Raw genomic sequence first — 70,559 nt, 5'->3', positions numbered from 1 at the left:
CTCTGTCAGCAAGGCCAAAGTGACTCCACCTTCCCTGCCTGGACCTGTGTGTCACAGGGTGACTGCCTTGTGCTGTGGATTCTGCCCTCCTGCCCATCATCCTTGCTGGTGGTTGGCCTACGGGTGGGTGTGGGGCCCTGTCCCAGCCAGTGAGTCTGCTCTGTTAGGGTGGGACGCCAGGGAGGCACAGAAGGGGATGCCAGGCCCAGGCACCCCCTTGGTCCGGTGTGAGAGCACAGCCCAGGCACCCCCTTGGTCCGGTGTGAGAGCACAGCCCAGGCCCAGGATGACAGAGCTCAGAGATGAAGAGAACGCGGCCTCTCTCTGAAGGGAGTCGCTGAGGTCGGCTGTACCATGGAGCTTCTCAAATCGGAGACACTGTCATGGTTGAGCGCAGTTTTTAAGAATTTAATTTTCATTTATTTGAAAGAGAGAGAGAGAGAGGGGAAGATTTCTTCCATCTGCTGATTCACTCCCTAAATGCCCACAAAGCCAGGGCTGGGCCAGGCTGAGGCCAGGAGCTTGGAGTTCCGTCTGGGTCTCCCACGTGGGTAAGCACTGAACGCTTGCCCAAGGTGGAGTTTTTGATGTCACAACATCAGAAAGCAGAGGACTTGGATCTACTGCAGGTGTCGCCGCCCAGGTTGAAGCAATTTTTTTTTTTTTTGACAGGCAGAGTGGACAGTGAGAGAGAGAGACAGAAAGGTTTTCCTTTGCCGTTGGTTCACCCCCCCCCCCCCCAATGGCCGCTGCGGCCGGCACGATGCAGCCGGCACACCGCGCTGATCCGAAGGCAGGAGCCAGGTGCTTCTCCAGGTCTCCCATGGGGTGCAGGGCCCAAGCACTTGGGCCATCCTCCACTGCATTCCCGGGCCACAGCAGAGAGCTGGCCTGGAAGAGGGGCAACGGGGATAGAATCTGGTGCCCTGACCGGGACTAGAACCTGGTGTGCCAGCACCGCAAGGTGGAGGATTAGTCTATTGAGCCACGGCGCTGGCTGAAGCAACTTTTCAAACTTGAACGTGAACGTGAGTCTGAAGGACACTCTGTCTCCAGCCCGACGTTCCGGCCAGCTCGCTGAGGATGCTGGGGCCGGGGTGCATGCCCAGGGCAGCAGCAAAGGGACTTGAGGTAGAAGAGAAATCAGAGGCCCAAAAGAAGCCAACGTCTTCAACTGCAGCTCCACTGGGGGCTCAGAACAATGCTCCTCTCCCTTCTCATTGTATGATGTGTTCCTGCAAAAAGAAGTCTCTCTCTCTCTCTCTTTTTTTTTTTAACTTGAGAGTCAGAGTTACACAGAGAGAGGAGAGGCAGAGAGAGAGAGAGAGAGGTCTTCCATTCGCTGGTTCACTCCTCAAATGGCCGCAATGGCCGGAGCTACGCCGATCTGAAGCCAGGAGCCAGGAGATTTTTCCGGGTCTCCCACTTGGGTGCAGGGGCCTAAGGATTTGGGCCATCTTCCACTGCTATCCCAGGTCATAGCAGAGAGCTGGATCGGAAGTGGAGCAGCCGGGACTAGAACCGGAGCCCATATGGGATGCGGGCGCAGCAGGCCAGGGTGTTAACCTGCTGCACCTCAGTGCCGGCCCCAAGAGTCTCTTTCCTTTGGTTGAGGGTGACAGCTGCTGGAAGCTTGGATCTATATAAGCTCGTACCTTCATCCCAAATGCCTTTCCACCCACACCTGAGTGTCAAATCTCTAATAAGAAATCAGCTGCATCTACTAAGGCTGTCAGTTATGTCCCCCCCCCCCCCCGCCCCAAATTGGCATTTCTACCTAACAGTTCATTTTGATATACTTTTTATTTTTTTAAAGATTTATTTTATTTCATTTGAAAGAGTTACAGAGAGAGGTCAAGACAGAGAGAGAGGTCTTCCATCCCTTGGTTCACTCCCCAGATGGCTGCAACAGCTGGAGCTGTGCCGATCAGGAGCCAGTAGCCAGGAGCTTCTTCCTGGTCTCCCACATGGGTGCAGGGGCCCAAGGACTTGGGCCATCTTCCACTTCTATCCCAGGCCATAGCAGAGAGCTGGATCAGAAGAGGAGCAGCCGGGACTAGAACCGGTGCCCATTTGGGATGCCAGCACTTCAGGCCAGGGCTTTAACCCACTGCGCCACAATGCCGGCCCGATATAGTTTTTTAAAAAATTATTTATTTGAAAGGGAGAGACAGAGACAGGGATATTCCATCCATGGCTTCACTCCCCCAAATGGCTGTGATGGTTTGGGGCTGGGCCAGGCCGAAGCCAGGAGCCTGGAGTTTTTTCATGGATCCAAGCACTTAGACCATCTTCCACTGCTTTCCCAGGTGCATTAGCAGGGAGCTGGATCAGAAGCAGAGCAGCCAGGTCTCGAACCCACACTCCTATGGGATGCTGGTATTGCAGGTGGTGACTGAACCCACTGTGCCACAATGCCAGCCCCCTGTCAGCTACATGAATGCTGTGTCAACAGCTACAGTGCTTCAGAGGGCTGTAACTATTAGCCATTTCTTGCTTGTGTGACTTGGGTTACCCAGGAGGTGGGTCAGTCCCTTGCTTTTCAAAGTAGGACCCAGCATCATCAACATCCCCCGGGAGCCTGTCGGTAACACAGGTGCTCAGACCCCGCTCCTGCCCTCCAGAAGCCTAGTCTCAGCCTATGACGATCCCTGGCATCCGTGTGAAAGTTTACAAAGCAGCTGCTCTTGGCTGAGCCTGCTCACGTATTGGGGGAGGCAGCTAGCTGTTGGCTGGACTGAAATAGTCTTGGCTGGGCAGAGGAGGCTGACTCAGCCTTGTTCTCCGTGTCTCTCGGCCCTTGGCAGGCTGGACAGGGTGTACTGCGGTGACAGCAGAGGAGCAGGAGACAAAGCCCACACCGTGCCTCTGATGGCATTGCTCTGTTAAATCCCTCTGGCCAAGGCTGTGCGAGTCGAGGTGCTCCGTGCCCAGGGTCCATGCAGAGGACTTGGAGGGAGGGGTGAGGGGTTGGAGCCAGCAGTGCATTGTCCTCTCATGCCCAGGCCTGTGCCCCCTGCTGTCGGTTACCCAGAGATCTTGTGTTGGTTACAGTTCTGGAGGGGCGAGGGGGAGGGGCTGGAGCCCACAGTCTGCCACCTGCACTCTGGAGACTGAGCAGAGCCAGTGCTGTGATTGTGAGACCGAGGGCCTGAGAACCAGCAACGCTGAAGATGCGAGTCCCAGCTGGGGAGCTGCAGACGATGAGATGAGATGTCCTGGCTCAGACAGAGGGCAGGAAACAAGCCAGGGGAGCTGAGAGTCTCCTTCCTCCTCCATGGTGCGTTCTCCCCAGGCCCTGGGTGGATGGAATGATGTTGCCACATTGAGGTGACCGCGTCCCCGCTCACCTCCGCAGACCCACCCAGAAACAGTGTCTCGTGAACGGACTCCTGTAGTGCGTGAAAGGCGCCATCACACGTGTCAAATCACAGATCGCCCAGGCCCGGGCTCAGGGTTTCTCATCGAGCAAGGGCCTGAGAGCGTGCGTGTCTAAGAAACTCCACAGGGATGCCGATGGACACCCGCCTGTCCCCGCTGCAGGGCAGCTGGATCACACAGAGTCATGTCCAGTGGACAGGAAGCCTTCTCTAAAGAGGCAGGGGGAATCCTGCTCAGGCAAACCCAGCCTCTCCAATCCGCTGCTTTATCATTGTATTCTTGGGCGTGGTTATTAACTGAGTGACAGCGAGCTGAATTAATTTATTAGCATATTCATTACGTAATACAAAGAGGCCTAGGGGAGAACAAGACCTCAGCCATTGAATGGGTTGAAGAAAGGCAGCCATGGGTGGGTCGCATGTGAGACAGAGGAGGAGGAGGCAAGGAAGGGGGGCCTTGCACAGGGTTCAAGCAGGGCCGAGGTTTGATTGGATGTACATAAAAACTAAAACCACCCCGGCAGCCCGACTGGGACAAAACGGATTGGGTGGGGCCCAGAGTGGGAAGAGAATGATGGTCGGTAAAGCAGGCCAGGGCAGGGCCAGGAAAAGGGGCATAAGGAGCACATTCCTGGCAGAGGGCACAGGTGCAGGCCACGGTTTGCCCCTGGGGAAGGCAGGGGCAAGACCCTTAAGCCTCTGTGCACCCTGCAAGCCGGGCTCACAGTAAATGCCACCTCCCCGCTAAGGCCCCAAGCGGCCCGTGGAGCGGTCACTCCAGCCCCTGATTCTCTGCGCTGTCTTCACAACCCTTGCACGGCCTGAAATGAGGCCACATCCCTGTCCACCAACTGGGCCTTTTGGCTCAGGGGCCCAGCGCCGGACGCACGACTTCCTGCTTCTGTGAGCGCTGGGGCAGCGTGGGGACAAGAGCAGCGCCTCCTGTTCTCGCACACTGCCTGCGTCTCCTTCTCCCCCAGAGCACCCCGGGGACCTGCCAGGCCGCAGCTCCCAGAAGCTCTACTTTGTTCTCCATTGACATCGCCCAGAACGGCGCCTGGCACAGAGCAAGCCGAGTTAGAAAAATGAAAGAACACAAAAGATTGAATAGTGCGGCTGGCGCTTCCTTGTTGCCATGGTGACCATCGAACCCGGTAACCTAGTTTCCACCCCCATCCGTGGGCTACTCGCACCGCCTGCTGGGACGGACAAAAAACTACAACTCCCAGAAGGCTGAGCGTAGGCGCCTGCGCAGTAGAATCCGCTGCCCTGGCGCTCCATCAGAGCTTGTGCGGACTGCGGGGTGTTTTAGGGGGGTGTGGGAAGAGTGGTCGGGAGGATTGGTTAGGCGTTGTGGGGGCCCGCTGGTTCTCGGTCTGAGAAGTCTGGGTCCTGGGGCCACCGGCTGTGGGTGAGGGGAGGGGGCGCTGCTCTGGTCACCATGGTAACAGGCGTTGCCACAGTGACCATGGGGTGGGAGGGGGCGGAGGTGCGAGGGTGGGAATTTAGGGTACCCGGGGAGGGGAGAGGGCGTCAGAGGCGGGGAGCGGGGGTGTTCGTGGGTGGACGGGCACTGTGGCTGGTCTGCAGTAAAGGGAGCCGGGTTGTGTTGAAAGGGGTGGAATGCCTTAGGGATTAGGCTGTAGTAAGGGGATCTGGGGGGAATCGCCCAGAGACGGGTGTGTGAGTAGGTGGGCGGGGTGCTTGGCGCACGTGGAGAAGCTGTGGGACTGCAGGCGTGCTCGGCTCCTGTGGTGAGCCCGAGAGCTCCCCGGCTGACCCAGCACGGCCGAGCGCGGGCACCGCGGGGCGCAAGGCAGAGGCGGCTCCAGGGGCCGCTGCGGGGCGGTGGGTTGGGGAGAGGGCGGCTGCTGTCCCCTGTGGGGGCAACTGGCGGCAGTCGGGAGGAGCTGGGGCTGGAAGGAGAAGCTGGAGGTTTCGTGAGGGAGCCGGGTGCTGCATGCACAGGGCAGGATTGTGAGGAAAGCAAACACGGAGACAACCTGCCTGCTGCCGTCCGCACGCTGCGAGGCAGGAACAGATGCCTCGCATTTCCTGAAAGAACGTCATGGGACGTGGAGGTGGCGAGTGGATGAATCTGGTCCCAGAACCAGCGAGAGGGGAACGGGGAGAATCCAGCGAATTCCGAGAGAGAGGGCTCCTGCTTAGGGCCTCGCAGAAGCAAGCAGAACCTGGCATCTGCACGCGCGTTCCACCAGCTGAATCTGCCATCCCAGGGCTGTTCCGCGCATTTTGTAAATCTATTTAAAAGGAAGACCTTTCTCTCTGTCTCTCTCTCTCACTGTCCACTCTGCCTGTCCAAAAAAAAAAAAAAAAAAAAAAAAAAAAAAAAGTGTGCTAAATGTATATGTAACAGCCAATTTGTCACTTTAACCATTTTAACTTTGCTCAGTGGCATTGTGTGTTCCCATTTTTGGGAAAACATTTCCAAAATATTATTGTTCATATTGTTTTCTGGTCCACTCCCCAAATGGCCACAATAGCAGAGGGGAGCCAGGCTGAAGCCAGAACCAAGAACTCCATCGGGGTCTCCTACATGGGAGAAGGGGCCCAAGTACTTAGGAATCCTCCACTGCCTTCCAGGGGCGTTAGCAGGGAGCTGGATCAGAAGCGGAGCAGCCAGGACTCGAACCAGCCCTGAGAAGTGGGATGCCAGCATCACAGGAAGAAGGTTAACACAAATACCAAATACTGACCCCAAATTGTTAAATCTTAAAAAAGGTATCAACTTAAGGGCATATCCATCAAAACAACCAAGGAAGCCACTAGTGGGATCATGATTTGCACCAGCTGTTGGGGACGAACTTCTGATGACGTGTGTCGTCCTGAAGTTTACTTTCTGACGCTGCTCAGCTGGGGAAAACGCAGCCCCAAGCGCCGACCTCGACCTCGTGCTGCCCCTGAGGAAACCCCGTGCGCTCCCCAGGAGACTCATTGTGCGTCTGGGAGGGCAATTTGGGGTCTCCCGGGGGCGTCAAAGTGACGACGATAAACAAGGTGGTGGAGGTAGCAGTGACAAGATGACCGGTGTCCACCGGGAGGAGACGTCCCGCCGGCCTGGGCCTGGGCCTGATCCACAGTCAGTGCTGGGCGGCCCCAGCCTATGCAGGACGCCCCCAGTAAGGCCCCTGCACCTGCGCCTGGGGTGGGAGGGCAGTGAGGCCTCTCCCCCTGCTCACTCCCCGCTCCATGCTTCCTTCCAGAGACTGATTTTTTTCAATTGTGTTTTGCTATTATTTTCTCTGTGATCATGTACCTAAATTTCCTCCTTTGTTATTTTTGTCACTACTTCTTCTATGTAAGATGTGTTTCCCTTTCTTTATTCTTTCACTTCTTTTGTACTTAGCATTCCTTACAGCTCCCAAACCACTGCCATTGTCTTCAATTTTGTTTGGTAAATATCACACTTTATTCATCATTTTTAAAAATATTTATTTATTTATTTGAAAGGCAGAATTACAGAGGGGCAGAGCAGAGAGAGAGAGAAATCTTCTATCTGCTGGTTCACTCCCCAGATGGCCACAATGGCCAGAGCTGGGCCAATGCGAAGCCAGGATCCAGGAGCTTCTTCTGGGTCTTCCATGCAGGTACAGGGGCCCAAGAACTTGGGCCATCCTCTACTGCTTTCCCAGGTGCATCAGCAGAGAGCTGGATTGAAAGTGGAGCAGCCGGGACTCAAACTGGTGCCCATATGGGATGCCTACACTGCAGGTGGCAGCTTCACCAGCTACGCCACAGCACTGGCCCCAGTTCATCATATTTTGACTTTTTCCCTTTATTATTAACAACTACAACCTGAAAATTTTTTGTGTTGGGGCTGGCACTGTTGGAAGACTTTCTCTCCCCCCACCAACCCCGTAACTCTGCCTCTCAAATAGATAAATGAATCTTAAAAAAAAAAATGAACCATGATACAGAGCAAGTAGCCCATGAATACCCCAGAATACAGCCTGTAGTTTCCAAGCCAGAGGACACAGAGGGTGACCCAGGCTGCACGTGTGTCTCCCTGCATTGTGGAGGCAGACGGTGACCAGGAGTTCATAGCAGAGAGAATTGGCGAGGAGAGGGCTTTGCAGAGATAGAGAACAGCACAGGAGCCCCACGCATGCAAGTGGGGGCAGGAAAAGAACCGCACAGAAGGCCTGGGAGGAAGCCCCACTCAGAACTCACCCAGGGCAGGGGCCGTGCTTGTGTCCACCACCCAGCCTGGGAGCATGGAGCAGAGATCGCGAGCCAGGGCAGACAGTGCCCCAGGCCTCCCATGTCGGGGTGGGGAGGCTGTGGGGTCCCCCTGCCAGTGCTGCCTTCAGCTGAGTGATGCCCCAAGTTGTAGAGAGGGTGCCCCACTCTGGGGACAGACAAAACCACTCTCGGCCTCTGTGCACACCTCGTAGGAGGATGCAGGCTTCAATGTAACAACAGCAGCAATAATAAAAATAAAACTCTGTGTACACACTGTGCCTGTGCCTTAGCTGGGAGCAGAGTGGGGCTGGGGTCCCACGGGGGATGGGAGCTCATCCTGGCCAGAGGTGTGGTGTTTGCACTGCTCTCATGGACGCCCCAGGAGTGCTGCTTTCCTCATCCCGCTTTGTGGCCCTGCACCCTCCTCCAGGGTCACCCGCGCATTTCCCACGACTGAATCCCACATCCGTTCTGACCCTGGCTACCTCATAGAGCTCTGCATTCAGGTCCATCAACCCTCAGTGTAGAGTTACCCATATTTCCCCTGGGTTTATTTTAATTAATTTATTTGAAAAGCAGAGTGGTGGTGGTGGGGAGAATCCTAGCCACTGGTTCACTCCCCCAAATGCCTGTGACAGCCAGGGTTGGAAGCTGGGAGCTGGGAGCCAGGATCCCAATCCAGGATCCCAATCCATTGCCTCCCGGGGTCTGCATTGCTGGGAAGCTGGAATCAGGAAAGCAGCCTGGGTGGAATCCAGGCACTCTGAAACAGGAAGCGGGCATTCCAACCTCAAAGTTAAGGCAGACACTCCTGTCCCAGCCCCCACCCCCCAGTCATGGTCCAACCACTGGCTCCCAGTGTCCCTCCCAGTTTTTGTAAACCTGTCATTCCTCTGGGTTCCGCAGCTCTAAACACAAGGTTGGGTCCCAGGCGGTGATGCTGGCAGGGAGACTTGTGTTGTGCTCTTTCTATGTGGACACCAGGGGGCGCCACTGAGGCTGTGGCACATCCCCTCACCCTGCCTGGTTTCCCTGTAAATGTGGTTCCCTACCTGTCCACTATGTCCCTCTAGACTGTCATCCTAGCCTGGCTGTGGCCGCACTCCTAATGTGACCCCTGAAAACCCCCGCATGGAGTGGGCTCTGAAGGAGGCAAGGTTGGTGGGGTCCAGCTGGCCATTGAGAACCTTCCTCCTGCCCCCATGGCGAGGAAAACTTCACCATGCCCCTGAGAAGGCGGTGCAGGCTTTGGATGACAGCTCTCAGGAAAGTAGAAAATCAGTGTCCTTTCTGGGGATTTGACGTCATTCTCCCTCATAGCCCCAGAACAAGGAGGGTTCCTGGAGCTGGAAGACAACTTGGGGATCATCCATGCCACGCTTGCGATGCCTCTTTGCCAGGATTCTCCTCGATCGCCCATCCATTCACTCATTTCTGCTTCGTCTGGGACTCAGGCCGGATTTCATGGGCCTTAGGCATTGGAGGTACAGGCGACCACAACTCGGTGCACAGCAGCAGCCGGCAGCTCCTTTGTGCCTAAGCTCCTGGGATTTCACAGGTGAAGCAGCCCTTACCTGGGAGGGTGGCATAGGCCAGGTGCTTCTTAATGGGGTGAGAGGAAGGCAGGAGCTTTAGAACCAAACTGACTACTTCTGGTGCAGCTTCTGTAGGTCCAGCTTCTCTGTCAGGGCGAGGACCAGGAGGAAAACCATCGGGGGAGGTGGCTCCCGAGGCCTGGTGCTCTGTAATGGCTCATCCAATGGGGTAGGGAGACCAGGAACCCCACAGCAGGGAGAGGCCCTACAGAGTGAGAGCGGAGGGAGAGAGTGAGAGAGGGGAGGAGGCTGGAGGGTGTGGGATGCATGGGGTGAGGGAGAGGTTTGGGCTGTTATTAGTTTTTGGACAGCATGATGAGGCCATTTGCAGATGAAGCGACTGGATATTTAAGTGCAGTAGTTCGAGGAATGGCCAGGATGTCGGAGACTGAGTGAGGGCACAGCCGGCCAGAGGAGCTCAGCTTCTCTCTGCGAGGGGTGAACTCTGTGGACATTGGGGTGCGTTTCACAGGGGCCCTTGCTGTCACGAGACAGAAGCCAAGTCAACAGTTGCTGTGTGTACGTGAAGACTCGTCTTCTCCCAAATTCAGGCAGGATGTCTGAACTCTGACCTCTGCATGTTGTGGGTTGGGGTGGAGATTTGGTTTAACAGTGGCAGCGAGGGGGCCCCTGGGGGCGTGACCTCCAAGGGTGGTTCTCGCAGGAGAGCTGGCTGTTATTTGAGTTCATGGTTGGCTTTCCATTAGTGCCCAGCCCACCCATCCTGTCTCCTCCAACCACGAGCTGAAATAAACCTTTTCTTTCCCACTGCTGCAACCACGAGGGAGACACACCCTTCCCGAAATGTGAGGCGAAGGTTCTTCTTGGTCCTCCTTGAACCTTTACAAAGCCAGCCATGCTGATAGGTCTGACTCCGTTTTTAATTTCTTGAGCAAAAGCCACACTGGCCTCCACAGCGGTTCTGTGGATTTATATCTCCCTCACGCTGTGCCAAGGTCCCCTGTTGGTCACATCCTCCACCGCACTTGCTACCTGCTCTTGGTTATGACAGCCACTCTAATAGATGTGAAGTGGTATTTGATGGTTTTAATTTTTTAAGATTTATTTTATTTATTTACAAAGCCTAGTGATGCAGAGACAGTGAGGGAGAGACAGAGAGAGATCTACCCACAGCTTCTATAAGTTCACAGAACACTGACAATGAAGAAAAACAGCTATGGTTGTAAAGAGGGTATGTGGTGTAGACTCTTACCTAGAAAATGAATATTCAGTTGTCGGCATTGTGAAACAGCAGGTTAACTCACCACCTGTGTTGCCAGCATCTCAGATATGAGCATTAGTTCAAGTCCTGGCTGCTCTACTTATGATGCAGCTCCCTGCTAATGCACCTGGGAAAGCAGCGGAGGATGGCTCAAGCACTTGGATCCCGGCACCCACATGGGAAACCCAGATGAAGCTCATGGTTCCTGGCTTTGGCCTGGCTCAGTCCTGGCTGTTGTGGGAATTTGGGGAGTGAATCAGTGGATGGAAGATTGACCGATCTCTCTCTGTCACTCTGACTTTCAAATAAATAAACTTTTTTTAAACAAGAAAGTGAATATTCATAAATAACTAGACATTATTATTAACTTGTATCAAAACAAACACAGACAATAATCTTTTAAAAGGTTTATTTATTTATTTGAGAGGCAGAGTTACAGAGAGAGAGAAGGAGAGACAGAGAGAAAGAGGTCTTCCATCTGCTGGTTCGCTCCCCAAATGGCTGCAATGGCCAGAGCTGGGCCAATCCAAAGCCAGGAGCAAGGATATTCTTCCGGGTCTCCCACATGGGAGCAGGGACCCAAGCACTTGGGGGCCATCTTCCACTGCTTTCCCAGGCACATTAGCAGGGAGCTGGATTGGAAGACGAGCAGCCAGGACTCAAACTGGCGCCCCTATGAGATCCAGTGTTACAGGAAAAGGCTCAGCCTACTATGCCACAGTGCCAGCCCCATGCAATAATCTTTAAAGTAAAGGATAATACCTAAAACACTCAAGAAGGTTTAACCTGGGAGAAAGAAAGGGTCATGTTTATTGTGGAAGCAAGTGTAGGTGTTTATGGTCATTGACAGAATTCTGTTAATTAAACTGCTTTCCGTGTATGTATTCCCCTTTTATTACTTGCTATAGTGAATCGTGTATTATCTGGAAAGTGCCATAACATTCTGGAGGGAAGGTCATTGTTAGATTGAGGTAGACGAATTTTAAAAGAAAAGTGGAGCCCACAGCAAACCTTGTGTCACAGCCTTGAGTTGTGTTTGTGGTGGGTACAAAGAAACTCAGTGCCAGAGTGGGTATTTGGCTGACTGGTTTAGACACCCAGGACCCACATGGCAGTGTATGGGTTCCATACCCGGCACTGCTCCTGAATCCAGTTCCCTGCTAACGTGCAGCCTGGAATGCAGTGGTGATGATGGCTCAGGTAGCTGGGGTTCTACCAACCAACCCAGACCTGGACTGAGCCCCTGGCTTCTGGCCTGGCCCTGGCCATTGCTTGTATTGGGGGTGTGGTGGGGTGCGGTGGGCAGTGCATCTGCAGGTACAAGTTTTCTTTCTGTCTCTTCCCAACTCAAATCAATAACCAAAGAACTAAGCTGTAAAAGCCATGAACTTTCAGTGTGTTTGAGCTTTATGGTGCTTCCAAGTAGCTGAAGCTCTCGTAAATGTAGATACCCCTTAGGCTCTGCAACCTCTGAGGGAGGAACGAACCTATTTCCTGAGCACAGATCCAGAGCTCGGTCATGCCATGGGCAGAGGAGATTGCCACCAGCTGCGTGGAGACAAACTTCTGATGATGTGTGTTGTCCTGAAGTTTACTTTTTTCTGACGCTGCTCAGCTGGGGAAAACGCAGCCCAAGGACCGACCTCGTGCTGCCCCTGAGGAAACCCCGCACATTCCTCAGGAGACTCATTGTGCGTCTGGGAGGGCGATTTGGGGCTCTCCTGGGGCCGTCAAAGTGACGACGATAAGCAAGGTGGTGGAGGCAGCAGTGACAAGGTGACCGGTGTCCATGGGCAGGAGACGTCCTGCTGGCCTGGTCCTGATCCAGTCAGTGCTGGGCGGCCCCAGCCTGTGCAGGACGCCCCCAGTAAGGCCCCTGCACCCCCAGCCTGGGAGACAGGAGGGCGATGTCCAGGCCTCTCCCACCTGCGTGCTCCCCACCGCACCTGCTCTCTTTCTAACGTTTTCTATTTCTTGCTTCTTGTTTTTTCCTGGCCCGTTTCTCTCCTCCCATGTGTGGGTCACTGTCTCATCCTCCTGTTTATTTCTGCCTAGCATCTCTGAAAGCTCTCAGGCCTCTCACTGGCCCCCGGCACTGAGATTTCGTTTACCACAAGCCGCTCTTGCTTTGTGACCTGTTTGGTGTGAGTTCGGGAATCCTGCTCAGTTCCTTGTTAGACCTTTCTTGTGCATTTTTTCCCTGCCACTCATTTTCAATTCCTTGATGGATGTTTATTTACATTTAAAACGACTCACCTCTCACTTCGTTTCCTTTCTCCCCTTTCTTCCCACTGTCATCCTTCATTGGGGGGGCAACATCAGTATGTTTATAGATAAAACCTTTTAACTGAAATGGATGAATAGTCATGCTTATTTAAAATGTTTTGATCCTTGTAGGTTAGTTGATGGCACTGTTCCTAATGAGAGGTTTTGTGTGTTTTTCAGTGTTAACTCCTAGGTTCACCATATCACCATACCCACATGCTGTAATTCTTTAGGTTGTCTTTTAAAAATAGCTTTGCAGAAGAATATTGAAATCTGAGTGATTTTGATACTAGCTTTGCTGTCAGTAAAACTGCAAAATCCCTCTTAATATTTCAAATCATTTACCTAAGGATTCTGGAGATTTCCTTTCTAGAACTCAGGTCATCAGTCCATGCTAGAGGATAATATCACTTTCTTTCCAAATGTTAACACATTCTATTTTCTGTCTTTACAATGGATTCCCCAGTAGTGTGAATAGAAACGGAGATAGCTCTAGTATTGCCCGTCTCCAAAAGGCAAGGTTTTTAATATTTAACCATTAATATGACACTGTTAACCATATAGTTGATTTTATCATAGTAGAGTAATCCTTTTTATTGCTGTATCATAAAAATCTTAATCATTAATACGTGGTAAATTTTATCAAGTGACTTTATGTATTACTTGAGGTGACTGAATATTTTTCCTCCATTTCCTAGCGTGTTCATCATCAAGATGAAGCTTATAATGTGCATCCTACCCTGCACAACGGGCTGTTGCTCTTGGTCAACAGCTTGAATACTTCTATGTAGTGTAGAACTTACTGTTACAATTATTTTGTGTAAACTGCTTTCCACTTAGTTATGAAAACAGATATCCTTTTCATCATACTTTATGATTTTTTTAACCAAGGTTGTGCTAATAACAAAATGTGATTCACAGAATACCCCCCATGCCCATCTTAGGAAGTATCTTTGATAGTTTTCTGTCTGATGTGTCTGGTGCACTGCACTGGTGGTGTTCCTTGGCATTTATGGAAGGACTTTTGCCCACTATTCACCTTCATCATCAGGATCCTTGCATATTATGACCATGCACGGTTTTAGTATCTTCCATGGTAAGTTAAGTTTCCAGGAAGTTGTCTGTATGTTTTGACCTTACAAATGTGCTGACATGGTTAGTCAAGTGTAATTTTTTTAGAACATATTTACAGCTCCTCTGTTTTGATCTCTTTAACATCTTACTTGTGAGGTCATTGGTGGCTTTCTATTGGGCAGTGGTATAGTCTTGCTAGAGGGTTGCTGATGTTGACATTTGCAGCTTCCTGACCTTTGGCCTTGCTTTCCCACCTTGGAATGCTTTTATTCTGCATTTTCTGTAGCATCTTGCTGTGAGTGCTGCCCTGTGAACTTGACCTGTAGAGTCTCAGCCTCTACCCACCGTGTGTCAGGAGCTCTGCAGGAACGGTGAGAACAAAAATGTCTCCAAGCCCTGTTGGCAGGGGGAGGGGAGGCCAGAAGGCCAGACTTGGAAAACACTGTGCTATTTTTACATTAAAAATTAATTATGGATTTTGGCTGTGATAATGCATGAGTGAACAAAGTCCCTTGTCTTGAAAGAATTGTGTCTGCAGTCAAGATTCTAAAAACGTTCTGAGACATAGGTTGCACTTTCTGTGGTTAAAGTATAATACGGTGTTCTTGACAGAGATGGGAGTACTGAGCATAGGTTTGATACTCCGAAGAGGAAAGTATCTCAGACAAGCAAATTTGTCTCTCCTGCAGGCTGCATGTGCTTCTGGGTAACACACATGAATGCAGGAGGCAGCGTCTCAGTCCCACCTCCTTCACAGCCGTTTCCATGCTTGAGGTTCCTGAGAATCCCTGGAATCCAGTTTCTGAGGCTGCCACCCTGGGCCTGAAATGCAGAGGAGCTGGACGTTCCAGCACGCTCACCTCATGTTGATTTCTCATTCTGTACTTTCCTAGGCTCTGTTTTTCAAGCATTGTGCAAGACATTCTGCTTCTTTTGCAGCAGAGGCCAGCCTCACCTGGGTGTTAGGATGCCACTCATGTTTTCAAGTGACATGATTGATGGCCTTCTTCTCATCTTCCAGACTTGTATTGGTGTTGCAGGGAACTTGGTGCTCTTGCAGGCATATGTGTACACCTTCCTGATCCAGCCACACCTGAAGAAGCCCATAGATGTGATTTTCATGCACCTGACAGCAGTCAATATTTTAACCATCCTATTCACGCTGATTCCAGATATCATGTCATCCTTGAGAGCGAGACATTTTTTGGGTGATGTTGGTTGCAAAGTCATCTTATACATATTCAGAGTTGCCCGGGGTCTTTCCATCTGCACCACCTCTCTCCTGAGTGCTTTTCAGGCCATCACCATCAGTCCCAGTGGTTCCAAATGTGCATGGCTGAAATCAAAACTCTCTGCGTGCATTTTCCCCTCTTTCCTTTTCTTCTGGGCCATCAACATGCTGATCTATATCTATATCATTGAAACTGTAGGCACCAGATCCAATATCACCATCGGCCATAAATATGCTCACCCCCACTGTCAAACTAGGCAATTTGGAGACCACCACTTAGGGTCATTTCTAAGTGCCATAATGCTTCGAGATGTGTTCTTTGTGGTGCTCATGATCTGGACGAGCCTGTACATGGTGAATCACCTCTGCAGACATCACAGGAGAGCCCGGCACATCCACAGTTCCAGCCTCTCCTGCCAGACACCTCCTGAAAACAAAGCCATCCACACCATCCTTTTGTTAGTAAGTTGCTTTGTGTTCTTTTATTGCTCAAACAATCTCTTCACCTTTTATTCATTGTATACACCCAAGAAAAACCCAAGATTCAAGATGCTTCGTGGAATTTTATCCACATGTTACCCAACCATCTGCCCTTTTGTGCTGATGAAAAATAATAAAATCATTTCCCGATTTACTTCTTCCCTCTCCGTGATGAGAACCATCTTTTCTCAAAGAGCTTCCACTGGCTGATCTAATGCCCTGTATGCAACAGAGGAGTCTCCATAAATATTGTTTAAAGCATAAAGGCTGTTCTTTTTTAAACACATGACTTTATTTCTTCATTTGATAGGCATAGAGGGAGGGAAAGAAGTGGGAGAGAGAGAGAAAGAGAGAAAGAGAGAGAGAAAGAGAGAATGAGGGGGAGAGAGAGAGAGAGAAACACTTCCATCCACTGGGTTACTCCTCAAATGGCTGGGGCTGGACCAGTTCAAAGCTCAGATAGAGGTAAGAACTTAATAGAGGCCTCCCACATGGGTAGCAAGAACCCAAGTACTTGAGATGTCACCTGCTGCCTCCCTGGGCACACATTAGCAGGAAGCTTGAGTTGGGAGTGGAGCCAGGACTCAAAGCCAGGCTCTTCAATATGGGATGTAGGTACCTTAACTGTTGTGTTAACTGATAGTCCAAATGCTTGCCCTGCCATAAAACATTCATATGAGGGGAAAAAAGGATGCATGGACATGGAACACTTGATTGTTAGATTTGAGTATGTAATAAATTTTAACAACACTCTGCTTTTGAAGACTTATGAATGAAAGTCATAAAAAGATTTTTTTACATTGATTGCATGCTAAACAGATAAAACATAAAGCATAACAACTAAAGAGACTATGAGGAGTGTTTGTGACACAGAAAAAATGAATGTGCCCATGGAAAGAGCTATACCAACAGCCCTGCGTGTGAGATGGAGAATGAGGGACGTTTCTCTCTAATACACAATAAAATGCAGAGGTGTGTCTGAATCTCTGCAGAAAACTCAACTGTGGTGAGCCCTCTACCTACTTCATGCTGACATACTTGTTATTTAGGTCTTGTGTGTTATAATAATTTCAATTAAATACCTCTCCATCTCAGTATTCTTCATCAGCAATGGCATGACACTTTACCAGTGTCCCGTGGTCCATTTGTCTTACATGTATTTACTTTGCAAAAACTTTTTGCACATTTTCCCACTCCCGTCTCTCAAATTCTCTTACTCTAATTTTCTGTGGGATTCAGGTCCTCAGAGATGTGAGGCCAGGGATCTTCAGAGTGAATCCTTGCACACTGTTCTGTCACTGTTGCTGATGGATTATACCTGGCCTTGCTGGGATCCTGGTCATTCAAGAGTTCACATTTCCTAGGGGCTGGTACTGTAGCGTAGCAAGTAAGGGCACTGCCTAGAGTGCCAGCATCTCATATGGGCACCATTGAGTTTCAGATGCTCCATTTCCTATCCAGCTCTCTGCTATGGCCTAGGAAAGCAGTGGAAGATGGCCCAAGACCCTGGGCCCCTGTACCCGTGTGGGAGACCTGGAGGAAGCTCCTGGGTCATGGCTCCTGGTTTTGGATTGGCACAGCTCTGGCTGTTGCAGCCAGTTGGGGAGTAAACCAGTGGATGGAAGACCTCTCACTCTCCTTCTGTCTCTGTGTAACTTTGACTTTCAAATAAATAAATAAATAAATATTTTTTTAAAAAAATAGTTCACATTTCCACTGTCACCATTTTCTGCGGCTCTAATGAGACAGCTAAACCAATAGTATGCTCTTTCTACAAAGATACTTGAGTTTAGAATCTCTACTTCCTCCTGCTGTATCAACACATGGATGGATATTTTTTGAGTGTCTCCCAAGGGCTGATGCATTAAATGCAAGGTTTCCAAAGTCTTATGTTAATGCTTAATGGATCTGTGGTATTTGTTAATGGATTAAAGTTGGAAACAGTCCAATTACGATGTCTGAAGGTGAGGACTTTGGGAAGGGGCCAGACTGGATTAGGTTGTGGGATGAAGTCCCCAAGACAGAGTCCTGGTATCTTTACAGGGAGGGACCACACAGACCTAGAAGCCAAGCCTCCTCCCTGGCTTCCTACTCCCTGCACTCCATGGGACCACCCTGCTCACACTGCCACCCTCACCACAGCCATCCTCCAGCCTCAGCAGATGGCTGAACCCTCAGGCCCTACCCTGTCTTGGGCTGTGAACTTCCAAAGCCCTGAGCCGGAAGTGACCTCCCTCCTTCAAAAGTAGCTTGTCTCGGGTTTACTTGCAGGAAAGAAAATCTGATGAACGTGGTCAGTCCTGGTGCCACCTGGGTGTGTGGCTCAGTGGATCTTCAATGTAGAAATGATTGGTCTTTCCCTCCACCAGTTCCTTTCTATCCATCAGGAATTGCTGCTCATTGCCAGTGGACATGGATGCTTCCTGGATTGCTCTTTACCCCTTTGTTTGCCTTCTGTTACTTTAAAATATCTGAGCAGAGCTCTTACGGGAAAGGAGATGCTGATTTCAGATTATAGTTAGAGGTTACAGGATCTGGTGGTCCCACAATCCAGTGTCTTGTAGAGGTTGGTCATGGTTGGTAGAGGGGCACAATTACCTGGTGAGCCAGGTGGTTAGAGAGAGAGAGGGAGAGAGTGAGAAAGGGAGGGGGAGAGGGGAAGAGGGGGAGAGAGGGAGAGAAAGTATCTAGGCTGAACTTGAACTCAAATACCCACTGGGGGCATACTCCCCAATGATTCAAAGACCACCCTACTGGCCCCACCTCCTGGATGCCACAATTAGATCAAATCTCTATTCTTCACCCATCAACCATTAAAATCATAACATCAGAGTTTAAACATCTTATGTGAGTATGGAGGAGACAAGTCCCACTTCAAATATAACAACCTCCATTCTGTCCAACACGAGTTCATGTTCTAGATCAAATACAAATAAAATTTTTTCTCTTCCTTGATCTCCCAAACTCAGTGTTTTAAAATAGACCAACCTTTACTTCATACGAATTCATTATTTTTCTCAACCACTTAAAAATTTTTTTTAAATACTGATTTTTTTTTGAAAAGCAGGGGGACACAGAGAAGAGGGAGAGACAGAGAGAACTTGGTTCATGCCCCAAAGTGCATGACAGCCAGACTAGGCTAAGGGGAAGCCAGGAGCCAGGAGCACCATCTTTCTCTCTCATGGGGGTGTACTTGAGTCATCACCTGCTGCCTCCCAAGCTCATTAGCAGGAAACTGGATCAGAATGTGGAGCAGCCTGGATTCAAACCAGGCACTGCGATATAGGCTGTGGGCCTTCCAAGTGTCAGCTTCACCCACTGCACCACACTGCCTGCCCCTCGACGACTTTTTAAAACAAGTGTAGGAAACATCCAGCAATTTCTCCTGCTCCATGGATTTTCACGTGGACACACCCAGGCACCAGCACCCAGATCCGGAAGCAGAACAGCACCTTTGGGGCTGGCGCCACGGCACACTAGGTTAATCCTCCACCTGTGGCGCTGGCATCCCATAAGGGTGCCGGTTCTAGTCCCAGTTGCTCCTCTTCCAATCCAGCTCCCTGCTATGGCCTGGGAAAGCAGCAGAAGATGGCCCAAGTGCTTGGGTCCCTGCACCTGCGTGGGAGACCAGGAAGAAGCACCTGGCTCTTGGCTAGGATCAGCGTAGCTCCAGCCGTTGCGGCCATCCTGGGGAGTGAACCAGCGGATGGAAGACACCTTTCTCTCTGTCTCTCCCTCTCACTGTCTATAACTCTACCTGTCAAATAAAGAAATAAAATCTTTAAAAAAATGGAACATTTCTCCAAAAAACCAAAAAGAAACAGCGCTCCTGCCCCGGGCCCCTCACACCTTCCCAGTCCCCACCACACAGTGTCTGCTCTGGGCTAACAAGCTCACCATGCCTTGTCTGGTCTTACCTCACGCCCATGCCTGCTATAAGTCTACTGAGCAGGACCTGCGGCTTCTCAGAGGTTCCCATGCAACTGCTAGCGTTCCGCCGCGTCTGCTGGGGTCGCTGAGAGAGTTCCAAGGAACTCGCCAGCCAGGCGGCTGGCCAATCAGAGATGACATCGCACTTCCGGGTCTGGCCGCTCGCGCTGGAACCTTGCGGCTTCTGAGGAGGACGGAGAAGTGACGTCATAGAGGAGCCCGGATGCAGACGTTACCGGGCCGCTGCCAAGGCAACAAGTGGAAGCCTCTTTGTCCCTGGGTTTGATGAGATAGATTTTCCTCTTTAAAAAAAATCCAAAATATACAGGAATGTCTACTTAAAAGTTAATATTCAAAGCCACAGAATGGCTCAATAGCCTTTAAAAAGCCAGACTTAAGTATGTGCTGCCTTCAAACACTTCATTTTTTAGGAGCAAAGTAAATTTAGGAATGGAAAAATATATTCCATGCATATGAAAGTGGAGAAAACAGAGCAGGGGTCACTACAGTTATACAGGACAAGATAGGAGTAAATAAAAACTATAGGAGATGAAGCAGCTCACTTATATAATGATAAAATATCACTTCATCAAGTGCATGCAGCATTTGTAAATAATATGCATCATGAGATTTGCCACTTTGGAAAAAAACACCCAAATAATATGCATCAGAACAGCTGATTTTATAAAGTAAATTAAGAAAAGTTATCTGAGAGGCAGAATTACAGAGAGAGAGGGACAGACAGAGGCAGAGGTCGTCCATCCACTGGTTCACTCCCCAAATGGGCCACTCTGCAGCCAGGAGCCAGCAGCTTCTTCTGGGTCACCTATGTGGGTGCTCTTGGGCCATCTTCTTCTGCTTTTCCAGGCCGTTAGCAGGGAGCTGGATCAGAAGAGTAGCAGCCAGACATGAACCGGCACCTGTATGGGATGTCAGTGCTGCAGGCAGAGGCTTAGTTCATTACACCACAGCGCCAGCCTCTATAAAGTAAATATTGACTATTGAGAGGCAGAGAGCAATATAATAATAGTAGGAGATTTGTAGTCCCTTTCAACAATCAGTAGAGCACACAGACATAAACTCAATGAGGAAACATTGGACTCCAATTATGCTTAGACCACATGGACCCAACAGATATGTGCAAAATGTTCTGCCCACAGCAGCACAGTACACATTCTTCTTAAACACACACCAAATGTTCTACTGGACAGATGATGGTAACCCACAGAATAATAACAAGCTCAAGAAGATTGAAACCATATCAGGTTTGAGTCCTGGCTGCTCCACTTCCGATCCAGTTTAGAAGATGGCCCAAGTGCTAGGGTCCCTGCACCAGCGTGGGAGACCTGGAGGAAGCTCCTGGCTCCTGGCTTTGGATCAGCACAGCTCCAGCTGTTGCAGTCATTTGGAGAGTGAATGAATGCATGGAAGACCTTTCTCTCTGTTTCTCCCTTTAACTGTAACTCTACCTCTCAAGTAAATAAATAAAATGTTTTTTTTTTTTAAAGATATACATGTCCTAAAGCCATTAATCCCTCAGTGTAGCACAGACCTCAGAAAAAAAGTGCAAGTAACTGCTTTCAACCGCATGCAAAAAAAAAAAAAAATCATTGTGAAAAACTGAGATGGAGAGAAGAAACAGAAATAACCCAGGATTTATCAACTCAAGACTGGATGAGCATTCTGGCATACTCATAACTCAGGATACAATTACAACAGTAATGCAAATTAACTACAACTTCAGATTTAAGCTCCTATATTTACAAACATTTTTTGAACATAAAATCTGTTTGATAAGGATGTATCATCTAAACAATGTGAAAGTCCACAAAACCCTAAATATTCTACACTCTGCCAATCAAAACCTTCATATACTAAACTATACAAAGAAAGCACAATGAATAAAACACTAAGGAATGCTTAACCCAGAGGGAAAGAGGTGAATATATTAATTTTTGAAGCCCATACATTTATGTATATATAGTTACAATATTCTATGAATTAACCTGTATCTTACATATTTATATTATTGTTTTTATTCGTTAGATTGTATCCATTACTGTGTAGGAAATGTTCAACAGGTTTAAATTTTGCGGCAGTTTCAATCTTTATATGGTGGGAAACAATTTTAAAAGAAGAAAACTGCTCCACAGCAAGCCACGTGCAACGCACGCTGAGATTCCTGTGTCGGGGCCTACAGCACGGCCCCCTGCTCTGTGCCCGCTGTGCACTGTGGAACACGGAGGAAGTCACAACTCCCTGAACAGCGCGCTGTGCATTGTGGGACATCTAGGTTATAACTTGCTGCCCTGCATGCGCTGTGCATTGTGGGACATCTAGGTTACAACTTGCCGCCCTGCATGCGCTGTGCATTGTGGGACAAAGAGGGAGGTACAACTCCCAGCTAGCACAGAGGGTGACGCGGGCTGCCTGCGAACGTGTGAGCTCTGGGGTCCTGCTCAGGGCCGGGCCATGCGGAGGGCTGAGGAGATGCCACCAGCTGTTGGGGACGAACTTCTGAACGTCCTGAAGTTTACTTTCTAAGACGCTGCTCAGCTGGGGAAAACGCAGCCCCAAGCGCCGACCTCGTGCTGCCCCTGAGGAAACCCCGTGCGCCCCCCAGGAGACTCATTGTCCGTCTGGGAGGGCGATTTGGGGCCTCCCGGGGGCGTCAAAGTGACGACGATAAACACGTCGGTGGAGGCAGCAGTGACAAGGTGACCGGTGTCCGCCGGGAGGAGACGTCCCGCCGGCCCGGGCCTGATCCACAGTCAGTGCCGGGCAGCCCCAGCCTGTGCAGGACGCCCCGAGTAAGGCCCCTGCACCCCCAGCCTGGGGCGGGAGGGCGGCGAGGCCTCTCCCCCTGCCCGCTCCCCGCTCTGTGTCTGTTCCAGGGTCTCTGGGTTTTTGTTTTTTTCAGATGTGTCCTGCTAACACTGTTTTCCTGTACCGTGTTGCTTCTCTATCCATCGCTCTATTTGTTTTCACCTCTTCCTTCTTCACACCGAGGGTCTCTGAAGCTCTCCAGATCGCTCGCTGTCCTGTGTGCACCAAGTGTTGTTTGCTTTTCCGCTGTGCGCTCCTCTTTGCTCTGAACACCTCAGTGGTCCTTATTCCATTGCAAGTTCTGTACCTGGAATTCCATCTTGTTAGTTCCCATTCTGTCCCGTCCTGTTGTTTACAGCATCATTCCATTTTGTTACTTCCCTATCAAGTGAATGGATCCACATTTTAATTTTAGAAGGATTCAGTCATATTTAGATAAACTTATGTCATCATTTCCAATTAGATCTTTTTCCATCTCAATTTTGACATCTATCATGTTTGTGTTAAACAGTATAGATCCAATTTTATTTTAGAAAGTCAAACGGTTTATAAACTGACTTTGTTCTCAGAAACCTTGAAAATTCCGCAAATCAGAGCAGGTGTTGTGATGCATCTCATAGGGGCACTGGTTTGAACCTCGGCTGCTCTCCTCCCGGTGCAGCTCCCTGTTGGTGCAGAAGGTGGCCCAAGTTCTTGGGTCCCTGTGCCGGACCCTATGCCAGGGTAGGAGATTTGGGTGGAGCTCTTGGCTTGTGGCTTCAGCCTGACCCAATTCCAGCTGTTGCAGCCATTTGGGAAGTGAGCCAGCTAATGGAAGACCTCTCTCTCTATCACTCTTTCTGGAACTCTACCTTTCAAATAAGGAAAATAAATCTAAAATAAAGAGACTTTGTCAAATCATTTAGGTAATTTTGCCAATGATAATATGAATTTCTGTCTTAAATCAATAACTGCTCTGGATACAATCTGCTCATTTCTTTGTAATGATGTTAATTTTATTCTTACCTAAGATAGACCCCTCCAAAGGCATGAGGAAGATGAGTGGAGATAGCGGATGTTTTATTTATATTTAATCTCAACACAAAAAACTTTCAGTAATTAATGATTATGTGGTAATGTGATATGTAGATATTTTATCATATAGCGTTAAACCTTTCTTTCTGCTGTGTGACATCAGTCTTAACCATTTCTTGGGGTGGTTCTCTTGGTCACTGCTAGACTCTGCTTGGAGAGCCCTGGATTCAATTCTACAAATTGTGGGACTGCTTCTCATTTGCTTTCTAAAGTAGATGGCCTCAGCATCATACTTCTCACACCAGGTTTATTTGGTTTTCCTGCACTGTGATTTACAGAATACTCTCTCTCTGTCTCCCTAGGCAGTGTTCATAGATGTTTTTTGTCCCACGCCATTGAAGCATTCTCTGGAATTCCTTGTGGAGTGATTTTTTTCCTGCTACTCAGTTTCATCCTGGGAAGCTCTGCAAGTTTGTGACTTTCTACAATTCTCACGTTTTTATGGTGAGTTAAGTTTTTTGAGAATTTCCCAGTGTGTCTCAGCCTTCCACGTTTATTAGCATAGTTACAATATCATTTTTAGAAAATGCAAGTTCTTAGTTGTGTTTTTTTACATTTGAAGTCTGACATTATTAGTGTCTTCTCTTTAGGAAGTGCAACCATCTCTCTGGGGGGTGGTTAATGTTGTTAGTCTTTAGAAAAAAATGGCATTTTTTCTTTATTTTCCACAATGCATTTTTCTTTATTTCACAATAATAATTTTTTCCACTTTGTTCTTACTACAACATGCTTTTCTTCTGAACATAGTGAGAAATCTGTTAAAAATTAAAATGTTTTCCTTTTGTGATTCCTCATAATTGTGTAAGATAGCTTGTGGTATTTTTTTTTTTTATTTTTTGACAGGCAGAGTGGACAGTGAGAGAGAGAGAGAGAGAGAGAGAAAAAGGTCTTCTTTTTGCTGTTCACCCTCCAATGGCCATCGCGCTGATCCAAAGCCAGGAGCCAGGTGTTTCTCCTGGTCTCCCGTGCGGGTGCAGGGCCCAAGCACTTGGGCCATCCTCCACTGCACTCCCGGGCCACAGCAGAGAGCTGGCCTAGAAGAGGGGCAACTGGGACAGAATCCGGCACCCTGACCGGGACTAGAACCCGGTGTGCCGGTGCCACAAGGCGGAAGATTAGCCTACTGAGCCACGGCGCCAGCTAGCTTGTGCTATTTTAGCTAGTATATTGGGGTGATTTGAAATGGGTACTTTAAATTAATTAACATAACATTCACCTCATACAGAACCCTTTGTGTGTATGGTGAGAGATTTTAAGATCTATGATGTCAGCAAAATTTAATTATAGATACATTATTGACTATATTCAGCCCATGTTACTTTAACTATCTAGAATTTATTCATCTAATAACTCACAGTAACTAACACTAACACCTCTGCATCTCTCGCCCCATCTTCCAGCTCCTGGTCACTACCATCTCATTTATTTTGCTAACTTTTGTATTTTATAACTCATGTCATACAGTCTTTGTCTGTGCTTTGATTTTTTTTACCTAACATGACGTCTTCTAGGTTCATTCATGTTGTCATGAATGGCTAGATTTTTCCCTTTTTTGTGGATGAATAAAATTCTTTTTGTATGCACATTTTTTCACCCATTCACCTGTTGATGGACACTAAAGCTGTGTCCATATCTTGGCTTCTATGAATTATGCTGCACTATCTCTATGTGCATATGTCTTTAAAATATTAACTGTACTTCTGTTAAATATTTGTCCAGTTGTTGGACTGCCATATAATAAGGTAGTTCTGGTTTTAATTTTGTGAGAAAACTCCACACAATTTCTCATGAGGATTGTTGCATTTTATTCCCAACAGTGTACAAGAGTTCCTTTTTCTCATATTCTAGCCAGTGCTCGCCATCTCTTGTGTCATTGATAGTGGCCATCTATCGCTGTGAGGTGCTGTCCCTTTGTGATTTTATTTGTTATATCTTGATGATTAGAGGTATTGAGTGTCTTTTCAAATACTTTTGGCACCTTTTCATAAAGCGCTGGCCATTTGTGTGTCTTCTTTAGAACAACGTCTATTCAGACCCTTTGCCCTGTTCATTACACAGTTTGCACATGTTCTCTGCTAGTCTATAGGCAGACCTTCATGTTGTTCATTATTTCCTTTTCTGTGCCAAAGTTTTATGTTTGGTGTAGTGCAGCTTGTATATTGTCTTTTGTTGTCAGTGATTTCAGTCATAACCAAATAATCATTGCCCAGGTACATAAAAGACTTCTTTCTTTTTTGTAAAAGGATGTATTTTATTTATTAGAGAGAGAGAGAAAGATCAAGAGATCTTTTATGAATGTTCCAGTGTCAGATCTTACGTTACTATCTTTAATCCTATTTGAGTTGATTTTTGTACATGTTGTGAAGTGATTCAGTGTCATTTTTCTGCATATAGATATGTAATTATATCAATATCAGTGGCTTTACACAGTGTCCTATCACCATTGTATATTCTTGGTGTCCTGGTCAAAGATTAGCTCACCACATATATGTGGATTTACTTCTAGGATCTTTGTTCCATCGGTTCCATTCCATACTGTTTAGGTGAGTAAACTCTTTGATATAGTTTGATATCAGGGCATCTGATGTTCCAGCTTGGTTCCTCTTACAAGATTGGTTCATCTAGTCCATATGAATTATTTTTAAAGATTTATTTATTTATTTGAAAGTCAGAGTTACATGGAGATGGAGAAGGAAAGGCACTGGCAGAGAGAGTGGTCTTCTATCTGCTGGCTCACTGCCCAGTTGGCTACAATGGCTGGAGCTGTACCAATCCAAAGCCAGGAGCCAGGAGTTTTTTCCAGGTTTCTCACATGGGTAGAGGGGCCCAGGGACTTGGGCCATCTTCTACTGCTTTCCCAGGCCATAGCAGAGAGCTGGATTGGAAGTGGAGCAACTGGGACTCGAACCAGAGCCCATATGGGATGCTGGCACTGTGGGCAGTGGCTTTACCCGCTATGCCACAGTGTATGCCCCTCCATATGAATTTTAGGATAGAATTTTTTTCATTTTCTGTTAAGAATGTTATTGGAATTAGATAGGGAAGGCCTTGAATCCATACATCCCTCTCAATATATGGATATTTTAACTATGAATTATTCATTTTCCTGCTTTGTTTCTATAGTTCTGACTTCAAGGATTACATTGTGTAATCAGGAGTAGGCATCCTGATCCTGCTTTTAGAGAGGAAGGCTGCATCTTCTCATCATTGACTCTGACTAGCTATGAACCTGCCACTTAAGGCATTCATTATACTTAGGTCCATTAATTTATGCTTAGTTTGTCGAGAACTTTTTTTTTAAAGAAAGAGATGCATTTATTTATTTGAGAGGTAGAGTTATAGATAGAAAGAGGGAAAAACAGAGAGAATGTTCTTCCATGCGCTGGTTCAATCCCCAGATGGCCTCAATGGCCAGAGCTGGGCCATTCTGAAGCCAGGAGCCAGGAGCTTCTTATGAGTCTCCCACTTGGGTGCAGGGGCCCTAGGACTTGGGCCATCTTCTGCCGCTTTCCCAGGCCACAGCAGAGAACTGGATTGGAAGAAGAGCAGCCACAACTTGAACTGGCGCCCATGTAGGATGCTGGCACTGCAGGCGGTGGCTTTACCTGCTACAGCACCGGTCCTATTTTTTTTTTAACATGAGAGGATTTTCAGTGTTGTCAAGTGCTTTTTCTGCATCTATTGAGGTGATTGTATTGTTTTAATTTTTCATTCTGTTAATGTGTTGTATCATATTTATTTATTTGTGATGTGGAACCACCTTGCGTCCCTGGGAGGTCCTGGTATTTATAAAGAATGATGCTTTTATTGTGCAGTTGACTTTCCCTTCCAAGTATTTTATGGGGTATTTTTTCTGCAATGTTCATTAGAAATATTGGCCTGTAATTTCCTTATCTCACATTATGGTCATCTGGATTTTTCTTGTTGAAAAAGATCAGGGTAATATAGTCCTTGTCTTCATGTTTTGGAGAACTTTGAGAATACTATCTGGTCTTTAAAAATTCAGTAGAATTCAATAGTGAAGGAAGCTGGTTCTGGAATGTTTTTAGAGGAGACTTGTCAGTATTCTTACCTGAGTCTCTTCTGTTCAGATATAATATTTCCTCATGAATCAGTCTTGGGGGATTGCATGTCTCTAGAAATTAATTCATTTTCTCTGCTTTATTCTGTTTGCATAGCATTCGCTGTAGTAAGCTGTTATGATCCTTTGTATTTCTGTGGCATCAGTTGCAGTGTTTCCTCTTTTATTTCTATTCCCATTATTAGTCTACTTTTTCGCATAGTCTGTTTTCTTCTGCCTCATCATTCCTATATATTTTGCATTTTTATTTTAGTACAAATTTCACCTCTCATTCTTGTTTGCTTGTGTATGTGCATACCTATTTGCATATACAGACAAAATAAATATATAGTTATTTGCTTATTTAGACAAAATTAATTAGAAACAGGTCTATGTGTAGATCTGCCATTCTTTCTTTGTGTTAACTGTCAGTAAAGCATAAGAATTTTGCTTTGTTTGTAGTTCATTTCTCCTAATATCTAACATTATATCTGTTAAATTAAAAACCATATATAACAGAATTTAGTTTACAGATATAAGAATTTGGAAAAAGAATGGATAGCACAGGAATGCAATCATGTATGATTTTTTATTATCCTCTGTTGTGGAGTGTTTGGCAGAGTTTCAGTGCTCTGAGGTGTGGGGAGCAACTGAGACTAGACTAAATTACTGGAACTAGACTAATTCTATGCATCTGATCTCCCACAATATGGCGCTGGGGAGGAGTAAACAACTTCTACGCAGCTGCCTCGCCAATTTGACTGATAAGCTGCAGGAGCTTATCCTGCTCCTGATTGGAGGAGAGCAGCATGCTCGGCGTGTGGGTAGCAGAGTTGGGATTGGTGGAAGAGGACTATAAAGGAGGAGAGAGACAGCATGCACCGAGCAACACCTGAGGAACATCTGAGCAGCCCCCAAGAGAGCCGGCCAGCGGTGTGCCGCTCCTCCGCGGAAGCGGGGAAAGAGGCGGGGTGCCGGCAGCTAACCTGGGACGGCGTTGTTCCTCTGAGAGTGAGGGAATGGCAGCTAACCCGGGAAGGGCCGAGCAGCAAAAAGAACAGCGCAGGGTCTGGTGTCATTCCTCCACGAATGGGGGAGCGACACTGAGGGATGACTGTGTATAATGTTCGTGAGTATGATTTTGCTCTTGCCAGCAATGCCAAGTAAGAGAGCATAAAAAGGTGTGAGCTGACAGGTGAGCAGACTGACACTTCCTTGTTCCTAAGACTGAGAGCCACATTTTTCCAGAAACTTCTTCCTTCCCTTCCTTGTAAAGCCCTTCAGCAGACTTAGCCAAAAGAGATCCTACTAGAGTTTGGAATGGTAGCAGTGGAACATAGGTCTTCTGTCATTTAATATTAAGTCATTGGACTCAGTGACTGACCAGAAGCTCCCTGTAGGCTATAGATTCCCACTCGTCTTCCCCCAGGGCTCCCAGGGCCATGCATGTGCCCAGGGCTGCAGTTCCATCAGTGTTGGTGCTACTCTGACACTTCTGCAGGTTCCCCTGTACAGACCAACCTTGATCAACCACCCAGGGCCTGTGGCTGTTCCCAGCAGCTCCCCACTGCCCTCCCAGTGAGTGCCCCACAGAGCTGTGTTTGGTGACCTGCTCTGTCCTCCTGTGTGCCCTTTTTAGACTTTGAAGCACATACAACATTTTCTTTTCTTTTTTTAAAGATTTTTAAAAATATTTTTTCAAAGATTTATTTATTTTTATTTGAAAGTCAGAGTTACACAGAGAGAGTGTCAGAGCGAGAGCGAGAGTGAGAGCGAGTGAGAGAGAGAGAGGTCTTCCATCAGATAGTTCACTCCTCAGATGGCTGCAATGGCTGGAACTGCACCAATCCAAGGCAGGAGCCAGGAGCTTCTTCCAGGTCTCCCATATGGGGCAGGTGTCTAAGGACCTGGGCCATTTTATACTGTTTTCCCAGGCCATAGCAGAGAGCTGGATCGGAAGTGGAGCTGCCGGGTATTGAACTTGTGCCCATATGGCAGGGCCAGGGCTTTAACTGCTGCACCACAGTGCCAGCCCCCAAGGTTTATTTATATATTTAAAGACAGAATTAGAGAGAGGCAGAGATAGGTATAGAGAAAGAAAGAGAGAGAGAGAGATCATTGATCAAGGTTGGTCTATACAGGGTAACCTGCAGAAGTATCAGAGTAGGTGCCACATTTTCTTTTTTTTTAAAGACTTATTTAAATATTTGAAAGGCAGAGTTAGAGAGAGGTAGAGGTAGGTAGGTAGGAAGGGAGAGAGGGAGATGGAGAGGGAGATGGAGAGGGAGAGGGAGAGGCAGAGGGAGAGGCAGAGGGAGAGGCAGATGGAGAGAGAGATCCTCTATCTGTTGGTTCACTCCCCAGATGATGCAACACCTGGAGCTGTGCTGATCTGAAGCCAGGAGCCAGGAGCTTCCTCCAGGTCTCCCATGTGGGTGAAGGGGCCCAAGGACTTGGGCCATCTTCCACTGCTTTCCCAGGCCATAGCAGAGAGCTGGATAGGAAGTCGAATAGCCGGGACTCCAACCGGCCCCCATATGGGATGCTGATACTGCAGGTAGCGGCTTTACCTGCTATGCCACAGAGCCGGCCCCAATTAATTTTATTTTTGATTGGCATAATACTGAGTATTTAAATCTAGTCTGAAATAAAATCTTAAAAATCTTCCTTGTTTGAGAGAATTGTGTCTGCAGTGTAAATTCTTTTTTTTAAAAACTTTTATTTAGTAAATATAAATTTCCAAAATACAGCTTATGGATTACAGTGTCTTCCCCCCACCTCCATAACTTCCCTCCCACCTGCTACCCTCCCAACTCCCGCTCCCTCTCCCATTCCATTCACATCAAGATTCATTTTCAAATATCTTCATATACAGAATATCAATTTAGTATATATTAAGTAAAGATTTCAACAGTTTGAACCTACACAGAACATAAAGTGTAAAATACTGTTTGAGTACTAGTTATATCGTTAATTCACATTGTACAACACATTAAGGATGGAGACCCTACATAGGGAGTAAGTGCACAGTGACTCATGTTGTTGAGTTAACAAATTGACACTCATGTTTATGGCATCAGTAATCTCCCTAGGCTCCAGTCATGAGTTACCAAGGCTATGGAAGCCTTTTGAGTTCACCGACTTCAATCTTATTTAGACAAGGTCATAGTCAAAGTGGAAGTTCACTCCTCCCTTCAGAGAAAGGTGATGGCCTTTGATGGCTCATTTTTTCTACTAGGATCTCACTCGTAGAGGTCTTTCATTTAGGCCCTCTTTTATTTTTTTCCAGAGTGTCTTGGCTTTCCATGCCTAAAATACTCTCATGGGCTCTTCAGCCAGATCCGAATGCCTTAAGGGCTGATTCTGAGGCCAGAGTGCTGTTTAGGACATCTGCCATTCTATGAGTCTGCTGTGTATCCTGCTTCCCATGTTGGATCATTCTCTGCCTTTTTTATTCTATCAGTTAGTATTAGCAGACACTAGTCTTGTTTGTGTGATCCCTTTGACACTTAGACCTATCAGTACGATCAATTGTGAACTGAAATTGATCACTTGGACTAGTGAGATGGCATTGGTACATGCCACCTTGATGGGATTGTATTGGAATCCCCTGGCACATTTCTAACTCCACCATTTGGGGCAAGTCTGATTAAACATGTCCCAAATTGTACATCTTCTCCCTCTCTTATTCCCATTCTTATATTTAACAGGGATCACTTTTCAGTTAAATTTAAACACCTAAGAATAATTGTGTGTTAATTACAGAGTTCAACCAATAGTATTAACTAGAACAAAAAAATACTAAAAGGGTTAAAGCATTAAATTGTACATCAACAATCAGGACAAGGGCTGATCAAGTCACTGTTTCTCATAGTGTCCCTTTCACTTCAACAGGTTTCCTTTTTGGTGTTCAGTCAGTTGTCACCGATCAAGGAGAACATATGGTATTTGTCCCTTTGGGACTGGCTTAATTCACTCAGCATGATGCTTTCCAGATTCCTCCATTTTGTTGCAAATGACCGGATTTCATTGTCTTTTACTGCTGTATAGTATTCTATAGAGTACATGACCCATAATTTCTTTATCCAGTCTACTGTTGATGGGCATTTAGGTTGATTACAGGTCTTAGCTATTGTGAATTGAGCTGCAATAAACATTAAGGTGCAGACAGCTTTTTTGTTTGCCATTTTAATTTCCTTTGGGTAAATTCCAAGGAGTGGGATGGCTGGGTTGAATGGTAGGGTTGTATTCAAATTTCTGAGGAATCTCCAGACTGACTTCCATAGTGGCTTAACCAGTTTGCATTCCCACCAACAATGGATTAGTGTCCCTTTTTCCCCACATCCTCTCCAGAATCTATTGTTGGTAGATTTCTGAACGTGAGCCATTCTCACCGGGGTGAGGGGAAACTTCATTGTGGTTTTGATTTGCATTTCCCTGATTGCTAGTTATCTTGAACATTTTTTCATGTGCCTGTTGGCCATTTGGATTTCCTCTTTTGAAAAATGTCTATTGAGGTCCTTGGCCCATCTCTTAAGTGCGTTTTTTGTTTTGTTTTTGTGGAGTTTCTTGATCTCTTTGTAGATTCTGGTTATTAACCCTTTATCTGTTGCATAGTTTGCAAATATTTTTTCCCATTCTGTCAGTTGCCTTTTCACTCTCCTGACTGTTTCTTTTGCAGTACAGAAACTTCTCAATTTGATACAATCCCAAATGTTAATTTTGGCTTTGACTGCCTGTGCTTATGGGGTCTTTTCCAAGAAATCTTTTGCCAGTACCTATATGTTGCAGGGTTTCTCCAATGTTCTCTAATAATTTGATGGTGTTGGGTCATAGATTTAAGTCTTTAATCCATGTTGAGTGGATTTTTGTGTAAGGTTAAAGGTAGGGGTCTTGAATCATGCTTCTGCACGTGGAAATCCAGTTTTCCCAGCACCATTTATTGAATAGACTGTCCTTACTCCAGGGATTGGTTTTAGATCCTTGATCAAATATGGGTTGGCTGTAGATGTTTGGATTGATTTCTGGTGTTTCTATTCTGTTCCATTGGTCTATCCATCTGTTTCTGTACCAGTACCATGCTGTTTTGATAGCAACTGCCCTGTAGTATGTCCTGAAATCTGGTATTGTGATGCCTCCAGCTTTGTTTTTGTTGTACAAGATTGCTTTAGTTATTCGAGGTCTCCTGTGCCCCCATATGAATTTCTTTTTTTCCATATGAATTTCAGCATCATTTTTTCCAGATATGAGAAGATTGCCTTTGGTATTTTGATTGGTTTCGCATTGAATCTATACATTGCAGTATAAATTCTAAGAAAGGAGTGCAAACACACTACTCTTCACACATTAGGAGTAGAATATTCTTCAGAAAGTTGAGACTATGCACTTAGGTTTAGCGATAACAAGTATTCTTGTTCTCTGAAGAAAGCATCTCAAACAAATTTTTCATTCATAGACACCAACATGTCCTCATGCAGTAGACAAGTAAGTAGAATGTGAGCATTTGATGTCCACTGTCTCCATATCATGTATAACTATACTCTGAAATTCAAAGGATGCCTGAAGTCCAGTCCCTGGAAGAACCACAATTGGATCTGAAATATAGAAGATTTGAACATTTGTCCACTTGTCTCTCAGAGCTGTTAATCATCATATTCTTCAACAGACTCCATTTTTTATAATTTCAGAATATAATCTTTGTATTTATCAGAGGATGTCAAATTAACCTAGTTAAAATATCTGTAACATCAACAACATCATTGAGATAATGTTACCAAGTGATGTGACTTATAGCTTTATCCTAATATGTCAGATTTGTATTGGTGTCATGGCAAAATCATTGCTCTTCATGATATATACATACACCTTCATAATCGAACCTCATCTGAAGAAACCTATAGATTGGATTTTCATGCACCTGACAGTGGTCAATATGTCAACCATTATGATCCCTTCAATATTAGAGGTCATGTCATCTTTTGGAGTCAAAGATTTCTTTGGTTGTCAAACATTACTGTACGTATCCAGAGTTATTCGGGCCGGCGCCGCGGCTCACTAGGCTAATCCTCCGCCTAGCGGCGCCGGCACACCGGGTTCTAGTCCCGGTCGGGGCGCCGGATTCTGTCCCGGTTGCCCCTCTTCCAGGCCAGCCCTCTGCTGTGGCCCGGGAGTGCAGTGGAGGATGGCCCAGGTGCTTGGGCCCTGCACCCCATGGGAGACCAGGAAAAGCACCTGGCTCCTGGCTCCTGCCATCGGATCAGCGCGGTGCGCCGGCCGCAGCGCGCCGGCCGCGGCGGCCATTGGAGGGTGAACCAACGGCAAAAGGAAGACCTTTCTCTCTGTCTCTCTCTCTCACTGTCCACTCTGCCTGTCAAAAAAAAAAAAAAAAAAACAAAACAAAAAAAACAAAACAGAGTTATTCGAGGTCTTTCCATATGTACTACCTGTCTCCTAAGTGTATTTCAGGCCATCACTGTCAGTCCCAGTCATTCTAAATGGGCGTGGCTGAAATCTAAACTCTCCAAGTGGATATTCCTATCTTTACTCTTTTTTTGGGTCATCAACATGGTGATCTTCATCCACATCATTGAAAGAGTAAGAGCCAAGTTGAATTTCACTGTGGTCAGTCGGGATATGTTAATGCATATTGTCAATCCAGGAACCTTAGAGACCATGAATCAAGGTCATTTATAAGTATCCTGGTGACTCATGAAGTAGTGTTCCTGGCACTGATGATCTGGTCCAGCCTCTACATGGTGTGGATCCTCTACAGACAACCTCAGCCTCTCTTCCAAGATGTCTCCAGAAAACAAAGCCACCCACACAATCCTTTGGATGATATTTTGCTTTGTGTTCTTTTATTTGTCAAACAACTGTTTGACCCTTTACGGATTCTATGCATCTGTAAAAACACAAGGTTAGAGGGTATTGGTGGAATTTTAGCATCATGCTTCCCGATATTTTACCCCTTTTTTCTGATGAAACATAAAAAAATTATTCTCAAATTGACTTCCTTCCTTTCAAATATGAGAATGACCTTTTGTCCACGAGCTTTCAGTGGCTGATCTGACATCATCTTCAACAGAGGAGTCTCCTTCAAGATTTATATGAGGAGAAGAAGCCACAGGGCCCTGGGGGCACTGGAAATGGGGCTAGTTTGAGTGGAACTATACAGCCCATTTCAAAACATTCAGGTTTTGGAATGTTAATGTGAGTCAAAATGTATTAATCTTCACATAGATTACACAGTGAAGTAACATTTTGGGTTAAATGAATTTATTGTGTATCATTAAGCTAATTTTATCTGTTTGATTTTTTCCTTTTGAATGGAGTTACTAGAAAATCAAAATCATATTTGGACCTACCTTTTATTACTGTTAAACTGTGCTGTTCATAAAGACTTCCCTTATCTATTCAATATATAATACCTACTTTGTATATTTCAGGAACTCACGTAGAGGTTGAATGTGCCCCTGTGGTCCTAAGTAAAATGAAGTAAAGAGAACACTAAAGAATGTCTTTGATGCAGGAAATATTGTTGTGTCTGTGAAACGTGCTGTGAAAATAGAGGTGATTAAGGGGAAGGGAAGCTGTGGGAGATTCAATCCTGAATATTGAGTACAATGCAGGGGCACCTCCCAGCATCTGTGTAAATCCATCCATAATGATCCCCCTCCCTTCTAATGCTGATGTATTTATTATTTGGATCCAATCGATTGGGATATCAGGGAGAAGTATCTCTACATTTAAATACTCATCAGCAAGGGGCCTGATTCTTTCTCATAGCTCCATGGTGCATTGGTTTGCAGTATATTTACTTTGCAAAATCTTTCAACCAGCTTCAGTTTTTTCTCAGTTTCGTCTTGCACATCTTAAATTCTCTGTCCTACTTACCTCATTGTTCAGTTCCAGTCCCCAGGGACAGCACCCTCATGAACCTTTGCCTGAATCTTTGTTCCCAAGGCTAAGAAATTCCACCTCGCCTGTCCAAAGACTCCAATCTTTCAGGAGCTCCCAATTCCCCTCTTTTCAGTTTTCTGTTGATCATACACATTATCTAATGCCAGAAGGAGGCTCTTCCCATGCAGAAACTCAGTTTTCTCCATGAGGTTTTAAAATTTGTTCTTTATCTGGCCAGCGCCACGGCTCACTAGGCTAATCCTCCACCTGTGGCACTGGTATCCCAGGTTGTAGTCCTGGTTGGGACACCGGATTTTGTCCCCGTTGCTCCTCTTCCCGTCCAGCTCTCTGCTGTGGCCCAGGTAGGCAGTGGAGGATGGCCCAGGTGCTTGGGCCCTGCACCCACAATGGAGACCAGGAGGAAGCACTTGGCTCCTGGCTTCGGATCAGTGCAGTGCGCCGGCTGTAGCAGCCATTTGGGGGGTGAACCAATGGAAGGAAGACCTTTCTCGCTGTCTGTCTCTCTCTCACTGTCTAACTCTGCCTTTCAAAAAAATTTGTTCTTTATCCTAATGTGTCAGTCATGGTGACATCTGGAAATACACCTCAGAGACCTTCAACTTAGACCCTGCTTCATTACTTCATGGCTGTCTTTCCTCCCCTAGTTGCCTAGTGTTGTTCCTCATGAGCAGGCACGTGTGCCCCATGGACAGCTCTCCTTCTCCTCCTCTGCCCTCCTTCCTATCATGGTTTCATCTTCTTGATCAATGGAGTTTTAAATTTTATCCTTGAATTTCCAAATTCAATTCAAGTCTTATGATTGGCTATCCTCTCCTTCAAAATATTTTCTAAGATCTATTTATTTATTTGAAAGTCAGCTAAAGAGGAGAGGCAGAGGCAGAGACAGAGAATGATCTTCCCTCTATTGGTTCACTCCCTAGTGGTGCAATTGTCAAGGCTGGGCCAGGCTGAAGCCAGAAGGTTCATCCAGATATCCCATGTGGGTGCAGGGGCTCAAGGACATTGGTCAGCTGCTTTCCCAGGTACATTAGCAGTGAGCTGGATCATAAACAAAGCAGCACAAATTCCAACAGTTAAGGATATAGTTGCTGGCTTCACAGACAGCAGCCTTACTAGCTGTGCCACAGCGCCGACCCCCCCAACAAATTTTCTAACATTCTAGACATTATTATTATTATTATTATTTTAAGCTTTTAGACATTTTTTATTATTTTATTATTTTTTAAAGATTTATTTATTTATTGGAAGGAGTTACAGAGAAAGAGGGAGAGAGGGAGAGAGAGAGAGGTCCTCCATCCAATGATTCACTCCCCAGTTGGCTGCAATAGCCGGAGCTACGCTGATTGAAAGCCAGGAGCCAGGAGCTTCTTCCAGGCCTCCCACGTGGGTGCAGGGGCCCAAGGACTTGGGCAATTTTCTACTGATTTTCCAGGCCATAGCAGAGAGCTGGATAGGAAGTAGAGCAGCCAGGTGTTGAACTAGCGGCCATACGGGATGCCGGCACTTCAGACCAGGGTGTGAACCTGCTGCACCACAGCACTGGCACCTAGACATTATTTTTTAAAGCAGCATAGTACTTGGCATTTTCTCTTGTTCCATGAATGCTCACTGTGGCCACACCCAGGCCCCAGCACCCAGATCCAGACCAGCACAGCTGCCCTCACCCCTCCCCGGCTGTGCCCCGTGGTGTCTACTCTGGACCAACGACCCCACCACCATGCCTATCAGATCTCCCGCTCACGCCCATTGGTCCCAGGTGTCGCTACTGAGTGGCCCCTAAATTCGCAGAGGAAATCATGCAGTTGCTGTGGCTCTGTCCTGTGTCTCCAGTGTCTGCTGAGAGCGCGGAGGACTGTCCTGCTCAGGCTGCTGGCTGCTCAGGTGAAATCGCCACTTCCGGGTCAGCTGATGCTCCCGCCCCTGAGCCTCTCAGGAGGCTCCACCCAGAGGACGCAGAGCAGTGACGTCAATGATGGACCCGTGTGTTGCCGCTGCTGGCGCCCAGGCGAGGCAGTGTGGAAGGCCTTTTTGTCTAGGTCTTTGCTGAGACCACCTCTGCCCTTGGTGAAAACCCCAATTCACAGATATTTTCAGCACAGAGCTAATTCATAGGAAATCCCTGGGGGAGGGTAACCTCACTGAAATTTCCTGCATGCGTGCCCTGCACATGCACGGGTTCTCACCAGGCTGCCATTTTGACAGAAGCTGGTGGACTTGGAGGCTGAGAGAGCAGACACTGATTTTCTCAGGTTTGTGGGGCTGGCGTCTGGGATGAGGCCGGGCCATGGAAGCACTCTTCCCCTGGCTGCTGGCTGCCATCTTGTCGCTGTGCCCTCCAGGGGGGAACAGGGGGAGCTCTGATCTCCTCTTCGTGAGGAACAGAACTCTGATAGGGCCATTCTCCTTTCTACCGATGTCATTGATGGCCTTCAAAGAAAGCTTTTCAAGTCCTTTATCGTGGTTCACTGAATGTTTCCTGTTTCTGGTTCTGGAAGCATTTTTGCAATATTCAGGTGATTCTGTCTTTAAGTGTTTTATAACTTGTAGAAGAATAAATCATTAATTTTGGAGATATTTTTAACAGTAGTATTGATTTCTTTAATGGTTATTTAACTCTTGTTTTTTTTTTTCAGTTTGTTTTATGTTTTAATTTTTCTTTTTTGAGGATCAGAAAGACACACAGATAGACAGACCATCAAATACTGCTACCTGCTGGTTCCCTCCCCCTAAATGCACACAGCACCCAGTTACTGGACCTGGGTGAAGGTGGATCCAGGAATCAGGCCAGGTCTCCTACGTGGGTGGCAGAAACCCATTTACTTGAGTCATCAGCTGCTCCCTCAAAGCATGTGCATCAGGCTGAATCCATAATGGGAAGCCCCAGAGCTGGGGTTTGGACTTAGACCCTGGATGCAGGATGTCTGCATGCCAAGTGACATCTTCACTGTCATGCCACACACCCACCCCTGTCAGTTTTTATTAGGTACAAATTTTTTTTTTTTTTTTTTTTTTTTTTTTTTTTTTTTTTTTTTTTGATAGGCAGAGTGGACAGTGAGAGAGAGAGACAGAGAGAGAAAGGTCTTCCTTTTGCCGTTGGTTCACCCTCCAATGGCCGCCGCTGCAGCCGGCGCACCGCGCTGATCCGATGGCAGGAGCCAGGAGCCAGGTGCTTTTCCTGGTCTCCCATGGGGTGCAGGGCCCAAGCACCTGGGCCATCCTCCACTGCACTCCCTGGCCATAGCAGAGAGCTGGCCTGGAAGAGGGGCAACCGGGACAGAATCCGGCGCCCCAACCGGGACTAGAAACAAATTTTGTTTTTGATGTTTTGTATTTAGCAAGTGGGAGCATCACCTCAACCCTTCCATGGCAGCTGGCTGTCATATACCACACACGTGTGAATTGAAAGAACTCTGGGTGACTGTGTGAATATGGGAGTCATTAAACTTCATGAGCATTGAGTGTGTTTCACAGAAGATGCATCCAGGAAGTTCCATGAGTCTCATGACAAAACAGTGAAAGATTGCAATCTAGGCAAAAATCGGATCCGTACCAAACTGCTGCTCTTTTAATGTCAGCACACAATACAAGTTTTGCCGGAACAACATTACTGGATATAAGGATTTCTTTAAACTTTTAAAAACTTGGTCATTAATATGAAGAGAACAGATGTTATGCATTCCATACTTCCAACCACACTTCCAACACTCCCTGGCTCCATCCACCCAGTACCCATTCCTTCCTCCCTGTACTTCATTAGGTTTTGCAGAAACAGTTTTAATCCACTCTGTAGTCACAGACTCATTTCACCATTAATCATAATACTCAGTAAGCAGTAAGTAGGAAGACTTGGCTGGCCTGTGGCTTAGCAGGTAAGTGGCAGCCTGCAGCATCCATTCGATCCTGACTGCTCCACTTCCAATAAAGTTTCCTGCTAATGGGCCTGGGAAGAACAGCCTGGGGCCCTACAACCACGTGGGGAACCCAGAGGAAGCTTGTGGTTCCTTGCTTTGGCCCTTTGCCCAGTTTTCTACTTGGCTGTTTGTCTTTTCATTCTCTTTGATGTGTTTTGAAGGAAAGATGTGAGATTTATTTATTTATTTATTTATTTGACAGAGTTAGACATTGAGAGAGAGAGAGAGACAGAGAGAGAGAGACAGAGAGAAAGGACTTCCTTCCATTGGTTCACCCCCCAAATAGCTGCTACAGCTGGCACATTGTGCCGATCCGAAGCCAGGAGCCAGGTGCTTCTTCCTGGTCTCCCATGTGGCTGCAGGGCCCAAGGACTTGGGCCATCCTCCACTGTCCTCCTGGCCACAGCAGAGAGCTGGACTGGAAGAGGAGCAACCAGGACTAGAACCCAGAGCCCATATGGGATGCCGGTGCCACAGGCAGTGGATGAACCAAGTGAGCCATGGCACCGGCCCCATGCATTTTTCATGATGGAATATTTTCCAGTAAGTGGTTACCACAAAGTACTTTGGTTTTGAACACGAGTAATTGGTATTTTTATGTTTGCTTACTCTTTACTGATGACTCATTATGACTGCATAAGATAATTTCCTGTTGAATTAGACCCTGGAAGTTCGCTGATACGTCCCTGCTTGCTGTATGGCTGCATTTACCCCGTGGTTCATGCTGTGTCTGAGAAGGAAAGATGGGTATAACGCAGAGGCTCTTTGTGTTCTGTTCTTAGCAGTTAGGTGGAGGATGTGAATTGACTTGCTTAAATTTTTTGCATCTGAACTGACATTTTGTCTGCTGGGCTGATTTTGATAATTACTAAAACATCTTGGTTAGAATCTCTCACTGCAATGTTTGAGTTCCTGCATCTTCCTGTTATTTTATATGTATTTAGATTATAGATAATGATTCTATGTTTATTTGTATGTACTCATTTAAAGCTTAAATATGCCGACATGGCCTTTTATATACCCAGTTATTGTCCTCCCTAAGTTTGACTTGTCTGATCTGACTGAAGGGGCACCTGCTCTCTCTCTCGGTAGTTTACACAGAGTGGGCATCTTCTATTGAAAACAATTTTGCATTTTTATATATTTTTATTTGGACACATATGGGGCTGGAAGTCTGGTTTGCCTGGTCTTCATGTGGTCACTCCTGCTCTCTTTCTGTTGCCATTTGTGGGATACATCTTTCCCATCCTCTTCCTTTTGACCTGTGCATGTTTTGTATTTAAAATACAAGTCTGTTAGTGCACACCTGGCATAGTGTGCTTTTTAGTCTCTCCCTTTTGTTTATTTTATTTACTGCATTTTCTTTAACAAATTGTTCAGTTTTATTGAAGTATAAATAAAGTGAAAACATATATATTTAACGTGTACAATGTGATGCTTTGGTATCCTTAGGCATTGTGAAATGACTATCACGATCAAGCAGATTAACACATCCATCACCTTTTTTTTGGTGGTGAAAACATTCAGCACCTACTTTGTTAGCAAACTCCAAGAGTGCACAAAAGTGCTGTTAGCAGTCATCACTGTGCTTTACATCATATTCCCAAACATTCTTCATCCTGTGACTGAAAGATTGTATCCTTTCACTAACATCATCCCAATTCCTTATCCACCCCTCAGCTCCTGGGAACCACCTTCCTCCTCTGCTTCTGTTAACATTTTTCTGATTCCACATAAAGGTGAGGCCATACAATATTTGTCTTTCTCTGTTGGCTAATTTCTCATAGCTTAATGTCTTTTTGGTTCATTTGTGTTGTCATAAATGGCAGGCTCTCTTTTTAACAAATCATTCCATTTTATTTTTCATTGACATACAGTAATTGCACGTATTTATGGAATACAGTGTGATAGTTCCATACAGTTAAGTAATATGTCATGATCAAATCAGGGTATTTAACACTTCCATCTCCCTAAACATCTACCATTTCTTTGTGATAGGAACCCTTAAACTTCTGTCTCCCTGCTACTTATAAATATATGGAGTAAGTTGCTGCCAGATCTCCTTTCAAAAGACTGAATAATGTTCCATCGCATCACACCACATTTTCTTTATCCACTCACCCACAGTTAGATTGAGGCTGTTTGCAGATCTCGGCTATGATGAGGAATGCTGCAGTGAACACGGTGTGTGGATATCTCTGAGGGACACTCTGCTCATTGTGGTGGAATCCACACCTAGAAGTGGTGTTCCTGGATCATATGGCATTTCTATTTTTAATGTTTCAAGGGATTTCTACATGGTTTTCCTTAATGTCTGTACCAGTTTATCTTCCTTCCCACCAATGCTGTGTGAGGGCTCCCATTTCTCTACACTCTGGCTAATTCTTGTCATCTCTTACCTTTGTAATATTAGCCATCCTGATGGTGTGATGTGCTATCTTTTTTTTTAACTTTTATTTAATGAATATAAATTTCCAAAGTACAGAATATTGATTACAATGGCTTCTCCCCCATAAAGTGCCTCCAACCCACAACCCTCCCCTTATCCACTCCCTCTCCCCCTCCATTCACATCAAGATTAATTTTTCATTCTCTTTATTTACAGAAGATCAGTTTAGCATACATTAAGTAAAGATTTCAACAGTTTGCTCCCACACAGAAACATAAAGTGAAAAATACTGTTTGAGTACTAGTTATAGCATTAAATCTCAATGTACAGCACACTAAGGACAAAGATCCTACATGAGGAGTAAGTGCACAGTGACTCCTGTTGTTGACTTAACAAATTAACACTCTTGTTTATGGCATCAGTAATCACCCTAGGCTCTTGTCATGAGCTGCCAAGGCTATGGAAGCCCCTTGAGTTCACTGACTCTGATCATTTTTAGACAAGGCCATGGTCAAAGTGGAAGTTCTCTCCTCCCTTCAGAGAAAGGTACCTCCTTCTTTGATGACCCATTCTTTCCACTGGGATCTCACTCACGGAGATCTTTCATTTAGGTTTTTTTCCCCCAGAGTGTCTTGGCTTTCCATGCCTAAAATACTCTCATGGGCATTTCAGCCGGATCTGCATGCCTTAAGGGCTGATTATGAGGCCAGAATGCTATTAGGACATTTGCCATTCTATGGGTCTGCTGTGTATCTCACTTCCCATGTTGGATCATTCTCTCCCTTTTTGATTCTATCAGCTAGTATTTGCAGACACTATTCTTGTTTATGTGATCCCTTTGGTTCTTAGTCCTATCATTACGATCAATTGTGAACAGAAGTTGGTCACTGGGACTAGTGAAATGGCATTGGTACATGCCACCTCGATGGGATTGAATTCGAATCCCCTGGTATGTTTCTAACTCTACTGTTTGAGGTAAGTCAGCTTGAGCATGTCCCGAATTGCACATCTCTTCCCTCTCTTATTCCCACTCTTATATTTAACAGCAAACACTTTTCAGTTAAGTTTCAGCACTTAAGAAGAATTGTGTATTGATTACAGTATTCAATCAAAAGTATTAAGTAGAACAAACAAACAAAAATACTAAGAGGGATAACATATTAAGCTGCTCATAAACAGTCAGGGTGAGGGCTGATCAAGTAACCATTTCTCATAGTGTTCATTTCACTTTAACAGGTTTCCTTTTTGGTGCTCAGTTAGTTGTCACCTATCAAGGAGAACAAGTGGTATTTGTCCCTTTGGGATTGGCTTATTTCACTGAACATAATGTTTTCCAAATTCCTAACAGGGATCACTTTTCAGTTAAAATTTAAACACCTAAGAATAATTGTGTGTTAATTACAGAGTCCAACCAATGGTACTAAAACAAAAAAAAAATACTAAAATGGATAAAGTATTACATTGTACATCAACCGTCAGGACAAGAGCTGATCAAGTCACTGTTTCTCATAGTGTCCATTTCACTTCAACAAGTTTCCCCTTTGGTGCTCAGTTAGTTGTCGCCGATCAGGGAGAACATATGATATTTGTCCCTTTGGGACTGGCTTAGTTCTCTCAGCATGATGTTTTCCAAATTCCTCCATCTTGTTGCAAATGACTGGGTTTTGTTGTTTTTGACTGCTGTATAGTATTCTATAGAGTACATGTCCCATAATTTCTTTATCCAGTCTACTGTTGATGGGCATTTGGGTTGGTTCCAGGTCTTAGCTATTGTGAATTGAGCTGCAATAAACATTAATGTGCAGACAGCTTTTTTGTTTGCCAATTTAATTTCCTTTGGGTAAATTCCAAGGAGTGGGATGGCTGGGTTGAATGGTAGGGTTATATTCAGGTTTCTGAGGAATCTCCAGACTGACTTCCATAGTGGCTTTACCAGTTTGCATTCCCACCAACAGTGGGTTAGTGTCCCTTTTTCCCCACATCCTCGCCAGCATCTGTTGTTGGTAGATTTCTGTATGTGAGCCATTCTAACTGGGGTGAGGTGGAACCTCATTGTGGTTTTGATTTGCATTTCCCTGATTGCTAGTTATCTTGAACATTTTTTCATGTGTCTGTTGGCCATTTGGATTTCCTCTTTTGAAAAATGGCTGTTGAGGTCCTTGGCCCATCTCTTAAGTGGGTTGTTTGTTTTGATGTTGTGGAGTTTCTTGATTTCTTTGTAGATTCTGGTGATCAACCCTTTATCAGTTGCATAGTTTGCAAATATATTTTCCCATTCTGTCGGTTGTCTCTTCACTTTCCTGACTGTTTCATTTGCAGTACAGAAACTTCTCAATTTGATGCAATCCCAATAGTTAATTTTGGCTTTGACTGCCTGTGCTTATGGGGTGTTTTCCAAGAAGTCATTGCCGGTACCTATATCTTGCAGGGTTTTTCCAATGCTCTCTAATAATTTGATGGTGTTGGGTCATAGATTTAAGTCTTTAATCCATGTTGAGTGGATTTTTGTGTAAGGTTAAAGGTAGGGGTCTTGAATCATGCTTCTGCACGTGGAAATCCAATTTTCCCAGCACCATTTATTGAATAGACTGTCCTTACTCCAGGGATTGGTTTTGGACCTTTGATCAAATATGAGTTGGCTGTAGATGTTTGGATTGATTTCTGGTGTTTCAATTCTGTTCCATTGGTCTATCCATCTGTTTCTGTACCAGTACCATGCTGTTTTGATTACAATTGCCCTGTAGTATGTCCTGAAATCTGGTATTGTGATGCCTCCAGCTTCGTTTTTGTTGTACAAGATTGCTTTAGCTATTCGAGGTCTCCTGTGTCTCCATATAAATTTCAGCATCATTTTTTCTAGATCTGAGAAGAAGGTCTTCGGTATCTTGATTGGTATTGCATTGAATCTATAAATTGCTTTTGGGAGAATGGACATTTTGATGATATTGATTCTTCCAATCCATGAGCATGGAAGATTTTTCCATTTCTTGGTATCCTCTTCTAGTTCTTTCTTTAAGGTTTTGTAATTTTCATCATAGAGATCTTTAACATCCTTGGTTAAGTTTATTCCAAGGTATTTGATTGTTTTTGTAGCTATTGTGAATGGGATTGATCTTAGAAGTTCTTCCTCAGCCATGGCATTGTCTGTGTATACAAAGGCTGTTGATTTTTGTGCATTGATTTTATACCCTGCTACTTTGCCAAAATCTTCTATGAGTTCCAATAGTCTCTTAGTAGAGTTCTTTGGGTCCCCTAAATAAAGAATTATATCATCTGCAAAGAGGGATAGTTTGAGTTCTTCCTTCTTAATTTGTATCCCTTTAATTTCTTTTTCTTGCCTAGTAGCTCTGGCTAAAATTGTGAGAACTATATTGAATAGCAGTGGTGAGAGTGGTCATCCCTGTCTGGTACCAGATCTCAGTGGAAATGCTTCCAACTTTTCCCCATTCAATAGGATGTTGGCTGTGGGTTTTTCATAGATTGCTTTGATTGTATTGAGGAATGTTCCTTCCAAACCCAGTTTGCTTAGAGTTTTCATCATGAACGGGTGTTGTATTTTATCAAATGCTTTCTCGGCATCTATTGAGATAATCATATGGTTTTTCTTCTGCAGTCTGTTAATGTGGTGTATCACATTGATTGTCTTGCACACATTAAACCATCCCTGCATACCAGGGATAAATCCCACTTGGTCTGGGTGGATGATCTTTCTGATGTGTTGTTGCATTCTATTGGCGAGAATTTTATTGAGGATTTTTGCGTCTATGTTCATCAGGAATATTGGTCTGTAATTCTCTTTCAATGCTGCATCTTTTTCCGGCTTAGGAATTAAGGTGATGCTGGCTTCATAGAAAGAATTTGGGAGGATTCCCTCTTTTTCAATTGTTCTGAATAGTTTGAGAAGAATTGGAGTTAGTTCTTCTTTAAATGTCTGGTAGAATTCAGCAGTGAATCCATCTGGTCCTGAGCTTTTCTTTGTTGGGAGGGCCTTTATTACTGTTTCACTTTCTGTCTCAGTTATGGGTCTGTTTAGGTTTTCTTTGTCTTCCTGGTTCAATTTAGGTAGGTTGCATGTGTCCAGGAATCTATCCATTTCTGATAGTTTTCCCTGTTTGCTGGCATACAAGTCCTTGTAGTAATTTCTGATGATTCTTTTTATTTCTGTGGTGTCTGTTGTTACGTTTCCTTTTTCATCTCTGATTTTATTGATTTGGGTCTTTTCTCTTCTTTTTTTAGTTAGTTGGGCCAATGGGTGTCAATTTTGTTTATTTTTTCAAAAAACCAGCTCCTCGTTTGGCTGATTTTTTGTAATGTTTTTTTGGATTCAATCCTGTTGATTTCTTCTCTGATTTTAATTATTTCTCTTCTCCTACTAGATTTGGGTCTGGTTTGCTGCAGTTTTTCTAGATCCTTGAGATCCATTGAAAGCTCATCTATTTGGTGCCTTTCCAATTTCTTGATGTAGGCACCTATTGATATAAACTTTCCTCTTAACACTGCTTTTGCTGCATCCCATAAGTTTTGGTATGTTGTGCTGTTATCCTCATTTACTTCCAGAAAGTTTTTGATTTCTCTTTTAATTTCTTCTATGACCCATTGTTCATTCAGGAGCATGTTTTTCAATCTCCATGTGTTTGCGTATGCTCTAGGGATTCCTGAGTTGCTAATTTCCAACTTCATTCCTTTATGGTCTGAGAAGCTGCATGGTATGATTCTAATTCTTTTGAATTTGCTGAGACTTGCTTTATGGCCTAATATGTGGTCAATCCTAGAGAAGGTTCCATGTACTGCTGAGAAGAATGTAAAATCTTTAGCTGTAGGATTTAAAGTTCTGTAGATATCTGTTAGATCCCTTTGGGCTATAGTGTCGTTTAAATCTACCATATCCTTGTTGATCTTCTGTCCTGTTGATCTGTCTATTTCTGAGAGTGGAGTATTGAAGTCCCCCAGTACTATTGTATTGGGGTCTAAGTCTCCCTTTAAGTCCCTTAACAAATCTTTTAGATAAACTGGTGCCCTGTAGTTAGGTGCATATACATTGATAATTGTTATATCTTCTTGTTGTATTGATCCCTTAATCATTATGTAGTGCCCCTCTTTGTCTCTCTTAACAGTTTTTGTGGTAAAGTTTATGTTGTCCGATATTAAGATGGGTACGCCCGCTCTTTTTTCATTTCTGTTGGCATGGTATATCTTTTTCCAGCCTTTCACTTTCAGTCTGTATGGATCTTTGTTGGAAAGATGGGTTTCTTGTAAGCAGCAAATAGATGGTTTTGTTCCTTAACCCAATCAGCCAATCTGTGTCTTTTAACTGGACAGTTCAGGCCATTAACGTTCAATGTGACTAATGATAAGTGGTAACTTTGCCCTGCCATTTGCCAAAGATAAGTTCTAATATATGCTTTGAATTCCCTGTGATCTTTTGCTGTGAGGTTTCATTCCTTTACCTTCTTTCATATTGATGACCGTGTTTCTGTGTTTCTGTGTGTAACACATCTTTAAGCATCTTTTGCAGGGCTGGACGAGTGGTGACAAATTCTTTCAATTTCTGTTTGCTATGAGAGGTCTTTATTTCACCTTGATTCACAAATGATAGCTTTGCAGGATATAATATTCTGGGATGGCAGTTTTTCTCTCTTAGTACCTGGGCTATATCTCGCCATTCCCTCCTAGCTTGTAGGGTTTCTGATGAGAAGTCAGCTGTGAGTCTGATTGGAGATCCTCTGAGAGTAATCTGACATTTCTCTCTTGCACATTTTAGAATCTTTTCTTTATGTTTCACTGTGGAGAGTTTAATTACAACGTGTCGTGGTGAGCATCTCTTTTGGTCATGCTTATTAGGGGTTCTGTGAGATTCCTGTACTAGGATTTCTCTTTCCTTCTCCAAACCTGGGAAATTTTTTGCTAATATCTCCCTAAAAAGGGCTTCTAATCCTTTCTCCCTCTCCATGCTTTCAGGAACTCCTAGAACCCGAATGTTGGGTTTTTTAATAGTATCCTGCAGATTCCTGACAATATGTTTTAGATTTCTAATTTCCTCTTCTTTTCTTTAGTCTGACTGTATCCTTTCCTGTTCTCTGTATTTGAAGTCTGATATTCTCTCTTCTGCTTCACCCATTCTGTTTGTAAGGCTCTCTATTGTGTTTTTCATTTGATCTATTGAATTCTTCACTTCAGTCACTATCCCAGTTTCCTGTTGTACTAGTTGTTTCGCTTCATTTTGATTCCTCCTTAATATTTCATTTTCATGAGAGAGATTTTCTATCTTGTCCATTAAGGATTTCTGTAGTTCAAGAATTTGTTTTTGAGTACTTCTTAATGTTCTTATCAATTTTTTGAGATCTGCTTCTTGAATTTCTTCTATCTCATCATCTTCATAATCTTGAATTGGGGTGTCTTTTTCATTTGGGGGCATCATAGTGACTTCCTTGTTTTTATTACCTCGGTTTTTGCGTTTGTTATTTGTCATATTGCAGATATTTGGTTTCTTCATTGTGGTGCTTTTTCTTGTTATACTATGACTCTAGATTAAGTGGAATGTCTGTTTTTGATGGAGCCTTAGAGGCTTGAGATGTGTGTGGCCTGAGAGCTCTGTTTGGTGTGCCAAAGGTGACACTCCCAGGTTAGGTGTGGTAGATCTCTCTCTCTCTCTCTCTCTCTCTCTCTCTCTCTCTCTTTGATTCAAAAGGGAAGTAATTCCGCACAGCTGAACGAAGTTGGAGGTAGTTAGCAGGCAAATGATATACCCACAGGAGCCAGAGATCGGAAGCTCTTTCCCAAGGACCACACAGGGAATCTGTTCTGCCCTCAGGGTGGGCTTAGATTCTCCTTCAGTCTCCCACTGGGTTGCCAAAGTTACAGAATTGTAGTGTCTCTGGAGAGTACTTACGTGAATTCGTGAGTTCTCTCCCCCACCGTCTCTTTTTTCACAGTCTCAGTTCAGTAGCACCACAAATTTACTAGGTCCTAATCTCCTGTTAATTCACCCCGCCCAGAGTCAGGTTTTTCTGCTAGGCTCAGGGCCGGTGCAGACCTGAGGTCGCTCTGCTTATGACGTATGTCCAAGATGGCGCCTGCTCTTTGTTTTGCTCGCCCTTGAGAGGTGAGTGGAGAGAAACCCGTGTCCGTACCAGTCACCTTTTTTTTTCTCTCTCTCTCTCTCTCTTCCAGTTAGCCTGGTGAACTTTTCCCCCCCGGGGGTCGTTCCCTCTAGTCTCCTCTCTCCGCTTGCCTGCCGGTGTCTTGGGCTATTGAGGTTCAGCTCACCTTGCATTCCAGCGCTGGTGTGTTGAGTCTGCCGCTGGTGTCCCGAACTGTGGGCTCCCACGCTCTCCCCGCAGGTCCACTGTGAATCACGCGTTCCGGAAGAGTTTCTTCTGCTGTTTCCTCCCCTACTCTTCCTTGAATCTGCAGTATCTCCACTTTTATTAAACTGTCTCTCCCTGGACTATCAGTGTGCTCCCTTCCTATTCCACCATCTTGCCTCCTCCCCGTGATGTGCTATCTTAAGAAGTTTCAATTGGCTTTTCCCTGATGATCAATGAAGTTGAGCATCTTTTCATACATCATTCACTTGTACATCTTCATTAGAAAAATGTCCTTCAGTTCTTCAGTTCTTCCATCCACTGGTTCACTCCCTAAATGGCTGCAACAGCTGGAGCTGGGCTGGTCTGGAGAGGAGCTTCATTGAAGCCTCCCACATAGGTACAGGGGCCCAAGGACTTGGACTGTCTTCCACTGCTGCCTCCCACAGGCACGTTAGCAGGGAGCTGGATTGGAAGTGGATCAGCTGGGACTCAAACCGGTGCCCCCAAGGGCTGCTGACCTTGCAGGCCTTGGCTTCACTGGGTACACCACAATGCCAGCCTCCCCTCCCCTTTTTATTTAAGTGACTGTCTTTCATATCATAAAAATAATTCCTCAGGTAAATGTCAGGAAGTTTTTCCTCCTTATAACTTTAGAGTGTCAGATCTTCCCTTTGTGTTGAATCTATGTTGGGTTGACATTGAATATGGTTCTGTAAGGGTGAAATATTCTTTTGCGTGTAATTGTGCAGTCTTCCCAGTAACAGTGTTTGAAGACCATGCTTTCTGTCCACTGTGTATGCTCGGTGTAAACAAGATCACCCATCTCTATTTACTTACAGTATTTATCTACTTACAGTTGGTTACTAAAGTGTTTTTAGTTTTCTTCGGTTGTGTTGTATTTATCTGATTATCCCTGATATGTTTAGTTTTGTGTTGGTGCATTTGAAGGTACCAATACTTTTTCCTTGACTTTATAGATATCTCTCTCTTTCTCTTTTTTTTTAAAGATTTATCTATTATTTTGAGAGGTTGAGTTACAGAGAGAGGAAGAGACAGAGAGAAAGGTCTTCCATCTGCTAGTTCACTCCCCAAATAGCCACAATGGCTGGAACTGTGCTGATCCAAAGCCAGGAGCCAGGAGCTTCTTCCAGGTCTCCCATGTGGGTGCAGGGGTCCAAACACTTGGGCCATCTTCCACTGCTTTCCCAGGCCCTAGAGAGAGGTTGGTCAGAAGTGGAGCAGGCAGACATGAACCAGTGCCCATATGGGATGCCAGCCCTGCAGGTGGATGCTTAACCTACCACACCACAGCGCTAGCCCCTTGATACACATTTGAAATGACTACTACTGGTTTACAGTAAGATTCACAGTTCATAGCCCTGTAACTTAGGTGAGCCTAGATCTTGCTGAGTCCTTGGGTGGACCACACTGCTTCCATAATATTGGTAAAGCCCAGCACTGGGAAACGTGTCTGACTTAACTCTGCAGTTGAATCTGCATTTGATGGACCTATTACCATGGGCATGGAAGGGTGTGACTCCTGCTGAGTCCTGGATGGGCAGGGTGTATTCTGGACCCCAGGCGAGAGAACTGAGTCACAGGCTTTCTGTATGGTGTACAGGCCGAACTGAGGTCTGCAGGCCTGCCTCCCAGGGCACACAGACACAGCCTACTGCTGGTTCCTTCTGTGAGCCGGAAAGGCTGGAGCCGAGACCCAATGGGCTTCAGGATCTGTGGTTTCCCCGAGGTCCTCAGGTCTGCTCTCGGCAGCACTGGCATTGGTGACTTCCTCCAGTGTCCTGGGCATCCAGGGCTGCTCCCTGACTGCAGCTCAGAGTGCCTGGGACCAAGGTGCATGACTGATTCAGGGCCACTGCTGAGAATGAGGCCAGTGTGTCTGTATCAGAAGGGACAATGCGGTGTGACTCCTCCTGGCTGCCTTGGTGAATGGTCTTAGTAGTAGCACGAGCATTAAACAACAAACAAACCCCAACTGAGTCTCCACGGGGCTGAGTCTGTGTCTGCACTGGGGACCCCAGTCAGGGAACCTGAGAGCTGGTTGGAGCCTTGCCTTTCCAGAATGCTTCTCTTGGTCTTGGGGGCTCCCCTGAGGTGCTCAGCCTCCTAGCTAGACCTTAGAGCTTCTGTAAAGACACTTTTTGTCTGTGTGTGGCTGAGAAATCATTGCTGGTGGAAGACAGGTGGGGACCTCTTCCTCTGCCGCCCAGCTGCATTCCTTCTAGTTGGTTCTTACTTATGGTAATTTATGGTGTGGATAGATTCATGTTTGTGCCATTTTTTCCTGCTGTGTCTTTAGCTTTTTCCTTCTTTTCTTTTTTCCATACTTACTCCTTCTCCCTAATGTTTTTGTTCTATCTTCCTCATTTTTCCTGTCCCAATAGTATCTTGGTTATTTTGGCAATCCAAACACCCTGACTGTACATCTAGACAACTTGCCATCTTTTGTTGTCTTTCTCATGATTGCAGATGACTTGTCCATGTGTATTTCTATTCCCGTCTTATTTTATTGACTGCCAGATGGAGTACGTGTGAGTCGAGAAAGCTTTCCAGTGGTACTGTACACATTGTAGTCTGTTTCGCTTTTCTCCACTAGTCATGGACAGAGGACTGATACCATTCATCCAATCATGAGCTGTGCAGCACTGAGGCTGGTCCTGTTCAGATGTGAGCCTGGGATGTTCAGCCTGGGCAGAAAGAGAGCTGAACCACATAGACCCCTAAGGGGATTTTGGGAATTCATCTGGATGACACAATAATGATAAACTGTGTTTTGCTAAGGGAAGAGATTCAGAGACATGGGAGGGTGGAGCTGAAGAATGAGCTGTGGTTCAAAGGAAGAGGGGGAGCAGTCCCTCCTGGTGACAACACCATCCCAGGGCTGGAGGACAGATCTGACATCGCTTCTCACATATGAAAGGTGAGGTGCATGTGAAAAATTGAATTATCCTCAGGTGCCAGTCATATCAGATATCACAACTTCAAACAATGCCAGCTAATAAAAACAGTTATAACATTGCTAGAGGGACAAATGAGATAATGAAGGAATGATGTCTGATATTGAAGGAATGATGTTGGAGACATAATTTGAGTGCTTTTTGCTTTTGCTAGATCCTGAGAATGTCATTGCTGTAGGGGAGATGGATACCAGTGGAGTTGTGGTGAAGGTGGGGAAGACAGGTTTCCAGGTTCAGAATACTTAGATGGAGTTGGGCAGCATAAAAGAGACAACCTCAGAATTCCCCAGAAATCTACATAGCAAAAAGGGATTGCAGTTTTGATGATGGAAATAACTGGATGAAAGAAGTACACTATCTCCAAATCCGGTATATAGAGATGAGGTATCAACAGTTTGAATTTGAACATCAACCTTAATCACTGCCATATCACTCCTAGTCTGATAATACTTGTCTACCTTCTATTCTGCTTCATAATAGGCTGAGAACAAATTCTCAGACCAAATGTGGATTTTAGATGTGCTGTAGTCAGGAATATGCATGGACTCATTGTTAGGCTGGGTTTATCAGGTTTATCAACCATGGTGAGAGTGCCACTTGGGTCTTTTTTTTTGGCAGGTAAAGTGGACAGTGAGAGAGAGAGACAGAGAGAAAGGTCTTCCTTTGCCATTGGTTCACCCTCCAATGGCTGCCGTGGCCAGCGCACCGCGCTGATCCAATGGCAGGAGCCAGGTACTTATCCTGGTCTCCCATGGGGTGCAGGGCCCAAGCACTTGGGCCATCCTCCACTGCACTCCCTGGCCACAGCAGAGAGCTGGTCTGGAAGAGGGACAAGCGGGACAGAATCCGGCGCCCCGACCGGGACTAGAACCCGGTGTGCTGGCGCCGCAAGGCAGAGGATCAGACTATTGAGCCACGGCGCCGGCCGCCACTTGGGTCTTGAAAATTCCTGGATGTGTGGGTTGTCCTGCACACTGTGGGATGCTGCAGCACCCTCGGACTCTACCTACTCCATGCCAGTTGCTCGGCCCCAAGTGATGTGATCAAGGTTGTTCCTGAATAATACTACTACACCCATGGAGAGGTGTGGGTAGCAGGGTAGGGGGATGGGAGAGGCAAAAAGACCACACTTGGTGAACTCTTTGTTAGAAGTGGGCTGTAATTGCTAATCATCTTGGGAGAACTGTGAAATGGCCAAAACTGGAAAAAGGACTTGGTATGTACTAGCTCTTCTTTATGTTATGTGACTATAATGTTCTCAGAAAGGCCAGGTAATGGAAACATGGGTTTAGAGAGAAAATGCCAGCCAATGAGCTAAAGAAAACAATGCGATTAAAGGAAACCACATCTAGGTGTCTTTCATATGTCCTGAATACGTCCTGGGAAGTGCACGAAGTAAATGGTGCTAGTGTTTCAGTTTCTCCTGGTCTCCTGGTTCATGCTCCTGTTTCTGTACTCTTAGGTTCTGACAGTCCCTGGAATGCAGCCTCTGGATGTCCCATATCTGGGCCTGACACACAGAAGATATGAACATTTAAACATGTTCCCCTCCTACTGAACTATCCATCATTATATTCTCCCACAGCTGCCTTTGATTTTAATCTCACAATGTGATTCTTTTATGTTTTATCAGAGTCCTGGATTATCCAATTAAAGCACCTAAAAACATCGGTCAGTGAGATAATGTTGCCAAGTGACTTGATTTTTGGATTTTTCCTCATATCTCAAATTTGTATTGGTGTCTTTGGGAACTCATTGCTCTTTGTGTTATATACATATGCCTTCCTGATCCGGCCACATCTGAAGAAGCCCATAGATGTGATTTTCTTACACCTGTCATTGGTCAATATCTTGACCATCACATTCAGGCTGGTGCCAGATATTGCATCATCCTTTGGAGTAAGACGTTTCTTGGATAGTGTTGGTTGTAAAACAGTGTTGTACACATACAGAGTTACCCGGGGTCTCTCCATTTGTACCACCTCACTCCTGAGTGTATTTCAAGCTGTCACTATGAGTCCCAGTCATTCTAAGTTTGCATGGCTTAAATCTAAACTGTCCAAGTGGATTTTGCCCTGTCTCCTGTGTTTTTGGATCATCAACCTGCTGATCTACATCCACAGCATCCGAGCCACTGAAGCCAGCGGTAATGTCACTGCTGTTGGTTCTGGGTATGCTCATGCGTACTGTCAAACTCAGCCACTGAATCGCCACTATTCAGCAGCACTCTTGAGTGTCATGGTGCTTCGTGATCTCCTGTTTGTGGTGCTCATGATCTGTGCCAGCCTCTGCATGGTGACTCACCTCTGCAGGCACCTCAGGAATGCCCAGCACATCCACAGCCCCAGGCTCTCCTCCCAGACACCTCCAGAAAACAGAGCCACACACAGGATCCTCATCCTGGTCTTGTGCTTTGTGTTTTTTTATTGTGCAAACAACTTCATTACCTTCTATTTATTGTATAGAACTGAGAAACGTCCAGAACTGGAGAAGATTACTGGAATTGTGGCTTCATGCTACCCAGCCCTCTGTCCTTATGTGCTGATGAAAAATAACAAAATGATCTCCAATTTACTCCTTGCCATTCAGAGAGTTCCCTTTGCTTAAGGCATCCGTGACTGCTGTGGTGTGCACACTTCATTGACAACAGAGGAGTCTTCACAGGACTTAGATGTGTAAACCAGCCAGGCAGCCCCACAGCACTTGAGGTGTGGGTGCTCTGAGCTGAGCTGTGCTGTAATGAAAATACCCCATGCTGTGAGGTCTACTGAGAATAAAGGCACACAAACACCAGATTCATGATCTGCACAGGATTACATGTTTGAATCATTACACTGCGTACTTTGCTTATATAATGGCTATATTATTCTAACTAATTCTATCTGCTGATCTTTCGTCTTACAGAAATGCAAGTAGTACAAAATCTAGCACTGCATTGGGAGTTCCTGTTGTGTTTCCATCAACCTGTGCTGCTTTGAAGAAATTCATTTCTCCACTCAAGACCTTACATATTCTTGGCACTATACTGGGGTGGGTTATACATCAGTGACCAAAGGGACAAAACACAGTAACTAAGGATAGTTATATGTGAAGTTCATAGGGACTGGCATTGTGGCACATAGGGTTAAACCACTGCCTCTGATGCTGGGATCCCAAGATGCTTTGGATCAAGTCCCAGCTGCTCCACTTCTAACCCAGCTCTCTGCTATGGCCTGGGAAAGCAGTGAAGATGGCCCAAGTCCTTGTGCTCCTGTAACTGCGTGAGATACCCAGAAGAAGCTCCTGGCTCCTGGCTTTGGATCTGGCCAGCTCCTCTGCTGCAGTCATTTGGGGAGTGAACCAGCGCATGGGAGGCCCCTCCATCCCCCCATGTCTTCCTCTGTCTCTGTAACTCTGTCAAATAAATAACTTTTTAAAAAATTTCCCAGTGTGTATGAATTGAAAGTAAGTGTCGTAGAAGGTGGCCTGATCCTTGGGCCTCTGCACCCTCATTGGAGAACTGGAAGAGACTCCTGGTTTTGGATTGGTGCAGCTCTGGCCATTGTGGCCATCTGGGGAGTGAACCAGTGGATAGAAGACCTCTGTCTCTGTCTCTACCTCTCTCTGTAACTCTTTCAAATAAATAAAATAAAACTTAAAAAAAAAGAAAGCAAGTACCTGTGACAGGAGCTGTAAACAGGGAGTTGGTTAGGGGAGGAGCCCCACGCCTTACCCTGGGATGATGTGCAGTGCTGTGTCTCAGCATCTGTGTGAGTCCCTCCACAGTGATGACCCCACCTATGCTGTGCTGGAGGACTCATGGTCTAGATCAGTTTATTCAGCTGATTCCCATCACCATGTCTCTTCATTTCATTCTTCATCAGGTATGTGTGATGGGTCCCAGCCTGCTGTCACCATCTGCTGTAAGTATGTGGAGTTTGGAAAATGCATTGTTCAGTGGCGTTGTCCCTCATTTTAATTATTCCCTGTCAAGAGGCTGGTCTTGGGCTGGAACTGTGGAGTAGAAGGTCAAGCCTATGCTTATGGCGCTGGCATCCCACTTGGGTGACAGTTTCCACTTCTGATCCAGCTCCCTGCTATTGCACCTGAGAAAGCAGAAGAGGGTCCAAGTGCTTGGGTCTTGGTACCCACCTGGGAGACCCGAAAAAGCTCTTGGCTTCAGATTGGGCTAGCTCTGGCCATTGGGGCCATTTGTGGAGTGAACTAGCAGGTGCAAGATTTCTCTCTGTCTCTCTTTCTCTGTGTCTATAATTCTGTCTCTCAAATAACTAAATATTTAAAACAATAAGAGATCAGTTTCTTCCATTTCTCTCATCATTGATGTGACATCCTGAGTGTTCCAAGTGAGTGCTGTGCAGTTGGAACCCATGCATGCCTCTCTGTCACTGCTGCTGGTGTCACTCCAGCAGCGACAATCTCTGGTGGCTGTTGGAATCCACCTTTCCTGACCCGAGGGTTCCTGGGCATTGGTCCTCTTCCTTCCATAGTTTTCTTTTCCACTATCTTCTAGCATTTTGCAGTTCAGATGCATTTGAAAATTTTTTAAAGATTTATTTATTTACTTGAAAGAGTTACATAAAGCGAGAAGGAGAGGCAGAGAGAGAGAGAGAGAGAGAGAGAGAGGTCTTCCATCTGCTGGTTCACTCCTCAAATGGCTGCAATGGCTCTAGTTGTGCCAATCCAAATCCAAGAGCCAGGAGCTTTCTCCGGGTTTCCCACGAGGGTGTAGGGCCATCTCACACTGCTTTCCTAGGCCACAGCAGAGAGCTGGATCAGAAGTGAGTAGCTGGTACTCTAACCTGTACCTGTATGGGATGCCGGCACCACTGGTGGTGGCTTTACCCCCTATGACACAGCACCTGCCCCAACATGTGACTTTTATCTGGGTGTGGGTATTGAATTCTGAAATGGAGTAGTTCCCTTCTGAGCAAAGGTTCAGCCTCTGTGGAGGGCAGTGGGCTGGAAATTGAATAAATGAATAGGAAATTAGCCAAGGCTAATACATCAGAATTAGTAGCTTGGGAGGAAGAGGGACATGTTTATTTTAGGAGAAGGTGGTAATACCATTGGTTGAACTCTTTACTTAACTCGAATTATTCTTATGTGTTTAAATCCAATTGAAAATTGATCCCATAAAGCTACCTAATGAGATCTACTATAATTCTCTGTACTCAAACTAAATGGGTTTATAATCTACATATGGATAGCCTATCACTACCCACTATCTGGGAATTTGTTTTCATCTAAAGAGGCACCCCACCTACAATTGGTTTTGCTCAATTTTTGCCTTTGCTAATTAACAACTTATGTTTCAGAACTCGGCTTATTGGAGTAACTGACCATGCAGGGGACACAGACGTTGGCAATAATAGAGACTGCTCCAGCTCACAAAACAAATTTGTTAGGATTGGCAGAGACTTCCAGACCCTGGATAGGTAGAGCCTGCACTACACCCTTCATAAGCAGGAAGCAGTTACAGAAGAGATGATTTGATGACCATCAACTCCCCTTAGGATTAAGGGGATGGAGTCTCTGAGGGGGGAATGAAGTAGGCAGGCATACAGGCTAAAATCGATTAGGTGAGCTGGAAGACCATGCCTTCACTGTGCCCCCTGTGTGACCTCACACCCTACCTGATACCTTCACCATGCCCCTCTGTGACCTCATGCCTCTACCTGGCCACACCTGGTGCCCACCAGCCAATCAGGTTAATTAACCACTCCCCTTTGGAAGTGGATTAAAAGCCTGGGACACGGTGTGTCCCACCCTTCTCTTCTACCTGGCCTATTGCCAAGAGGGGGCTTGATGTAGCCCTGCGCCTCCCAGGTGCGCCTTCAGGCCACCTGCCCTAGGCTTCCTGGCCTCCTGTGGCTGGTTCCTGGTGCTTGGTATGAACCCAGATTTACCTCTCTCTTGTAAATAAAGCTCTCACTCTCCTAGCACCTTTCTCACTAAATAAAGGCTTAATGTAAAAAATGTAATGTAAAAAAAAAAAATTGATCCCTGTTAAAAATAAGAATGGGAATAAGAGGAGGAGATGTACAGTTTGGCACACATTCCCTTGGACTTACCCCTAAAGGTAAAGCTAAAAACTTGCCATGGGACTCCAAATCCCATTAAGTTGGCAGGTACCAATGCCATCTTAGTAGTTAAAGTGATGGGTTTAAGTTCATAACTGATCATAAAGATAGGAGTAAGTGTCAAAGGGATCACATAAATAAGACCAAGAGTCTGCTAATAATAATGGATAGGATTAATAAGGAGATAATGATCCAACATGGGAAATGGGCCACACAGCATAGAATAACAAATGCCCTAAATAGCACTCTAGTCTCAGAATCAGCCCTTAAGGCATTTGGATCTGGCTAAAAAGCCCATGAGAGCATATCAGGCATGGAAAGCCAAGACACTGTGGCAAAAATGAGCTACATGAAAGATCTCTGTGAGTGAGGTCTTGGTGGAAAGAAGGGACCATCAAATAAGGAGCTACCTTTCTCTGAAGGGAGGGGAGAACTTCCACTTTGATTATGGCCTTGTCTAAATAATGTCAGAGTTTGTGGACTTAAGGCTTCCATAGCCTTGGCAGCTCATGATGAGAGCCTTGGGTGATTACTGACACCATAAATGAGAGTGTCAATTGTTAAATCAACAACAGGAGTCATTGTACACTTGTTCCCCATGTAGGACCTCTGTCCTTAATGTGTTGTACTATGAGAATTAATGGTAAAACTTGTCTTCAAACAGTGTTTTATACTTTGTGTGTCTAAGTGGGTGCAAACTATTGCAATCTTTACTTAGTATAGAGTTGATTTTCTGTCTATAAAGATAATTAAAAATGAATCTTAATGAAGAATGGGATGGGAGAGGGAGTAGGAGGTGGGATAGTTTGTGGTGGGAGCATGTGTATGGGGGGAAGAACTGCTATAATCCAGAAGTTGTACTTACAAAATTTGTATTATTAAATGAAAGTTACCTATAAAAAATTAAAAAAGGAGCGGTTGGAATTGTTCACAGTTACTGACAGAGTGCTATTAACCAAGCTGCTTTGTATGTATATATTTCATTTTCTCACTTCCTGTAGTTTGCATCCTGTTAGGTGGAAGGTCCGGAAGGTTCTGGGAGGAAGGAATTCTTACATGGAGTCACACACATTTTAACAGACAGGTGGAGTCCACAGCAATCCGTGGGTGCCCAGCCCCAAGTGGTGCGGTGAAACGCAGTGCAAGGGTGGGGTGGGGGAGGAGAGAACATATTTTCTGGACTCAGCTCCAGGGCTTGATCAAGCCATTGGCTGGGGTGATTGCCACCAGCTGCATGGAGACGAACTTCTGATGACCTGTGTTGGCCTGAAATTTACTTTCTGATGCTGCTCAGCTGGGGAAAAAGCAGCCCAAGCGCTGACCTCGTGCTGCCCCTGAGGAAACCTATGTCATTTACAATTAGAGATTTTACATATCTTATCATCTGTGAATTCTGACATTTATCATGTTTGTGTTGAACAGTATCAATTTTAAGAACCCAAACGTTTTCTTTTTTGTAAATGGTTTTTATACTGACTTGCTCTCAGAAACCTTGAAAATTCCTCAAATCAGAGTAGGAATTTTGGTGCATCTAATAAGGGTGCTGCTCCCCTCCTGGTCCAGCTCCCTGTTGGTGCAGAAGGTGGCCCAAGTTCTTGGGTCCCTGTGCCAGGGTAGGAGACCTCAGTGAAGCTCCTGGCTCCTGGCTCCTGACTTCAGGCTGGCCAAACCTCAACTGCTGCAGCCATTTGTGGAGGGAGCCAGCTGATGGCAGACCTCTCTCTCTGCCTCTCTGTCACTTTCTTTCTGAAACTCTACCTTTCAAATAAGAAAAATAAATCTTTAATAAAAAGAATTTCTCGAATTTTTATGTAATTTCACCAATGATAATATGAATTTCTGTCTTAAATCATATAACTGCACTGTATATAATCTGCTCATGCCTTTGTAATGATATTAATTTTATTCTTTCTCAAATTGACCCCTCCAAAGGCATGAAGAAGACAAGTGGAGATAGCAGATGTTTTATTTGTATTCAATCTCAACACAAAAACTTTCAATATTTAGCCATTATGTGGTAATGTTGATGTGTAGATATCTTTCTTTCTGCTGTGTGATATCAATCTTAACCATTTCCAGGGGTGATTCTCTTGGTCACTGCTAGACTCTGCTTGGAGAGCACTGGATTCATTTCTACAAATTGTGGGACTGCTTCTCATTTGCTTCCTGAACGAGATGGCCTCAGTGTCATACTTCTCACACCAGGTTTATTTGGTTTTCCTGCAATGTGACTGACAGAGTGCTCCCTTTCTCTCCCTAGGAAGTGTTTATAGATGTTTTTTGTCCCACACCATTGAAGCATTCTCTGGAATTCCTCATGGAACGATTTTTTTCCTGCTGCTCAGTTTCATCCTGGGAAGCTCTGCAAGTTTGTGACTTTCTACAGTTTCATGTTTCTATGATGAGTTAAGTTTTCTGAGAATTTCCCAGTGTGTCTCAGCCTTCCAAGTTTATTAGCATAGTCATGATATCATGATATCATTTTTAGAAAATGCAATTTCTTAGTTGTGTTTTTTTGTTATTTTTTCCTTTTTTTATTTAGTAAATATAAATTTCCAAAGTACAGTTAATGGATTACAATGCCTTCCCCCCCATAATTTCCATCCCACTCACACCCCTCCCATATCCCGCTCCCTCTCCCATTCCATTCACATCAAGATTCATTTTCAATTATCTTTATATACAGAAGATCGATTTAGTATATATTATGTAAAGATTTCATCAGTTGGCACCCACACCGAAACACAAACTGTAAAATACTGTTTGAGTACTAGTTATAGCATTACTTCACATTGGACAACACACTAAGGACAGATCTCACATGAGAAGTAAGTACACAGTGACTCCTGTTGTTGACTTAACAATTTGACACTCTTGTTTATGGCATCAGTAATCTCGCTAGGCTCTAGTCATGAGTTGCCAAGGCTATGGAAGCCTTTTGAGTTCGCTGACTTCAATCTTATTCTGACAGGGTCATAGTCAAAGTGGAAGTTCTCTCCTCCCTTCAGAGAAAGGTGCCTCCTTCTTTGATGGTCCCGTTCTTTCCACTGGGATCTCACTTGCAGAGATCTTTCATTTAGGTCTTTTTTTTTTTCCCAGAGTGTCTTGGCTTTCCATGCCTAAAATACTCTCATGGGCTTTTCAGCCAGATCCACATAACTTAAGGGCTGATTCTGAGGCCAGAGTGCTGTTTAGGACATCTGCCATTCTATGAGTCTGCTGTGTATCCTGCTTCCCATGATGGATCGTTCTCTCCCTTTTTGATTCTATCAGTTAGTATTAGCAGGCACTAGTCTTGTTTGTTTGATCCCTTTGACTCTTAGACCTATCAATTGTGAACTGAAATTGATCACTTGGACTAGTGAGATGGCATTGGTACATGCCACCTTGATGGGATTGTATTGGGATCCCCTGGCACGATTCTAACTGCACCATTTGGGGCAAGTCCGATTGAACATGTCCCAAATTGTACATCTCCTCCCTCTCTTATTCCCACTCTTATATTTAACAGGGATCACTTTTCAGTTAAATTTAAACACCTAAGAATTATTGTGTGGTAATTACAGAGTTCAACCTTAAGTATTAGAACAAAACAAGAAAAAATACTAAAATGAATAACATTGTATATCAACAGGACAAGAGCTGATCAAGTCACTGTTTCTCATAGTGTCCTTTTCACTTCAACAAATTTCCACTCTGGTGCTCAGTTAGTTGTCGCTGATCAGGGAGAACATATGATATTTGTCCCTTTGGGACTGGCTTAATTCACTCAGCATGATGCTTTCCAGATTCCTGCATTTTGTTGCAAATGACCGGATTTCATTGTCTTTTACTGCTGTATAGTATTCTATAGAGTACATGACCCATAATTTCTTTATCCAGTCTACTGTTGATGGGCATTTGGGTTGGTTCCAGGTCTTAGCTATTGTGAATTGAGCTGCAATAAAAATTAAGGTACAGACAGATTTTGTGTTTGCCAATTTAATTTCCTTTGGGTAAATTCCAAAGAGTGGGATGGCTGGGTTGTATGGTAGGGTTATATTCAGGTTTCTGAGGAATCTCCAGACTGACTTCCATAGTGGCTTCACCAGTTTGCATTCCCACCAACAGTGGATTAGTGTCCCTTTTTCCCCACATCCTCGCCAGCATCTATTGTTGGTAGATTTCTGAATGTGAGCCATTCTCACCGGGGTGAGGGGAAACTTCATTGTGGTTTGATTTGCATTTCCCTGATTGCTAGTGATCTTGAACATTTTTTTCATGTGCCTGTTGGCCATTTGGATTTCCTCTTTTGAAAAATGTCTATTGAGGTCCTTGGCCCATCTCCTAAGTGGGTTGTTTGTTTTGATGTTGTGGAGTTTCTTGATCTCTTTGTAGATTCTGGTTATAAACCCTTTATCTGTTGCATAGTTTTCAAATATTTTTTCCCATTCTGTCGGTTGTCTCTTCACTCTCCTGACTGTTATTTTGCAGTACAGAAACTTCTCAATTTGATCCAATCCCAAATGTTAATTTTGGCTTTGACTGCCTGTGCCTCCAGGGTCTTTTCTAGGAAGTCTTTGCAGGGTTTCTCCAATGTTCTCTAATAATTTGATGGTGTCAGGTCATAGATTTAAGTCTTTAATCCATGTTGAGTGGATTTTTGTGTAGGTGAAAGGTAGGGGTCTTGAATCATGCTTCTGCACATGGAAATCCAGTTTTCCCAGCACCATTTATTGAATAGACTGTCCTTACTTCAGGGATTGGTTTTGGATCCTTGATGAAATATAAGTTGGCTGTAGATGTTTGGATTGATTTCTGGTGTTTCTATTCTGTTCCATTGGTCTATTCATCTGTTTCTTTTTTTTTTTTATCTTTTATTTAATGAATATAAATTTCCAAAGTACGTCTCATGGGTTACAATGGCTTTCCCCCCCATACCGTCCCTCCCACCCACCACCCTCCCCTCTCCCACTCCCTCTCCCCTTCCATTCACATCAAGATTCATTTTCGATTATCTTAGTATACAGAAGATCAGCTTATTATACCTTAAGTAAGGATTTCAACAGTTTGTTCCCACACAGAAACATAAAGTGAAAAATAATAGATGATTTTTTTAAAATGATGATGAAATCAGATCAGACCTATTGTCATGTTTAATCCCAGTGAGAGTCAAGTTGGGAATTGATAGTTTCTTTTTTTTTTTTTTTTTAACAGAAGATCAGTTTAGTGTACATTAAGTAAAGATTTCAACAGTTTGCACCCCCATAGAAACACAAAGTGAAATATACTGTTTGAGTACTCGTTATAGCATTAAGCCTCAGTGTACAGCACATTAAGGACAGAGATCCTACATGAGGAGTAAGTGCACAGTGACTCCTGTTGTTGACTTTACAAATTGACACTCCTGTTTATGGCATCAGTAATCTCCCTATGCACCAGTCATGAGTTTCCAAGGCTATGGAAGCCCCTTGAGTTCTCCGACTCTTATCTTGTTTAGACAAGGTCATAGTCAAAGTGGAGGTTCTCTCCTCCCTTCAGAGAAAGGCACCTCCCTCTTTGAAGACCTGTTCTTTCCACTGGGATCTCACTCACAGAGATCTTTTTGCCAGAGTGACTTGGCTTTCCATGCCTGAAATACTCTCATGGGCTTTTCAGCCAGATCCGAGTGCCTTTAGGGCTGATTCTGAGGCCAGAGTGCTATTTAGGACATCCGCCATTCTATGAGTCTGCTGAGTATCTCACCTCCCATGTTGGATCACTCTCCCCTTTATTTATTCTATCGGTTAGTGTCAGCAGACACTAGACTTGTTTATGTGCTCCCTTTGACTCTTAGTCCTTTCATTATGATCAATTGTGAACTGAAATTGATCACTTGGAATAGTGAGATGGCATTGGCACATGCCACCTTGATGGGATTGAATTGGAATCCCCTGGTATGTTTCCAACTCTACCATTTGGGGCAAGTCAGCCCGAGCATGCCCCAAATTATACATCTCTTCCCTCTCTTATTCCCACTTTTATGTTTAACAGGGATCACATTTCAGTTAATTTTCAACACTTAAGAATAACTGTGTGATAATTACAGAATTAAACCAGTCATATTAAGTAGAACAGACAAAAAAAAAATACTATGAGGGATAATGTATTAAGTTGTCCATTAGCAGTCAGGGCTATGCTGATCAAGTCACCATTTCTCATAGTGTCCATTTCACTTCAGGAGGTTTCCTTTTTGGTGTTCAGTCAGTTGTCACCGATCAGGGAGAATATGGTATTTGTCCCTTTGGGACTGGCTTACTTCACTCAGCATGATGTGTTCCAGATTCCTCCATTTTGTTGCAAATGACTGGATTTCGTTGTTTCTTACTGCGGTATAGTATTCTAAAGAATACATATCCCATAATTTCTTTATCCAGTCTACCATTGATGGGCATTTAGGTTGGTTCCAGGTCTTGGCTATTGTGAATTGTGCTGCAATAAACATTAGGGTGCAGACCGCTTTTTTCTTTATCAATTTAAACTCCTTTGGGTAAATTCCAAGGAGTGGGATGGCTGGGTCGAACGGTAGGGTTATATTCAGGTTTCTGAGGAATCTCCAGACTGATTTCCATAGTGGCTTCACCAGTTTGCATTCCCACCAACAGTGGGTTAGTGTCCCTTTTTCCCCACATCCTCGCCAGCATCTGTTGTTGGTAGATTTCTGTAGGTGTAGCCATATTAATATCAGATGAAATAAACTTTAATACAAAAACTGTTAAGAGAGACAAAGAGGGACACTATATAATGATTAAGGGTTCAATTCAACAGGAAGATGTAACTATTATAAATGTATATGCACCTAATTACAGGGTACCGGTCTATTTAAAAGATATGTTAAGGGACTTAAAGGGAGATTTAGATTCCAATACAATAGTACTGGGGGACTTCAATACTCCACTCTCAGAAATAGACAGATCATCCGGACAGAAGATCAACAAGGAAACAGCAGATTTAATTGACACTATTGCCCAAATGGATCTAACAGATATCTACAGAACTTTCAACCCTACATCTACAGACTTCACATTCTTCTCAGCAGCGCATGGAACCTTCTCTAGGATTGATCACATACTAGGCCATAAAGCAAGTCTCAGCAAATTTAAAAGAATTAGAATCATACCATGCAGCTTCTCAGACCACAGCGGGATGAAGCTGGAAATTAGCAACTCAGGAAACCCCAGAAAGTATGCAAACACATGGAGACTGAACAACATGCTCCTGAATGAACACTGGGTCATTCAAGAAATCAAAAGAGAAATCAAAAACTTTCTGGAAGTAAATGAAGACAACAACACAACATATCAAAACTTATGGGATACAGCAAAAGCAGTATTGAGAGGCAAATTTATAGCAATAGGTGCCTATATCAAGAAATTGGAAAGGTACCAAATAAATGAGCTTTCAGCGCACCTCAAGGACCTAGAAAAACTGCAGCAAACCAGACCCAAATCTAGTAGGAGAAGAGAAATAATTAAAACCAGAGAAGAAATTAACAGGATTGAATCCAAAAAAACATTACAAAAAATCAGCCAAGCGAGAAGCTGGTTTTTTGAAAAAATAAACAAAATTGACACCCCATTGGCCCAACTAACTAAAAAAAGAAGAGAAAAGACCCAAATCAATAAAATCAGAGATGAAAAAGGAAACGTAACAACAGACACCACAGAAATAAAAAGAATCATCAGAAATTACTACAAGGACCTGTATGCCAGCAAACAGGAAAACCTATCAGAAATGGATAGATTCCTGGACACATGCAACCTACCTAAATTGAACCAGGAAGACATCAAAAACCTAAATAGACCCATAACTGAAACAGAAATTGAAACAGTAATAAAGGCCCTCCCAACAAAGAAAAGCCCAGGACCAGATGGATTCACTGCTGAATTCTACCAGACATTTAAAGAAGAACTAATCCCATTTCTTCTCAAACTATTCAGAACAATCGAAGAAGAGGGAATCCTCCCAAATTCTTTCTATGAAGCCAGCATCACCTTAATCCCTAAGCCAGAGAAAGATGCAGCACTGAAAGAAAATTACAGACCAATATCCCTGATGAACATAGATGCAAAAATCCTCAATAAAATTCTGGCCAATAGAATACAACAACACATCAGGAAAATCATCCACCCAGACCAAGTGGGATTCATCCCTGGTATGCAGGGATGGTTCAACATTCGCAAATCAATCAATGTGATTCACCACATTAACAGACTGCAGAAGAAAAACCATATGGTTATCTCAATTGATGCAGAGAAAGCATTTGATAAAATTCAACACCCTTTCATGATGAAAACTCTAAGCAAATTGGGTATAGAAGGAACATTCCTCAATATAATCAAAGCAATTTATAAAAAACCCACAGCCAGCATCCTATTGAATGGGGAAAAGTTGGAAGCATTTCCACTGAAATCTGGCACCAGGCAGGGATGCCCACTCTCACCACTGCTATTTAACATAGTTCTGGAAGTTTTAGCCAGAGCCATCAGACAAGAAAAAGAAATCAAAGGAATACAAATCAAGAAGGAAGAAGTCAAACTATCCCTCTTTGCAGACGATATGATTCTTTACTTAGAGGATCCAAAGAGCTCTACTAAGAGACTATTGGAACTCATAGAGGAGTTTGGCAAAGTGGCAGGATATAAAATCAATGCACAAAAATCAACAGCCTTTGTATACACAAGTAATGCCATGACTGAGAAAGAACTGCTAAGATCAATCCCATTCACAATAGCTACAAAAACAATCAAATACCTTGGAATAAACTTAACCAAGGACGTTAAAGATCTCTACGATGAGAATTACAAAATCTTAAAGAAAGAAATAGAAGAGGATACCAAAAAATGGAAAAATCTTCCATGCTCATGGATTGGAAGAATCAACATCATCAAAATGTCCATTCTCCCAAAAGCAATTTATAGATTCAATGCAATCCCAATCAAGATACCAAAGACATTCTTCGCAGATCTAGAAAAAATGATGCTGAAATTCATATGGAGGCACAAGAGACCTCGAATAGCTAAAGCAATCTTGTACAATAAAAACAAAGCCGGAGGCATCACAATACCAGACTTAAGGACATACTACAGGGCAGTTGTAATCAAAACAGCATGGTACTGGTACAGAAACAGATGGATAGACCAATGGAACAGAATTGAAACACCAGAAATCAATCCAAACACCTACAGCCAACTTATATTTGATCAAGGATCTAAAACTAATTCCTGGAGCAAGGACAGTCTATTCAATAAATGGTGCTGGGAAAACTGGATTTCCACGTGCAGAAGCATGAAGCAAGACCCCTACCTTACACCTTACACAAAAATCCACTCAACATGGATTAAAGACCTAAATCTACGTCCTGACACCATTAAGTTATTAGAGAACATTGGAGAAACCCTTCAAGATATTGGCACAGGCAAAGAATTTCTGGAAAAGACCCGGGAGGCACAGACAGTCAAAGCCAAAATCAACTATTGGGATTGCATCAAATTGAGAAGTTTCTGTACTGCAAAAGAAACAGTCAGGAGAGTGAAGAGACAACCAACAGAATGGGAAAAAATATTTGCAAACTATGCAACAGATAAAGGGTTAATAACCAGAATCTACAAAGAGATCAAGAAACTCCACAAAAACAAAACCAACAACCCACTTAAGAGATGGGCCAAGGACTTCAATAGACATTTTTCAAAAGAGGAAATCCAAATGGCCAACAGGCACATGAAAAAATGTTCAAGGTCACTAGCAATCAGGGAAATGCAAATCAAAACCACAATGAGGTTTCACCTCACCCCGGTTAGAATGGCTCACATACAGAAATCTACCAACAACAGATGCTGGCGAGGATGTGGGGAAAAAGGGACACTAACCCACTGTTGGTGGGAATGCAAACTGGTCAAGCCACTATGGAAATCAGTCTGGAGATTCCTCAGAAACCTGAATATAACCCTACCGTTCGACCCAGCCATCCCACTCCTTGGAATTTACCCAAAGGAGTTTAAATTGGCAAACAAAAAAGAGGTCTGCACCCTAATGTTTATTGCAGCACAATTCACAATAGCCAAGACCTGGAACCAACCTAAATGCCCATCAATGGTAGACTGGATAAAGAAATTATGGGATATGTATTCTTTAGAATACTATACCGCAGTAAGAAACAACGAAATCCAGTCATTTGCAACAAAATGGAGGAATCTGGAACACATCATGCTGAGTGAAGTAAGCCAGTCCCAAAGGGACAGATACCATATGTACTCCCTGATCGGTGACAACTGACTGAACACCAAAAAGGAAACCTCCTGAAGTGAAATGGACACTATGAGAAATGGTGACTTGATCAGCATAGCCCTGACTGCTAATGGACAACTTAGTACATTATCCCTCATAGTATTTTTTTTTTGTCTGTTCTACTTAATATGACTGGTTTAATTCTGTAATTATCACACAGTTATTCATCTGTTTCTGTATTAGTACCATGCTGTTTTGATAACAACTGCCCTGAGTATGTCCTGATACCTGGTATTGTGATGCCTCCAGCTTTTTTTTTTTGACAGAGTGGATAGTGAGAGAGACAGAGAGAAAGGTCTTCCTTTGCCGTTGGTTCACCCCCCAAATGCCGCCTTTGCCGGCATGCTGCAGCCGGCGCACTGCACTGATCCAAAGGCAGGTGCCAGGTGCTTCTCCTGGTCTCCCATGGGGTGCAGGGCCCAAGCACTTGGGCCATCCTCCACTGTACTCCCGGGCCACAGCAGAGAGCTGGCCTCAAGAAGGGCAACCAGGACAGAATCCAGTGCCCGACCGGGATTAGAACCTGGTGTGCTGGCGCCGCTAGGTGGAGGATTAGCCTAGTGAGCCGCAGTGCTGGCCCCGGCTTTATTTTTGTTGTACAAAATTGCTTTAGGTATCCAGGTCTCCTGTTTCTCCATATGAATTTCAGCATCGTTTTTTCCACATCTGAGAAGAATGTCTTTGGTATTTTGATTGGTATTGTATTGAATCTGTAAATTGCTTTTGGGAGAGTGGACATTTTGATGACATTGATTCTTCCAATCCATGAGCAAGGAAGATTTTTCCATTTTTTGGTATCCTCTTCTATTGCTTTCTTTAAGGTTTTGTAATTTTCATCGTAGAGATCCTTAACATCCTTGGTTAAGTTTATTCCAAGGTATCTGATTGTTTTTGTAGCTATTCTGAATGGGATTGATCTTAGAAATTCTTCCTCAGCTGTGGCATTGCCTGTGTATACAAAGGCTGTTGATTTTTGTGCATTGATTTTATATCCTGCTACTTTGCCAAACTCCTCTATGAGTTCCAATAGTCTCTCTTTTTTTCTTTTTTTCTTTTTTTTTATCTTTTATTTAATGAATATAAATTTCCAAAGTACGACTTATGGATTACAATGGCTTCCCCCCCATACCGTCCCTCCCACCCACAACCCTCCCCTTTCCCACTCCCTCTCCCCTATCATTCACATCAAGATTCATTTTCGATTATCTTAGTATACAGCAGATCAGCTTAGTAAACATTAAGTAAGGATTTCAACAGTTTGCTCCCACACAGAAACATAAAGTGAAAAATAATAGATGATTTTTTTTTAAAATGATGATGAAATCAGATCAGACCTATTGTCATGTTTAATCCCAGTGAGAGTCAAGTTGGGAGTTGATAATTTCTTTTTTTTTCTTTTTTTTTTTTTTTTTTACAGAAGATCAGTTTAGTATACATTAAGTAAAGATTTCAACCGTTTGCACCCCCATAGAAACACAAAGTGAAGTATACTGTTTGAGTACTCGTTATAGCATTAAGCCTCAATGTACAGCACATTAAGGACAGAGATCCTACATGAGGAGTAAGTGCACTGTGACTCCTGTTGTTGACTTTACCAATTGACACTCCTGTTTATGGCATCAGTAATCTCCCTATGCACCAGTCATGAGTTTCCAAGGCTATGGAAGCCCTCTGAGTTCTCCGACTCTTATCTTGTTTAGACAAGGTCATAGTCAAAGTGGAGGTTCTCTCCTCCCTTCAGAGAAAGGTACCTCCTTCTTTGAAGACCTGTTCTTTCCACTGGGATCTCACTCACAGAGATCTTTTTGCCAGAGTGTCTTGGCTTTCCATGCCTGAAATACTCTCATGGGCTTTTCAGCCAGATCTGAGTGCCTTTAGGGCTGATTCTGAGGCTAGAGTGCTATTTAGGACATCTGCCATTCTATGAGTCTGCTGAGTATCTCACTTCCCATGTTGGACCACTCTCCCCTTTATTTATTCTATCGGTTAGTGTTAGCAGATACTAGACTTGTTTATGTGCTCCCTTTGACTCTTAGTCCTTTCATTATGATCAATTGTGAACTGAAATTGATCACTTGGACTAGTGAGATGGCATTGGTACATGCCACCTTGATAGGATATGAGTTCCAATAGTCTCTTAGTAGAGTTCTTTGGGTCCCCTAAATAAAGAATCATATCATCTGCAAAGAGGGATAGTTTGAGTTCTTCCTTCCCAATTTGTATCCCTTTAATTTCTTTTTCTTGCCTAGTAGCTCTGGCTAAAATTGTGAGAACTATATTGAATAGCAGTGGTGAGAGTGGGCATCCTTGTCTGGTACCAGATCTCAGTGGA

General features: G+C 44.6%; 2 protein-coding genes and 1 pseudogene across 6 annotated transcripts; all 3 read left to right on the top strand.

The window, feature by feature from the left end:
* Positions 1-14,715: 14,715 nt before the first annotated feature.
* On the top strand, positions 14,716-15,660 carry ORYCUNV1R1580 (vomeronasal 1 receptor oryCunV1R1580). The gene has a single exon (NM_001167267.1). It carries the CDS (start codon positions 14,716-14,718, stop codon positions 15,658-15,660), a length of 945 nt encoding a protein of 314 aa, NP_001160739.1.
* Positions 15,661-21,689: 6,029 nt separating this feature from the next.
* On the top strand, positions 21,690-55,232 carry ORYCUNV1R1672 (vomeronasal 1 receptor oryCunV1R1672). 5 transcript variants are annotated; one of them, XM_089318709.1, is made up of 3 exons: positions 21,690-22,190; positions 23,583-23,724; positions 53,305-54,718. In XM_089318709.1, the coding sequence occupies exon 3, from the start codon at positions 53,526-53,528 to the stop codon at positions 54,447-54,449; it is 924 nt and encodes a 307-aa protein (XP_089174835.1). In that variant the 5' UTR covers positions 21,690-22,190; positions 23,583-23,724; positions 53,305-53,525; the 3' UTR covers positions 54,450-54,718.
* Positions 33,108-34,404, top strand: ORYCUNV1R-PS1627 (vomeronasal 1 receptor oryCunV1R-ps1627 pseudogene; annotated as a pseudogene).
* Positions 55,233-70,559: the final 15,327 nt, after the last annotated feature.

Source organism: Oryctolagus cuniculus, chromosome 18, assembly GCF_051225735.1.
Source record: "Oryctolagus cuniculus isolate XC-2025 breed Fujian yellow rabbit chromosome 18, ASM5122573v1, whole genome shotgun sequence".
In the NCBI taxonomy this organism is placed as follows: Eukaryota; Metazoa; Chordata; class Mammalia; order Lagomorpha; family Leporidae; genus Oryctolagus; species Oryctolagus cuniculus.
The sequence above is the reverse complement of the archived record's forward strand: the minus strand, read 5'-3'. Positions and strand labels throughout refer to the sequence as shown.

What these genes read in the sequence shown, in the direction of transcription:
- ORYCUNV1R1580 (NM_001167267.1), top strand. Translation starts at nt 14,716, where the DNA reads ATGTTTTCAAGTGACATGATTGATGGCCTTCTTCTCATCTTCCAGACT.
- ORYCUNV1R1672 (XM_089318709.1), top strand. Translation starts at nt 53,526, where the DNA reads ATGTTGCCAAGTGACTTGATTTTTGGATTTTTCCTCATATCTCAAATT.